General features: G+C 55.1%; 1 long non-coding RNA gene across 1 annotated transcript; it reads right to left on the minus strand.

The window, feature by feature from the left end:
• Positions 1-43,963: 43,963 nt before the first annotated feature.
• Positions 43,964-51,560, minus strand: LOC148217794 (uncharacterized). The gene is made up of 2 exons (XR_015800744.1): positions 51,290-51,560; positions 43,964-46,327 (listed from the first exon to the last, which is right to left on the minus strand). It is a non-coding gene; the product is annotated as an uncharacterized LOC148217794 (long non-coding RNA).
• Between the last annotated feature and the right edge of the window lie 18,204 nt (positions 51,561-69,764).

Raw genomic sequence — 69,764 nt, forward strand, 5'->3', positions numbered from 1 at the left:
CCAGCGGTCAGTTGCAGCTCTGCCCAACAGCGTGTTCTCAGTTCTGCGGGCAAGCACGCCCTCTTGCCTTGGCCCCGAGAGCAAAGTCCCGAGCGAGCACTCGACTCAGTGCAATGCACCCAGAAGGACGCTCTCGCTCGTCTTTCAAGGAGCGATTCCTAACAGCAGAAGCAGCAGAGGCACAAACTGCATGACGAGAAGGGACAACGTAGAACACGTCTCTGTCCTGGCACATTTTCGTGTGCGATACTTCCCTCCGGGTCTTCGGGCCTTGCGAAGCTCTGTGTACTGCGAGCGCTGCTACTCGCAGCTGAGGAGGACCGTGGAGCTAGCGGCGAATTCGGAGAGCTCTTCGCTGCACTGCGCCGCTCGCAAGCGGCTTCGTTCTTCGCCTTCTGCCGTCCGGCGAGAGCTGAACTCCAGCGGTCAGTTGCAGCTCTGCCCAACAGCGTGTTCTCAGTTCTGCGGGCAAGCACGCCCTCTTGCCTTGGCCCCGAGAGCAAAGTCCCGAGCGAGCACTCGACTCAGTGCAATGCACCCAGAAGGACGCTCTCGCTCGTCTTTCAAGGAGCGATTCCTAACAGCAGAAGCAGCAGAGGCACAAACTGCATGACGAGAAGGGACAACGTAGAACACGTCTCTGTCCTGGCACATTTTCGTGTGCGAAACTTCCCTCCGGGTCTTCGGGCCTTGCGAAGCTCTGTGTACTGCGAGCGCTGCTACTCGCAGCTGAGAAGGACCGTGGAGCTGGCGGCGAATTCGGAGAGCTCTTCGCTGCACTGCGCCGCTCGCAAGCGGCTTCGTTCTTCGCCTTCTGCCGTCCGGCGAGAGCTGAACTCCAGCGGTCAGTTGCAGCTCTGCCCAACAGCGTGTTCTCAGTTCTGCGGGCAAGCACGCCCTCTTGCCTTGGCCCCGAGAGCAAAGTCCCGAGCGAGCACTCGACTCAGTGCAATGCACCCAGGAGGACGCTCTCGCTCGTCTTTCAAGGAGCGATTCCTAACAGCAGAAGCAGCAGAGGCACAAACTGCATGACGAGAAGGGACAACGTAGAACACGTCTCTGTCCTGGCACATTTTCGTGTGCCATACTTCCCTCCGGGTCTTCGGGCCTTGCGAAGCTCTGTGTACTGCGAGCGCTGCTACTCGCAGCTGAGGAGGACCGTGGAGCTGGCGGCGAATTCGGAGAGCTCTTCGCTGCACTGCGCCGCTCGCAAGCGGCTTCGTTCTTCGCCTTCTGCCGTCCGGCGAGAGCTGAACTCCAGCGGTCAGTTGCAGCTCTGCCCAACAGCGCGTTCTCAGTTCTGCGGGCAAGCACGCCCTCTTGCCTTGGCCCCGAGTGCAAAGTCCCGAGCGAGCACTCGACTCAGTGCAATGCACCCAGGAGGACGCTCTCGCTCGTCTTTCAAGGAGCGATTCCTAACAGCAGAAGCAGCAGAGGCACAAACTGCATGACGAGAAGGGACAACGTAGAACACGTCTCTGTCCTGGCACATTTTCGTGTGCCATACTTCCCTCCGGGTCTTCGGGCCTTGCGAAGCTCTGTGTACTGCGAGCGCTGCTACTCGCAGCTGAGGAGGACCGTGGAGCTGGCGGCGAATTCGGAGAGCTCTTCGCTGCACTGCGCCGCTCGCAAGCGGCTTCGTTCTTCGCCTTCTGCCGTCCGGCGAGAGCTGAACTCCAGCGGTCAGTTGCAGCTCTGCCCAACAGCGCGTTCTCAGTTCTGCGGGCAAGCACGCCCTCTTGCCTTGGCCCCGAGTGCAAAGTCCCGAGCGAGCACTCGACTCAGTGCAATGCACCCAGAAGGACGCTCTCGCTCGTCTTTCAAGGAGCGATTCCTAACAGCAGAAGCAGCAGAGGCACAAACTGCATGACGAGAAGGGACAACGTAGAACACGTCTCTGTCCTGGCACATTTTCGTGTGCGAAACTTCCCTCCGGGTCTTCGGGCCTTGCGAAGCTCTGTGTACTGCGAGCGCTGCTACTCGCAGCTGAGAAGGACCGTGGAGCTGGCGGCGAATTCGGAGAGCTCTTCGCTGCACTGCGCCGCTCGCAAGCGGCTTCGTTCTTCGCCTTCTGCCGTCCGGCGAGAGCTGAACTCCAGCGGTCAGTTGCAGCTCTGCCCAACAGCGCGTTCTCAGTTCTGCGGGCAAGCACGCCCTCTTGCCTTGGCCCCGAGAGCAAAGTCCCGAGCGAGCACTCGACTCAGTGCAATGCACCCAGAAGGACGCTCTCGCTCGTCTTTCAAGGAGCGATTCCTAACAGCAGAAGCAGCAGAGGCACAAACTGCATGACGAGAAGGGACAACGTAGAACACGTCTCTGTCCTGGCACATTTTCGTGTGCGAAACTTCCCTCCGGGTCTTCGGGCCTTGCGAAGCTCTGTGTACTGCGAGCGCTGCTACTCGCAGCTGAGGAGGACCGTGGAGCTGGCGGCGAATTCGGAGAGCTCTTCGCTGCACTGCGCCGCTCGCAAGCGGCTTCGTTCTTCGCCTTCTGCCGTCCGGCGAGAGCTGAACTCCAGCGGTCAGTTGCAGCTCTGCCCAACAGCGCGTTCTCAGTTCTGCGGGCAAGCACGCCCTCTTGCCTTGGCCCCGAGAGCAAAGTCCCGAGCGAGCACTCGACTCAGTGCAATGCACCCAGAAGGACGCTCTCGCTCGTCTTTCAAGGAGCGATTCCTAACAGCAGAAGCAGCAGAGGCACAAACTGCATGACGAGAAGGGACAACGTAGAACACGTCTCTGTCCTGGCACATTTTCGTGTGCGATACTTCCCTCCGGGTCTTCGGGCCTTGCGAAGCTCTGTGTACTGCGAGCGCTGCTACTCGCAGCTGAGGAGGACCGTGGAGCTGGCGGCGAATTCGGAGAGCTCTTCGCTGCACTGCGCCGCTCGCAAGCGGCTTCGTTCTTCGCCTTCTGCCGTCCGGCGAGAGCTGAACTCCAGCGGTCAGTTGCAGCTCTGCCCAACAGCGCGTTCTCAGTTCTGCGGGCAAGCACGCCCTCTTGCCTTGGCCCCGAGAGCAAAGTCCCGAGCGAGCACTCGACTCAGTGCAATGCACCCAGAAGGACGCTCTCGCTCGTCTTTCAAGGAGCGATTCCTAACAGCAGAAGCAGCAGAGGCACAAACTGCATGACGAGAAGGGACAACGTAGAACACGTCTCTGTCCTGGCACATTTTCGTGTGCGATACTTCCCTCCGGGTCTTCGGGCCTTGCGAAGCTCTGTGTACTGCGAGCGCTGCTACTCGCAGCTGAGGAGGACCGTGGAGCTAGGGGCGAATTCGGAGAGCTCTTCGCTGCACTGCGCCGCTCGCAAGCGGCTTCGTTCTTCGCCTTCTGCCGTCCGGCGAGAGCTGAACTCCAGCGGTCAGTTGCAGCTCTGCCCAACAGCGCGTTCTCAGTTCTGCGGGCAAGCACGCCCTCTTGCCTTGGCCCCGAGAGCAAAGTCCCGAGCGAGCACTCGACTCAGTGCAATGCACCCAGAAGGACGCTCTCGCTCGTCTTTCAAGGAGCGATTCCTAACAGCAGAAGCAGCAGAGGCACAAACTGCATGACGAGAAGGGACAACGTAGAACACGTCTCTGTCCTGGCACATTTTCGTGTGCGATACTTCCCTCCGGGTCTTCGGGCCTTGCGAAGCTCTGTGTACTGCGAGCGCTGCTACTCGCAGCTGAGGAGGACCGTGGAGCTAGCGGCGAATTCGGAGAGCTCTTCGCTGCACTGCGCCGCTCGCAAGCGGCTTCGTTCTTCGCCTTCTGCCGTCCGGCGAGAGCTGAACTCCAGCGGTCAGTTGCAGCTCTGCCCAACAGCGCGTTCTCAGTACTGCGGGCAAGCACGCCCTCTTGCCTTGGCCCCGAGAGCAAAGTCCCGAGCGAGCACTCGACTCAGTGCAATGCACCCAGAAGGACGCTCTCGCTCGTCTTTCAAGGAGCCATTCCTAACAGCAGAAGCAGCAGAGGCACAAACTGCATGACGAGAAGGGACAACGTAGAACACGTCTCTGTCCTGGCACATTTTCGTGTGCGAAACTTCCCTCCGGGTCTTCGGGCCTTGCGAAGCTCTGTGTACTGCGAGCGCTGCTACTCGCAGCTGAGGAGGACCGTGGAGCTAGCGGCGAATTCGGAGAGCTCTTCGCTGCACTGCGCCGCTCGCAAGCGGCTTCGTTCTTCGCCTTCTGCCGTCCGGCGAGAGCTGAACTCCAGCGGTCAGTTGCAGCTCTGCCCAACAGCGCGTTCTCAGTTCTGCGGGCAAGCACGCCCTCTTGCCTTGGCCCCGAGAGCAAAGTCCCGAGCGAGCACTCGACTCAGTGCAATGCACCCAGAAGGACGCTCTCGCTCGTCTTTCAAGGAGCGATTCCTAACAGCAGAAGCAGCAGAGGCACAAACTGCATGACGAGAAGGGACAACGTAGAACACGTCTCTGTCCTGGCACATTTTCGTGTGCGATACTTCCCTCCGGGTCTTCGGGCCTTGCGAAGCTCTGTGTACTGCGAGCGCTGCTACTCGCAGCTGAGGAGGACCGTGGAGCTAGCGGCGAATTCGGAGAGCTCTTCGCTGCACTGCGCCGCTCGCAAGCGGCTTCGTTCTTCGCCTTCTGCCGTCCGGCGAGAGCTGAACTCCAGCGGTCAGTTGCAGCTCTGCCCAACAGCGTGTTCTCAGTTCTGCGGGCAAGCACGCCCTCTTGCCTTGGCCCCGAGAGCAAAGTCCCGAGCGAGCACTCGACTCAGTGCAATGCACCCAGAAGGACGCTCTCGCTCGTCTTTCAAGGAGCGATTCCTAACAGCAGAAGCAGCAGAGGCACAAACTGCATGACGAGAAGGGACAACGTAGAACACGTCTCTGTCCTGGCACATTTTCGTGTGCGAAACTTCCCTCCGGGTCTTCGGGCCTTGCGAAGCTCTGTGTACTGCGAGCGCTGCTACTCGCAGCTGAGGAGGACCGTGGAGCTGGCGGCGAATTCGGAGAGCTCTTCGCTGCACTGCGCCGCTCGCAAGCGGCTTCGTTCTTCGCCTTCTGCCGTCCGGCGAGAGCTGAACTCCAGCGGTCAGTTGCAGCTCTGCCCAACAGCGTGTTCTCAGTTCTGCGGGCAAGCACGCCCTCTTGCCTTGGCCCCGAGAGCAAAGTCCCGAGCGAGCACTCGACTCAGTGCAATGCACCCAGGAGGACGCTCTCGCTCGTCTTTCAAGGAGCGATTCCTAACAGCAGAAGCAGCAGAGGCACAAACTGCATGACGAGAAGGGACAACGTAGAACACGTCTCTGTCCTGGCACATTTTCGTGTGCGATACTTCCCTCCGGGTCTTCGGGCCTTGCGAAGCTCTGTGTACTGCGAGCGCTGCTACTCGCAGCTGAGGAGGACCGTGGAGCTGGCGGCGAATTCGGAGAGCTCTTCGCTGCACTGCGCCGCTCGCAAGCGGCTTCGTTCTTCGCCTTCTGCCGTCCGGCGAGAGCTGAACTCCAGCGGTCAGTTGCAGCTCTGCCCAACAGCGTGTTCTCAGTTCTGCGGGCAAGCACGCCCTCTTGCCTTGGCCCCGAGAGCAAAGTCCCGAGCGAGCACTCGACTCAGTGCAATGCACCCAGGAGGACGCTCTCGCTCGTCTTTCAAGGAGCGATTCCTAACAGCAGAAGCAGCAGAGGCACAAACTGCATGACGAGAAGGGACAACGTAGAACACGTCTCTGTCCTGGCACATTTTCGTGTGCGAAACTTCCCTCCGGGTCTTCGGGCCTTGCGAAGCTCTGTGTACTGCGAGCGCTGCTACTCGCAGCTGAGGAGGACCGTGGAGCTGGCGGCGAATTCGGAGAGCTCTTCGCTGCACTGCGCCGCTCGCAAGCGGCTTCGTTCTTCGCCTTCTGCCGTCCGGCGAGAGCTGAACTCCAGCGGTCAGTTGCAGCTCTGCCCAACAGCGTGTTCTCAGTTCTGCGGGCAAGCACGCCCTCTTGCCTTGGCCCCGAGAGCAAAGTCCCGAGCGAGCACTCGACTCAGTGCAATGCACCCAGGAGGACGCTCTCGCTCGTCTTTCAAGGAGCGATTCCTAACAGCAGAAGCAGCAGAGGCACAAACTGCATGACGAGAAGGGACAACGTAGAACACGTCTCTGTCCTGGCACATTTTCGTGTGCGATACTTCCCTCCGGGTCTTCGGGCCTTGCGAAGCTCTGTGTACTGCGAGCGCTGCTACTCGCAGCTGAGGAGGACCGTGGAGCTGGCGGCGAATTCGGAGAGCTCTTCGCTGCACTGCGCCGCTCGCAAGCGGCTTCGTTCTTCGCCTTCTGCCGTCCGGCGAGAGCTGAACTCCAGCGGTCAGTTGCAGCTCTGCCCAACAGCGTGTTCTCAGTTCTGCGGGCAAGCACGCCCTCTTGCCTTGGCCCCGAGAGCAAAGTCCCGAGCGAGCACTCGACTCAGTGCAATGCACCCAGAAGGACGCTCTCGCTCGTCTTTCAAGGAGCCATTCCTAACAGCAGAAGCAGCAGAGGCACAAACTGCATGACGAGAAGGGACAACGTAGAACACGTCTCTGTCCTGGCACATTTTCGTGTGCGAAACTTCCCTCCGGGTCTTCGAGCCTTGCGAAGCTCTGTGTACTGCGAGCGCTGCTACTCGCAGCTGAGGAGGACCGTGGAGCTAGCGGCGAATTCGGAGAGCTCTTCGCTGCACTGCGCCGCTCGCAAGCGGCTTCGTTCTTCGCCTTCTGCCGTCCGGCGAGAGCTGAACTCCAGCGGTCAGTTGCAGCTCTGCCCAACAGCGTGTTCTCAGTTCTGCGGGCAAGCACGCCCTCTTGCCTTGGCCCCGAGAGCAAAGTCCCGAGCGAGCACTCGACTCAGTGCAATGCACCCAGAAGGACGCTCTCGCTCGTCTTTCAAGGAGCGATTCCTAACAGCAGAAGCAGCAGAGGCACAAACTGCATGACGAGAAGGGACAACGTAGAACACGTCTCTGTCCTGGCACATTTTCGTGTGCGATACTTCCCTCCGGGTCTTCGGGCCTTGCGAAGCTCTGTGTACTGCGAGCGCTGCTACTCGCAGCTGAGGAGGACCGTGGAGCTAGCGGCGAATTCGGAGAGCTCTTCGCTGCACTGCGCCGCTCGCAAGCGGCTTCGTTCTTCGCCTTCTGCCGTCCGGCGAGAGCTGAACTCCAGCGGTCAGTTGCAGCTCTGCCCAACAGCGTGTTCTCAGTACTGCGGGCAAGCACGCCCTCTTGCCTTGGCCCCGAGAGCAAAGTCCCGAGCGAGCACTCGACTCAGTGCAATGCACCCAGAAGGACGCTCTCGCTCGTCTTTCAAGGAGCGATTCCTAACAGCAGAAGCAGCAGAGGCACAAACTGCATGACGAGAAGGGACAACGTAGAACACGTCTCTGTCCTGGCACATTTTCGTGTGCGAAACTTCCCTCCGGGTCTTCGGGCCTTGCGAAGCTCTGTGTACTGCGAGCGCTGCTACTCGCAGCTGAGGAGGACCGTGGAGCTGGCGGCGAATTCGGAGAGCTCTTCGCTGCACTGCGCCGCTCGCAAGCGGCTTCGTTCTTCGCCTTCTGCCGTCCGGCGAGAGCTGAACTCCAGCGGTCAGTTGCAGCTCTGCCCAACAGCGTGTTCTCAGTTCTGCGGGCAAGCACGCCCTCTTGCCTTGGCCCCGAGTGCAAAGTCCCGAGCGAGCACTCGACTCAGTGCAATGCACCCAGGAGGACGCTCTCGCTCGTCTTTCAAGGAGCGATTCCTAACAGCAGAAGCAGCAGAGGCACAAACTGCATGACGAGAAGGGACAACGTAGAACACGTCTCTGTCCTGGCACATTTTCGTGTGCGATACTTCCCTCCGGGTCTTCGGGCCTTGCGAAGCTCTGTGTACTGCGAGCGCTGCTACTCGCAGCTGAGGAGGACCGTGGAGCTGGCGGCGAATTCGGAGAGCTCTTCGCTGCACTGCGCCGCTCGCAAGCGGCTTCGTTCTTCGCCTTCTGCCGTCCGGCGAGAGCTGAACTCCAGCGGTCAGTTGCAGCTCTGCCCAACAGCGTGTTCTCAGTTCTGCGGGCAAGCACGCCCTCTTGCCTTGGCCCCGAGAGCAAAGTCCCGAGCGAGCACTCGACTCAGTGCAATGCACCCAGAAGGACGCTCTCGCTCGTCTTTCAAGGAGCCATTCCTAACAGCAGAAGCAGCAGAGGCACAAACTGCATGACGAGAAGGGACAACGTAGAACACGTCTCTGTCCTGGCACATTTTCGTGTGCGATACTTCCCTCCGGGTCTTCGGGCCTTGCGAAGCTCTGTGTACTGCGAGCGCTGCTACTCGCAGCTGAGGAGGACCGTGGAGCTAGCGGCGAATTCGGAGAGCTCTTCGCTGCACTGCGCCGCTCGCAAGCGGCTTCGTTCTTCGCCTTCTGCCGTCCGGCGAGAGCTGAACTCCAGCGGTCAGTTGCAGCTCTGCCCAACAGCGTGTTCTCAGTACTGCGGGCAAGCACGCCCTCTTGCCTTGGCCCCGAGAGCAAAGTCCCGAGCGAGCACTCGACTCAGTGCAATGCACCCAGAAGGACGCTCTCGCTCGTCTTTCAAGGAGCGATTCCTAACAGCAGAAGCAGCAGAGGCACAAACTGCATGACGAGAAGGGACAACGTAGAACACGTCTCTGTCCTGGCACATTTTCGTGTGCGAAACTTCCCTCCGGGTCTTCGGGCCTTGCGAAGCTCTGTGTACTGCGAGCGCTGCTACTCGCAGCTGAGGAGGACCGTGGAGCTAGCGGCGAATTCGGAGAGCTCTTCGCTGCACTGCGCCGCTCGCAAGCGGCTTCGTTCTTCGCCTTCTGCCGTCCGGCGAGAGCTGAACTCCAGCGGTCAGTTGCAGCTCTGCCCAACAGCGCGTTCTCAGTTCTGCGGGCAAGCACGCCCTCTTGCCTTGGCCCCGAGAGCAAAGTCCCGAGCGAGCACTCGACTCAGTGCAATGCACCCAGAAGGACGCTCTCGCTCGTCTTTCAAGGAGCGATTCCTAACAGCAGAAGCAGCAGAGGCACAAACTGCATGACGAGAAGGGACAACGTAGAACACGTCTCTGTCCTGGCACATTTTCGTGTGCGATACTTCCCTCCGGGTCTTCGGGCCTTGCGAAGCTCTGTGTACTGCGAGCGCTGCTACTCGCAGCTGAGGAGGACCGTGGAGCTAGCGGCGAATTCGGAGAGCTCTTCGCTGCACTGCGCCGCTCGCAAGCGGCTTCGTTCTTCGCCTTCTGCCGTCCGGCGAGAGCTGAACTCCAGCGGTCAGTTGCAGCTCTGCCCAACAGCGCGTTCTCAGTTCTGCGGGCAAGCACGCCCTCTTGCCTTGGCCCCGAGAGCAAAGTCCCGAGCGAGCACTCGACTCAGTGCAATGCACCCAGAAGGACGCTCTCGCTCGTCTTTCAAGGAGCGATTCCTAACAGCAGAAGCAGCAGAGGCACAAACTGCATGACGAGAAGGGACAACGTAGAACACGTCTCTGTCCTGGCACATTTTCGTGTGCGAAACTTCCCTCCGGGTCTTCGGGCCTTGCGAAGCTCTGTGTACTGCGAGCGCTGCTACTCGCAGCTGAGGAGGACCGTGGAGCTGGCGGCGAATTCGGAGAGCTCTTCGCTGCACTGCGCCGCTCGCAAGCGGCTTCGTTCTTCGCCTTCTGCCGTCCGGCGAGAGCTGAACTCCAGCGGTCAGTTGCAGCTCTGCCCAACAGCGCGTTCTCAGTTCTGCGGGCAAGCACGCCCTCTTGCCTTGGCCCCGAGAGCAAAGTCCCGAGCGAGCACTCGACTCAGTGCAATGCACCCAGGAGGACGCTCTCGCTCGTCTTTCAAGGAGCCATTCCTAACAGCAGAAGCAGCAGAGGCACAAACTGCATGACGAGAAGGGACAACGTAGAACACGTCTCTGTCCTGGCACATTTTCGTGTGCCATACTTCCCTCCGGGTCTTCGGGCCTTGCGAAGCTCTGTGTACTGCGAGCGCTGCTACTCGCAGCTGAGGAGGACCGTGGAGCTGGCGGCGAATTCGGAGAGCTCTTCGCTGCACTGCGCCGCTCGCAAGCGGCTTCGTTCTTCGCCTTCTGCCGTCCGGCGAGAGCTGAACTCCAGCGGTCAGTTGCAGCTCTGCCCAACAGCGCGTTCTCAGTTCTGCGGGCAAGCACGCCCTCTTGCCTTGGCCCCGAGAGCAAAGTCCCGAGCGAGCACTCGACTCAGTGCAATGCACCCAGGAGGACGCTCTCGCTCGTCTTTCAAGGAGCGATTCCTAACAGCAGAAGCAGCAGAGGCACAAACTGCATGACGAGAAGGGACAACGTAGTACACGTCTCTGTCCTGGCACATTTTCGTGTGCGAAACTTCCCTCCGGGTCTTCGGGCCTTGCGAAGCTCTGTGTACTGCGAGCGCTGCTACTCGCAGCTGAGGAGGACCGTGGAGCTGGCGGCGAATTCGGAGAGCTCTTCGCTGCACTGCGCCGCTCGCAAGCGGCTTCGTTCTTCGCCTTCTGCCGTCCGGCGAGAGCTGAACTCCAGCGGTCAGTTGCAGCTCTGCCCAACAGCGCGTTCTCAGTTCTGCGGGCAAGCACGCCCTCTTGCCTTGGCCCCGAGAGCAAAGTCCCGAGCGAGCACTCGACTCAGTGCAATGCACCCAGAAGGACGCTCTCGCTCGTCTTTCAAGGAGCGATTCCTAACAGCAGAAGCAGCAGAGGCACAAACTGCATGACGAGAAGGGACAACGTAGAACACGTCTCTGTCCTGGCACATTTTCGTGTGCGAAACTTCCCTCCGGGTCTTCGGGCCTTGCGAAGCTCTGTGTACTGCGAGCGCTGCTACTCGCAGCTGAGGAGGACCGTGGAGCTGGCGGCGAATTCGGAGAGCTCTTCGCTGCACTGCGCCGCTCGCAAGCGGCTTCGTTCTTCGCCTTCTGCCGTCCGGCGAGAGCTGAACTCCAGCGGTCAGTTGCAGCTCTGCCCAACAGCGCGTTCTCAGTTCTGCGGGCAAGCACGCCCTCTTGCCTTGGCCCCGAGTGCAAAGTCCCGAGCGAGCACTCGACTCAGTGCAATGCACCCAGAAGGACGCTCTCGCTCGTCTTTCAAGGAGCGATTCCTAACAGCAGAAGCAGCAGAGGCACAAACTGCATGACGAGAAGGGACAACGTAGAACACGTCTCTGTCCTGGCACATTTTCGTGTGCGAAACTTCCCTCCGGGTCTTCGGGCCTTGCGAAGCTCTGTGTACTGCGAGCGCTGCTACTCGCAGCTGAGGAGGACCGTGGAGCTGGCGGCGAATTCGGAGAGCTCTTCGCTGCACTGCGCCGCTCGCAAGCGGCTTCGTTCTTCGCCTTCTGCCGTCCGGCGAGAGCTGAACTCCAGCGGTCAGTTGCAGCTCTGCCCAACAGCGCGTTCTCAGTTCTGCGGGCAAGCACGCCCTCTTGCCTTGGCCCCGAGTGCAAAGTCCCGAGCGAGCACTCGACTCAGTGCAATGCACCCAGAAGGACGCTCTCGCTCGTCTTTCAAGGAGCGATTCCTAACAGCAGAAGCAGCAGAGGCACAAACTGCATGACGAGAAGGGACAACGTAGAACACGTCTCTGTCCTGGCACATTTTCGTGTGCGATACTTCCCTCCGGGTCTTCGGGCCTTGCGAAGCTCTGTGTACTGCGAGCGCTGCTACTCGCGGCTGAGGAGGACCGTGGAGCTGGCGGCGAATTCGGAGAGCTCTTCGCTGCACTGCGCCGCTCGCAAGCGGCTTCGTTCTTCGCCTTCTGCCGTCCGGCGAGAGCTGAACTCCAGCGGTCAGTTGCAGCTCTGCCCAACAGCGCGTTCTCAGTTCTGCGGGCAAGCACGCCCTCTTGCCTTGGCCCCGAGAGCAAAGTCCCGAGCGAGCACTCGACTCAGTGCAATGCACCCAGAAGGACGCTCTCGCTCGTCTTTCAAGGAGCCATTCCTAACAGCAGAAGCAGCAGAGGCACAAACTGCATGACGAGAAGGGACAACGTAGAACACGTCTCTGTCCTGGCACATTTTCGTGTGCGAAACTTCCCTCCGGGTCTTCGGGCCTTGCGAAGCTCTGTGTACTGCGAGCGCTGCTACTCGCAGCTGAGAAGGACCGTGGAGCTGGCGGCGAATTCGGAGAGCTCTTCGCTGCACTGCGCCGCTCGCAAGCGGCTTCGTTCTTCGCCTTCTGCCGTCCGGCGAGAGCTGAACTCCAGCGGTCAGTTGCAGCTCTGCCCAACAGCGCGTTCTCAGTTCTGCGGGCAAGCACGCCCTCTTGCCTTGGCCCCGAGTGCAAAGTCCCGAGCGAGCACTCGACTCAGTGCAATGCACCCAGAAGGACGCTCTCGCTCGTCTTTCAAGGAGCGATTCCTAACAGCAGAAGCAGCAGAGGCACAAACTGCATGACGAGAAGGGACAACGTAGAACACGTCTCTGTCCTGGCACATTTTCGTGTGCGAAACTTCCCTCCGGGTCTTCGGGCCTTGCGAAGCTCTGTGTACTGCGAGCGCTGCTACTCGCAGCTGAGGAGGACCGTGGAGCTAGCGGCGAATTCGGAGAGCTCTTCGCTGCACTGCGCCGCTCGCAAGCGGCTTCGTTCTTCGCCTTCTGCCGTCCGGCGAGAGCTGAACTCCAGCGGTCAGTTGCAGCTCTGCCCAACAGCGCGTTCTCAGTTCTGCGGGCAAGCACGCCCTCTTGCCTTGGCCCCGAGAGCAAAGTCCCGAGCGAGCACTCGACTCAGTGCAATGCACCCAGAAGGACGCTCTCGCTCGTCTTTCAAGGAGCCATTCCTAACAGCAGAAGCAGCAGAGGCACAAACTGCATGACGAGAAGGGACAACGTAGAACACGTCTCTGTCCTGGCACATTTTCGTGTGCGATACTTCCCTCCGGGTCTTCGGGCCTTGCGAAGCTCTGTGTACTGCGAGCGCTGCTACTCGCAGCTGAGGAGGACCGTGGAGCTAGCGGCGAATTCGGAGAGCTCTTCGCTGCACTGCGCCGCTCGCAAGCGGCTTCGTTCTTCGCCTTCTGCCGTCCGGCGAGAGCTGAACTCCAGCGGTCAGTTGCAGCTCTGCCCAACAGCGCGTTCTCAGTTCTGCGGGCAAGCACGCCCTCTTGCCTTGGCCCCGAGAGCAAAGTCCCGAGCGAGCACTCGACTCAGTGCAATGCACCCAGAAGGACGCTCTCGCTCGTCTTTCAAGGAGCCATTCCTAACAGCAGAAGCAGCAGAGGCACAAACTGCATGACGAGAAGGGACAACGTAGAACACGTCTCTGTCCTGGCACATTTTCGTGTGCGATACTTCCCTCCGGGTCTTCGGGCCTTGCGAAGCTCTGTGTACTGCGAGCGCTGCTACTCGCAGCTGAGGAGGACCGTGGAGCTAGCGGCGAATTCGGAGAGCTCTTCGCTGCACTGCGCCGCTCGCAAGCGGCTTCGTTCTTCGCCTTCTGCCGTCCGGCGAGAGCTGAACTCCAGCGGTCAGTTGCAGCTCTGCCCAACAGCGTGTTCTCAGTTCTGCGGGCAAGCACGCCCTCTTGCCTTGGCCCCGAGAGCAAAGTCCCGAGCGAGCACTCGACTCAGTGCAATGCACCCAGAAGGACGCTCTCGCTCGTCTTTCAAGGAGCCATTCCTAACAGCAGAAGCAGCAGAGGCACAAACTGCATGACGAGAAGGGACAACGTAGAACACGTCTCTGTCCTGGCACATTTTCGTGTGCGATACTTCCCTCCGGGTCTTCGGGCCTTGCGAAGCTCTGTGTACTGCGAGCGCTGCTACTCGCAGCTGAGGAGGACCGTGGAGCTAGCGGCGAATTCGGAGAGCTCTTCGCTGCACTGCGCCGCTCGCAAGCGGCTTCGTTCTTCGCCTTCTGCCGTCCGGCGAGAGCTGAACTCCAGCGGTCAGTTGCAGCTCTGCCCAACAGCGTGTTCTCAGTTCTGCGGGCAAGCACGCCCTCTTGCCTTGGCCCCGAGAGCAAAGTCCCGAGCGAGCACTCGACTCAGTGCAATGCACCCAGAAGGACGCTCTCGCTCGTCTTTCAAGGAGCGATTCCTAACAGCAGAAGCAGCAGAGGCACAAACTGCATGACGAGAAGGGACAACGTAGAACACGTCTCTGTCCTGGCACATTTTCGTGTGCGAAACTTCCCTCCGGGTCTTCGGGCCTTGCGAAGCTCTGTGTACTGCGAGCGCTGCTACTCGCAGCTGAGGAGGACCGTGGAGCTGGCGGCGAATTCGGAGAGCTCTTCGCTGCACTGCGCCGCTCGCAAGCGGCTTCGTTCTTCGCCTTCTGCCGTCCGGCGAGAGCTGAACTCCAGCGGTCAGTTGCAGCTCTGCCCAACAGCGCGTTCTCAGTTCTGCGGGCAAGCACGCCCTCTTGCCTTGGCCCCGAGAGCAAAGTCCCGAGCGAGCACTCGACTCAGTGCAATGCACCCAGGAGGACGCTCTCGCTCGTCTTTCAAGGAGCGATTCCTAACAGCAGAAGCAGCAGAGGCACAAACTGCATGACGAGAAGGGACAACGTAGAACACGTCTCTGTCCTGGCACATTTTCGTGTGCGATACTTCCCTCCGGGTCTTCGGGCCTTGCGAAGCTCTGTGTACTGCGAGCGCTGCTACTCGCAGCTGAGGAGGACCGTGGAGCTGGCGGCGAATTCGGAGAGCTCTTCGCTGCACTGCGCCGCTCGCAAGCGGCTTCGTTCTTCGCCTTCTGCCGTCCGGCGAGAGCTGAACTCCAGCGGTCAGTTGCAGCTCTTCCCAACAGCGCGTTCTCAGTTCTGCGGGCAAGCACGCCCTCTTGCCTTGGCCCCGAGTGCAAAGTCCCGAGCGAGCACTCGACTCAGTGCAATGCACCCAGAAGGACGCTCTCGCTCGTCTTTCAAGGAGCGATTCCTAACAGCAGAAGCAGCAGAGGCACAAACTGCATGACGAGAAGGGACAACGTAGAACACGTCTCTGTCCTGGCACATTTTCGTGTGCCATACTTCCCTCCGGGTCTTCGGGCCTTGCGAAGCTCTGTGTACTGCGAGCGCTGCTACTCGCAGCTGAGGAGGACCGTGGAGCTGGCGGCGAATTCGGAGAGCTCTTCGCTGCACTGCGCCGCTCGCAAGCGGCTTCGTTCTTCGCCTTCTGCCGTCCGGCGAGAGCTGAACTCCAGCGGTCAGTTGCAGCTCTGCCCAACAGCGCGTTCTCAGTTCTGCGGGCAAGCACGCCCTCTTGCCTTGGCCCCGAGAGCAAAGTCCCGAGCGAGCACTCGACTCAGTGCAATGCACCCAGAAGGACGCTCTCGCTCGTCTTTCAAGGAGCCATTCCTAACAGCAGAAGCAGCAGAGGCACAAACTGCATGACGAGAAGGGACAACGTAGAACACGTCTCTGTCCTGGCACATTTTCGTGTGCGAAACTTCCCTCCGGGTCTTCGGGCCTTGCGAAGCTCTGTGTACTGCGAGCGCTGCTACTCGCAGCTGAGGAGGACCGTGGAGCTGGCGGCGAATTCGGAGAGCTCTTCGCTGCACTGCGCCGCTCGCAAGCGGCTTCGTTCTTCGCCTTCTGCCGTCCGGCGAGAGCTGAACTCCAGCGGTCAGTTGCAGCTCTGCCCAACAGCGTGTTCTCAGTTCTGCGGGCAAGCACGCCCTCTTGCCTTGGCCCCGAGAGCAAAGTCCCGAGCGAGCACTCGACTCAGTGCAATGCACCCAGAAGGACGCTCTCGCTCGTCTTTCAAGGAGCCATTCCTAACAGCAGAAGCAGCAGAGGCACAAACTGCATGACGAGAAGGGACAACGTAGAACACGTCTCTGTCCTGGCACATTTTCGTGTGCGAAACTTCCCTCCGGGTCTTCGGGCCTTGCGAAGCTCTGTGTACTGCGAGCGCTGCTACTCGCAGCTGAGAAGGACCGTGGAGCTGGCGGCGAATTCGGAGAGCTCTTCGCTGCACTGCGCCGCTCGCAAGCGGCTTCGTTCTTCGCCTTCTGCCGTCCGGCGAGAGCTGAACTCCAGCGGTCAGTTGCAGCTCTGCCCAACAGCGTGTTCTCAGTTCTGCGGGCAAGCACGCCCTCTTGCCTTGGCCCCGAGAGCAAAGTCCCGAGCGAGCACTCGACTCAGTGCAATGCACCCAGAAGGACGCTCTCGCTCGTCTTTCAAGGAGCCATTCCTAACAGCAGAAGCAGCAGAGGCACAAACTGCATGACGAGAAGGGACAACGTAGAACACGTCTCTGTCCTGGCACATTTTCGTGTGCGAAACTTCCCTCCGGGTCTTCGGGCCTTGCGAAGCTCTGTGTACTGCGAGCGCTGCTACTCGCAGCTGAGAAGGACCGTGGAGCTGGCGGCGAATTCGGAGAGCTCTTCGCTGCACTGCGCCGCTCGCAAGCGGCTTCGTTCTTCGCCTTCTGCCGTCCGGCGAGAGCTGAACTCCAGCGGTCAGTTGCAGCTCTGCCCAACAGCGTGTTCTCAGTTCTGCGGGCAAGCACGCCCTCTTGCCTTGGCCCCGAGTGCAAAGTCCCGAGCGAGCACTCGACTCAGTGCAATGCACCCAGAAGGACGCTCTCGCTCGTCTTTCAAGGAGCGATTCCTAACAGCAGAAGCAGCAGAGGCACAAACTGCATGACGAGAAGGGACAACGTAGAACACGTCTCTGTCCTGGCACATTTTCGTGTGCGAAACTTCCCTCCGGGTCTTCGGGCCTTGCGAAGCTCTGTGTACTGCGAGCGCTGCTACTCGCAGCTGAGGAGGACCGTGGAGCTAGCGGCGAATTCGGAGAGCTCTTCGCTGCACTGCGCCGCTCGCAAGCGGCTTCGTTCTTCGCCTTCTGCCGTCCGGCGAGAGCTGAACTCCAGCGGTCAGTTGCAGCTCTGCCCAACAGCGCGTTCTCAGTTCTGCGGGCAAGCACGCCCTCTTGCCTTGGCCCCGAGAGCAAAGTCCCGAGCGAGCACTCGACTCAGTGCAATGCACCCAGAAGGACGCTCTCGCTCGTCTTTCAAGGAGCGATTCCTAACAGCAGAAGCAGCAGAGGCACAAACTGCATGACGAGAAGGGACAACGTAGAACACGTCTCTGTCCTGGCACATTTTCGTGTGCGATACTTCCCTCCGGGTCTTCGGGCCTTGCGAAGCTCTGTGTACTGCGAGCGCTGCTACTCGCAGCTGAGGAGGACCGTGGAGCTAGGGGCGAATTCGGAGAGCTCTTCGCTGCACTGCGCCGCTCGCAAGCGGCTTCGTTCTTCGCCTTCTGCCGTCCGGCGAGAGCTGAACTCCAGCGGTCAGTTGCAGCTCTGCCCAACAGCGCGTTCTCAGTTCTGCGGGCAAGCACGCCCTCTTGCCTTGGCCCGAGAGCAAAGTCCCGAGCGAGCACTCGACTCAGTGCAATGCACCCAGAAGGACGCTCTCGCTCGTCTTTCAAGGAGCGATTCCTAACAGCAGAAGCAGCAGAGGCACAAACTGCATGACGAGAAGGGACAACGTAGAACACGTCTCTGTCCTGGCACATTTTCGTGTGCGATACTTCCCTCCGGGTCTTCGGGCCTTGCGAAGCTCTGTGTACTGCGAGCGCTGCTACTCGCAGCTGAGGAGGACCGTGGAGCTAGGGGCGAATTCGGAGAGCTCTTCGCTGCACTGCGCCGCTCGCAAGCGGCTTCGTTCTTCGCCTTCTGCCGTCCGGCGAGAGCTGAACTCCAGCGGTCAGTTGCAGCTCTGCCCAACAGCGCGTTCTCAGTTCTGCGGGCAAGCACGCCCTCTTGCCTTGGCCCCGAGAGCAAAGTCCCGAGCGAGCACTCGACTCAGTGCAATGCACCCAGAAGGACGCTCTCGCTCGTCTTTCAAGGAGCGATTCCTAACAGCAGAAGCAGCAGAGGCACAAACTGCATGACGAGAAGGGACAACGTAGAACACGTCTCTGTCCTGGCACATTTTCGTGTGCGATACTTCCCTCCGGGTCTTCGGGCCTTGCGAAGCTCTGTGTACTGCGAGCGCTGCTACTCGCAGCTGAGGAGGACCGTGGAGCTAGCGGCGAATTCGGAGAGCTCTTCGCTGCACTGCGCCGCTCGCAAGCGGCTTCGTTCTTCGCCTTCTGCCGTCCGGCGAGAGCTGAACTCCAGCGGTCAGTTGCAGCTCTGCCCAACAGCGCGTTCTCAGTACTGCGGGCAAGCACGCCCTCTTGCCTTGGCCCCGAGAGCAAAGTCCCGAGCGAGCACTCGACTCAGTGCAATGCACCCAGAAGGACGCTCTCGCTCGTCTTTCAAGGAGCCATTCCTAACAGCAGAAGCAGCAGAGGCACAAACTGCATGACGAGAAGGGACAACGTAGAACACGTCTCTGTCCTGGCACATTTTCGTGTGCGAAACTTCCCTCCGGGTCTTCGGGCCTTGCGAAGCTCTGTGTACTGCGAGCGCTGCTACTCGCAGCTGAGGAGGACCGTGGAGCTAGCGGCGAATTCGGAGAGCTCTTCGCTGCACTGCGCCGCTCGCAAGCGGCTTCGTTCTTCGCCTTCTGCCGTCCGGCGAGAGCTGAACTCCAGCGGTCAGTTGCAGCTCTGCCCAACAGCGCGTTCTCAGTTCTGCGGGCAAGCACGCCCTCTTGCCTTGGCCCCGAGAGCAAAGTCCCGAGCGAGCACTCGACTCAGTGCAATGCACCCAGAAGGACGCTCTCGCTCGTCTTTCAAGGAGCCATTCCTAACAGCAGAAGCAGCAGAGGCACAAACTGCATGACGAGAAGGGACAACGTAGAACACGTCTCTGTCCTGGCACATTTTCGTGTGCGATACTTCCCTCCGGGTCTTCGGGCCTTGCGAAGCTCTGTGTACTGCGAGCGCTGCTACTCGCAGCTGAGGAGGACCGTGGAGCTAGCGGCGAATTCGGAGAGCTCTTCGCTGCACTGCGCCGCTCGCAAGCGGCTTCGTTCTTCGCCTTCTGCCGTCCGGCGAGAGCTGAACTCCAGCGGTCAGTTGCAGCTCTGCCCAACAGCGCGTTCTCAGTACTGCGGGCAAGCACGCCCTCTTGCCTTGGCCCCGAGAGCAAAGTCCCGAGCGAGCACTCGACTCAGTGCAATGCACCCAGAAGGACGCTCTCGCTCGTCTTTCAAGGAGCGATTCCTAACAGCAGAAGCAGCAGAGGCACAAACTGCATGACGAGAAGGGACAACGTAGAACACGTCTCTGTCCTGGCACATTTTCGTGTGCGAAACTTCCCTCCGGGTCTTCGGGCCTTGCGAAGCTCTGTGTACTGCGAGCGCTGCTACTCGCAGCTGAGGAGGACCGTGGAGCTGGCGGCGAATTCGGAGAGCTCTTCGCTGCACTGCGCCGCTCGCAAGCGGCTTCGTTCTTCGCCTTCTGCCGTCCGGCGAGAGCTGAACTCCAGCGGTCAGTTGCAGCTCTGCCCAACAGCGCGTTCTCAGTTCTGCGGGCAAGCACGCCCTCTTGCCTTGGCCCCGAGTGCAAAGTCCCGAGCGAGCACTCGACTCAGTGCAATGCACCCAGGAGGACGCTCTCGCTCGTCTTTCAAGGAGCGATTCCTAACAGCAGAAGCAGCAGAGGCACAAACTGCATGACGAGAAGGGACAACGTAGAACACGTCTCTGTCCTGGCACATTTTCGTGTGCCATACTTCCCTCCGGGTCTTCGGGCCTTGCGAAGCTCTGTGTACTGCGAGCGCTGCTACTCGCAGCTGAGGAGGACCGTGGAGCTGGCGGCGAATTCGGAGAGCTCTTCGCTGCACTGCGCCGCTCGCAAGCGGCTTCGTTCTTCGCCTTCTGCCGTCCGGCGAGAGCTGAACTCCAGCGGTCAGTTGCAGCTCTTCCCAACAGCGCGTTCTCAGTTCTGCGGGCAAGCACGCCCTCTTGCCTTGGCCCCGAGTGCAAAGTCCCGAGCGAGCACTCGACTCAGTGCAATGCACCCAGAAGGACGCTCTCGCTCGTCTTTCAAGGAGCGATTCCTAACAGCAGAAGCAGCAGAGGCACAAACTGCATGACGAGAAGGGACAACGTAGAACACGTCTCTGTCCTGGCACATTTTCGTGTGCGAAACTTCCCTCCGGGTCTTCGGGCCTTGCGAAGCTCTGTGTACTGCGAGCGCTGCTACTCGCAGCTGAGGAGGACCGTGGAGCTGGCGGCGAATTCGGAGAGCTCTTCGCTGCACTGCGCCGCTCGCAAGCGGCTTCGTTCTTCGCCTTCTGCCGTCCGGCGAGAGCTGAACTCCAGCGGTCAGTTGCAGCTCTGCCCAACAGCGCGTTCTCAGTTCTGCGGGCAAGCACGCCCTCTTTCCTTGGCCCCGAGAGCAAAGTCCCGAGCGAGCACTCGACTCAGTGCAATGCACCCAGAAGGACGCTCTCGCTCGTCTTTCAAGGAGCCATTCCTAACAGCAGAAGCAGCAGAGGCACAAACTGCATGACGAGAAGGGACAACGTAGAACACGTCTCTGTCCTGGCACATTTTCGTGTGCGAAACTTCCCTCCGGGTCTTCGGGCCTTGCGAAGCTCTGTGTACTGCGAGCGCTGCTACTCGCAGCTGAGGAGGACCGTGGAGCTGGCGGCGAATTCGGAGAGCTCTTCGCTGCACTGCGCCGCTCGCAAGCGGCTTCGTTCTTCGCCTTCTGCCGTCCGGCGAGAGCTGAACTCCAGCGGTCAGTTGCAGCTCTGCCCAACAGCGTGTTCTCAGTTCTGCGGGCAAGCACGCCCTCTTGCCTTGGCCCCGAGAGCAAAGTCCCGAGCGAGCACTCGACTCAGTGCAATGCACCCAGAAGGACGCTCTCGCTCGTCTTTCAAGGAGCCATTCCTAACAGCAGAAGCAGCAGAGGCACAAACTGCATGACGAGAAGGGACAACGTAGAACACGTCTCTGTCCTGGCACATTTTCGTGTGCGAAACTTCCCTCCGGGTCTTCGGGCCTTGCGAAGCTCTGTGTACTGCGAGCGCTGCTACTCGCAGCTGAGAAGGACCGTGGAGCTAGCGGCGAATTCGGAGAGCTCTTCGCTGCACTGCGCCGCTCGCAAGCGGCTTCGTTCTTCGCCTTCTGCCGTCCGGCGAGAGCTGAACTCCAGCGGTCAGTTGCAGCTCTGCCCAACAGCGTGTTCTCAGTTCTGCGGGCAAGCACGCCCTCTTGCCTTGGCCCCGAGTGCAAAGTCCCGAGCGAGCACTCGACTCAGTGCAATGCACCCAGAAGGACGCTCTCGCTCGTCTTTCAAGGAGCCATTCCTAACAGCAGAAGCAGCAGAGGCACAAACTGCATGACGAGAAGGGACAACGTAGAACACGTCTCTGTCCTGGCACATTTTCGTGTGCGATACTTCCCTCCGGGTCTTCGGGCCTTGCGAAGCTCTGTGTACTGCGAGCGCTGCTACTCGCAGCTGAGGAGGACCGTGGAGCTAGGGGCGAATTCGGAGAGCTCTTCGCTGCACTGCGCCGCTCGCAAGCGGCTTCGTTCTTCGCCTTCTGCCGTCCGGCGAGAGCTGAACTCCAGCGGTCAGTTGCAGCTCTGCCCAACAGCGCGTTCTCAGTTCTGCGGGCAAGCACGCCCTCTTGCCTTGGCCCCGAGAGCAAAGTCCCGAGCGAGCACTCGACTCAGTGCAATGCACCCAGAAGGACGCTCTCGCTCGTCTTTCAAGGAGCGATTCCTAACAGCAGAAGCAGCAGAGGCACAAACTGCATGACGAGAAGGGACAACGTAGAACACGTCTCTGTCCTGGCACATTTTCGTGTGCGATACTTCCCTCCGGGTCTTCGGGCCTTGCGAAGCTCTGTGTACTGCGAGCGCTGCTACTCGCAGCTGAGGAGGACCGTGGAGCTAGCGGCGAATTCGGAGAGCTCTTCGCTGCACTGCGCCGCTCGCAAGCGGCTTCGTTCTTCGCCTTCTGCCGTCCGGCGAGAGCTGAACTCCAGCGGTCAGTTGCAGCTCTGCCCAACAGCGCGTTCTCAGTACTGCGGGCAAGCACGCCCTCTTGCCTTGGCCCCGAGAGCAAAGTCCCGAGCGAGCACTCGACTCAGTGCAATGCACCCAGAAGGACGCTCTCGCTCGTCTTTCAAGGAGCCATTCCTAACAGCAGAAGCAGCAGAGGCACAAACTGCATGACGAGAAGGGACAACGTAGAACACGTCTCTGTCCTGGCACATTTTCGTGTGCGAAACTTCCCTCCGGGTCTTCGGGCCTTGCGAAGCTCTGTGTACTGCGAGCGCTGCTACTCGCAGCTGAGGAGGACCGTGGAGCTAGCGGCGAATTCGGAGAGCTCTTCGCTGCACTGCGCCGCTCGCAAGCGGCTTCGTTCTTCGCCTTCTGCCGTCCGGCGAGAGCTGAACTCCAGCGGTCAGTTGCAGCTCTGCCCAACAGCGCGTTCTCAGTTCTGCGGGCAAGCACGCCCTCTTGCCTTGGCCCCGAGAGCAAAGTCCCGAGCGAGCACTCGACTCAGTGCAATGCACCCAGAAGGACGCTCTCGCTCGTCTTTCAAGGAGCCATTCCTAACAGCAGAAGCAGCAGAGGCACAAACTGCATGACGAGAAGGGACAACGTAGAACACGTCTCTGTCCTGGCACATTTTCGTGTGCGAAACTTCCCTCCGGGTCTTCGGGCCTTGCGAAGCTCTGTGTACTGCGAGCGCTGCTACTCGCAGCTGAGGAGGACCGTGGAGCTAGCGGCGAATTCGGAGAGCTCTTCGCTGCACTGCGCCGCTCGCAAGCGGCTTCGTTCTTCGCCTTCTGCCGTCCGGCGAGAGCTGAACTCCAGCGGTCAGTTGCAGCTCTGCCCAACAGCGCGTTCTCAGTTCTGCGGGCAAGCACGCCCTCTTGCCTTGGCCCCGAGAGCAAAGTCCCGAGCGAGCACTCGACTCAGTGCAATGCACCCAGAAGGACGCTCTCGCTCGTCTTTCAAGGAGCCATTCCTAACAGCAGAAGCAGCAGAGGCACAAACTGCATGACGAGAAGGGACAACGTAGAACACGTCTCTGTCCTGGCACATTTTCGTGTGCGATACTTCCCTCCGGGTCTTCGGGCCTTGCGAAGCTCTGTGTACTGCGAGCGCTGCTACTCGCAGCTGAGGAGGACCGTGGAGCTAGCGGCGAATTCGGAGAGCTCTTCGCTGCACTGCGCCGCTCGCAAGCGGCTTCGTTCTTCGCCTTCTGCCGTCCGGCGAGAGCTGAACTCCAGCGGTCAGTTGCAGCTCTGCCCAACAGCGTGTTCTCAGTTCTGCGGGCAAGCACGCCCTCTTGCCTTGGCCCCGAGAGCAAAGTCCCGAGCGAGCACTCGACTCAGTGCAATGCACCCAGAAGGACGCTCTCGCTCGTCTTTCAAGGAGCGATTCCTAACAGCAGAAGCAGCAGAGGCACAAACTGCATGACGAGAAGGGACAACGTAGAACACGTCTCTGTCCTGGCACATTTTCGTGTGCGAAACTTCCCTCCGGGTCTTCGGGCCTTGCGAAGCTCTGTGTACTGCGAGCGCTGCTACTCGCAGCTGAGGAGGACCGTGGAGCTGGCGGCGAATTCGGAGAGCTCTTCGCTGCACTGCGCCGCTCGCAAGCGGCTTCGTTCTTCGCCTTCTGCCGTCCGGCGAGAGCTGAACTCCAGCGGTCAGTTGCAGCTCTGCCCAACAGCGTGTTCTCAGTTCTGCGGGCAAGCACGCCCTCTTGCCTTGGCCCCGAGTGCAAAGTCCCGAGCGAGCACTCGACTCAGTGCAATGCACCCAGGAGGACGCTCTCGCTCGTCTTTCAAGGAGCCATTCCTAACAGCAGAAGCAGCAGAGGCACAAACTGCATGACGAGAAGGGACAACGTAGAACACGTCTCTGTCCTGGCACATTTTCGTGTGCGATACTTCCCTCCGGGTCTTCGGGCCTTGCGAAGCTCTGTGTACTGCGAGCGCTGCTACTCGCAGCTGAGGAGGACCGTGGAGCTGGCGGCGAATTCGGAGAGCTCTTCGCTGCACTGCGCCGCTCGCAAGCGGCTTCGTTCTTCGCCTTCTGCCGTCCGGCGAGAGCTGAACTCCAGCGGTCAGTTGCAGCTCTGCCCAACAGCGCGTTCTCAGTTCTGCGGGCAAGCACGCCCTCTTGCCTTGGCCCCGAGAGCAAAGTCCCGAGCGAGCACTCGACTCAGTGCAATGCACCCAGAAGGACGCTCTCGCTCGTCTTTCAAGGAGCGATTCCTAACAGCAGAAGCAGCAGAGGCACAAACTGCATGACGAGAAGGGACAACGTAGAACACGTCTCTGTCCTGGCACATTTTCGTGTGCCATACTTCCCTCCGGGTCTTCGGGCCTTGCGAAGCTCTGTGTACTGCGAGCGCTGCTACTCGCAGCTGAGGAGGACCGTGGAGCTGGCGGCGAATTCGGAGAGCTCTTCGCTGCACTGCGCCGCTCGCAAGCGGCTTCGTTCTTCGCCTTCTGCCGTCCGGCGAGAGCTGAACTCCAGCGGTCAGTTGCAGCTCTTCCCAACAGCGCGTTCTCAGTTCTGCGGGCAAGCACGCCCTCTTGCCTTGGCCCCGAGAGCAAAGTCCCGAGCGAGCACTCGACTCAGTGCAATGCACCCAGAAGGACGCTCTCGCTCGTCTTTCAAGGAGCCATTCCTAACAGCAGAAGCAGCAGAGGCACAAACTGCATGACGAGAAGGGACAACGTAGAACACGTCTCTGTCCTGGCACATTTTCGTGTGCCATACTTCCCTCCGGGTCTTCGGGCCTTGCGAAGCTCTGTGTACTGCGAGCGCTGCTACTCGCAGCTGAGGAGGACCGTGGAGCTGGCGGCGAATTCGGAGAGCTCTTCGCTGCACTGCGCCGCTCGCAAGCGGCTTCGTTCTTCGCCTTCTGCCGTCCGGCGAGAGCTGAACTCCAGCGGTCAGTTGCAGCTCTGCCCAACAGCGCGTTCTCAGTTCTGCGGGCAAGCACGCCCTCTTGCCTTGGCCCCGAGAGCAAAGTCCCGAGCGAGCACTCGACTCAGTGCAATGCACCCAGAAGGACGCTCTCGCTCGTCTTTCAAGGAGCCATTCCTAACAGCAGAAGCAGCAGAGGCACAAACTGCATGACGAGAAGGGACAACGTAGAACACGTCTCTGTCCTGGCACATTTTCGTGTGCGAAACTTCCCTCCGGGTCTTCGGGCCTTGCGAAGCTCTGTGTACTGCGAGCGCTGCTACTCGCAGCTGAGGAGGACCGTGGAGCTGGCGGCGAATTCGGAGAGCTCTTCGCTGCACTGCGCCGCTCGCAAGCGGCTTCGTTCTTCGCCTTCTGCCGTCCGGCGAGAGCTGAACTCCAGCGGTCAGTTGCAGCTCTGCCCAACAGCGTGTTCTCAGTTCTGCGGGCAAGCACGCCCTCTTGCCTTGGCCCCGAGAGCAAAGTCCCGAGCGAGCACTCGACTCAGTGCAATGCACCCAGAAGGACGCTCTCGCTCGTCTTTCAAGGAGCGATTCCTAACAGCAGAAGCAGCAGAGGCACAAACTGCATGACGAGAAGGGACAACGTAGAACACGTCTCTGTCCTGGCACATTTTCGTGTGCGAAACTTCCCTCCGGGTCTTCGGGCCTTGCGAAGCTCTGTGTACTGCGAGCGCTGCTACTCGCAGCTGAGAAGGACCGTGGAGCTGGCGGCGAATTCGGAGAGCTCTTCGCTGCACTGCGCCGCTCGCAAGCGGCTTCGTTCTTCGCCTTCTACCGTCCGGCGAGAGCTGAACTCCAGCGGTCAGTTGCAGCTCTGCCCAACAGCGTGTTCTCAGTTCTGCGGGCAAGCACGCCCTCTTGCCTTGGCCCCGAGTGCAAAGTCCCGAGCGAGCACTCGACTCAGTGCAATGCACCCAGAAGGACGCTCTCGCTCGTCTTTCAAGGAGCGATTCCTAACAGCAGAAGCAGCAGAGGCACAAACTGCATGACGAGAAGGGACAACGTAGAACACGTCTCTGTCCTGGCACATTTTCGTGTGCGAAACTTCCCTCCGGGTCTTCGGGCCTTGCGAAGCTCTGTGTACTGCGAGCGCTGCTACTCGCAGCTGAGGAGGACCGTGGAGCTAGCGGCGAATTCGGAGAGCTCTTCGCTGCACTGCGCCGCTCGCAAGCGGCTTCGTTCTTCGCCTTCTGCCGTCCGGCGAGAGCTGAACTCCAGCGGTCAGTTGCAGCTCTGCCCAACAGCGCGTTCTCAGTTCTGCGGGCAAGCACGCCCTCTTGCCTTGGCCCCGAGAGCAAAGTCCCGAGCGAGCACTCGACTCAGTGCAATGCACCCAGAAGGACGCTCTCGCTCGTCTTTCAAGGAGCGATTCCTAACAGCAGAAGCAGCAGAGGCACAAACTGCATGACGAGAAGGGACAACGTAGAACACGTCTCTGTCCTGGCACATTTTCGTGTGCGATACTTCCCTCCGGGTCTTCGGGCCTTGCGAAGCTCTGTGTACTGCGAGCGCTGCTACTCGCAGCTGAGGAGGACCGTGGAGCTAGGGGCGAATTCGGAGAGCTCTTCGCTGCACTGCGCCGCTCGCAAGCGGCTTCGTTCTTCGCCTTCTGCCGTCCGGCGAGAGCTGAACTCCAGCGGTCAGTTGCAGCTCTGCCCAACAGCGCGTTCTCAGTTCTGCGGGCAAGCACGCCCTCTTGCCTTGGCCCCGAGAGCAAAGTCCCGAGCGAGCACTCGACTCAGTGCAATGCACCCAGAAGGACGCTCTCGCTCGTCTTTCAAGGAGCGATTCCTAACAGCAGAAGCAGCAGAGGCACAAACTGCATGACGAGAAGGGACAACGTAGAACACGTCTCTGTCCTGGCACATTTTCGTGTGCGATACTTCCCTCCGGGTCTTCGGGCCTTGCGAAGCTCTGTGTACTGCGAGCGCTGCTACTCGCAGCTGAGGAGGACCGTGGAGCTAGCGGCGAATTCGGAGAGCTCTTCGCTGCACTGCGCCGCTCGCAAGCGGCTTCGTTCTTCGCCTTCTGCCGTCCGGCGAGAGCTGAACTCCAGCGGTCAGTTGCAGCTCTGCCCAACAGCGTGTTCTCAGTACTGCGGGCAAGCACGCCCTCTTGCCTTGGCCCCGAGAGCAAAGTCCCGAGCGAGCACTCGACTCAGTGCAATGCACCCAGAAGGACGCTCTCGCTCGTCTTTCAAGGAGCCATTCCTAACAGCAGAAGCAGCAGAGGCACAAACTGCATGACGAGAAGGGACAACGTAGAACACGTCTCTGTCCTGGCACATTTTCGTGTGCGAAACTTCCCTCCGGGTCTTCGGGCCTTGCGAAGCTCTGTGTACTGCGAGCGCTGCTACTCGCAGCTGAGGAGGACCGTGGAGCTAGCGGCGAATTCGGAGAGCTCTTCGCTGCACTGCGCCGCTCGCAAGCGGCTTCGTTCTTCGCCTTCTGCCGTCCGGCGAGAGCTGAACTCCAGCGGTCAGTTGCAGCTCTGCCCAACAGCGCGTTCTCAGTTCTGCGGGCAAGCACGCCCTCTTGCCTTGGCCCCGAGAGCAAAGTCCCGAGCGAGCACTCGACTCAGTGCAATGCACCCAGAAGGACGCTCTCGCTCGTCTTTCAAGGAGCGATTCCTAACAGCAGAAGCAGCAGAGGCACAAACTGCATGACGAGAAGGGACAACGTAGAACACGTCTCTGTCCTGGCACATTTTCGTGTGCGATACTTCCCTCCGGGTCTTCGGGCCTTGCGAAGCTCTGTGTACTGCGAGCGCTGCTACTCGCAGCTGAGGAGGACCGTGGAGCTAGCGGCGAATTCGGAGAGCTCTTCGCTGCACTGCGCCGCTCGCAAGCGGCTTCGTTCTTCGCCTTCTGCCGTCCGGCGAGAGCTGAACTCCAGCGGTCAGTTGCAGCTCTGCCCAACAGCGTGTTCTCAGTACTGCGGGCAAGCACGCCCTCTTGCCTTGGCCCCGAGAGCAAAGTCCCGAGCGAGCACTCGACTCAGTGCAATGCACCCAGAAGGACGCTCTCGCTCGTCTTTCAAGGAGCGATTCCTAACAGCAGAAGCAGCAGAGGCACAAACTGCATGACGAGAAGGGACAACGTAGAACACGTCTCTGTCCTGGCACATTTTCGTGTGCGAAACTTCCCTCCGGGTCTTCGGGCCTTGCGAAGCTCTGTGTACTGCGAGCGCTGCTACTCGCAGCTGAGGAGGACCGTGGAGCTAGCGGCGAATTCGGAGAGCTCTTCGCTGCACTGCGCCGCTCGCAAGCGGCTTCGTTCTTCGCCTTCTGCCGTCCGGCGAGAGCTGAACTCCAGCGGTCAGTTGCAGCTCTGCCCAACAGCGCGTTCTCAGTTCTGCGGGCAAGCACGCCCTCTTGCCTTGGCCCCGAGAGCAAAGTCCCGAGCGAGCACTCGACTCAGTGCAATGCACCCAGAAGGACGCTCTCGCTCGTCTTTCAAGGAGCGATTCCTAACAGCAGAAGCAGCAGAGGCACAAACTGCATGACGAGAAGGGACAACGTAGAACACGTCTCTGTCCTGGCACATTTTCGTGTGCGATACTTCCCTCCGGGTCTTCGGGCCTTGCGAAGCTCTGTGTACTGCGAGCGCTGCTACTCGCAGCTGAGGAGGACCGTGGAGCTAGCGGCGAATTCGGAGAGCTCTTCGCTGCACTGCGCCGCTCGCAAGCGGCTTCGTTCTTCGCCTTCTGCCGTCCGGCGAGAGCTGAACTCCAGCGGTCAGTTGCAGCTCTGCCCAACAGCGCGTTCTCAGTTCTGCGGGCAAGCACGCCCTCTTGCCTTGGCCCCGAGAGCAAAGTCCCGAGCGAGCACTCGACTCAGTGCAATGCACCCAGAAGGACGCTCTCGCTCGTCTTTCAAGGAGCGATTCCTAACAGCAGAAGCAGCAGAGGCACAAACTGCATGACGAGAAGGGACAACGTAGAACACGTCTCTGTCCTGGCACATTTTCGTGTGCGATACTTCCCTCCGGGTCTTCGGGCCTTGCGAAGCTCTGTGTACTGCGAGCGCTGCTACTCGCAGCTGAGGAGGACCGTGGAGCTAGCGGCGAATTCGGAGAGCTCTTCGCTGCACTGCGCCGCTCGCAAGCGGCTTCGTTCTTCGCCTTCTGCCGTCCGGCGAGAGCTGAACTCCAGCGGTCAGTTGCAGCTCTGCCCAACAGCGTGTTCTCAGTACTGCGGGCAAGCACGCCCTCTTGCCTTGGCCCCGAGAGCAAAGTCCCGAGCGAGCACTCGACTCAGTGCAATGCACCCAGAAGGACGCTCTCGCTCGTCTTTCAAGGAGCCATTCCTAACAGCAGAAGCAGCAGAGGCACAAACTGCATGACGAGAAGGGACAACGTAGAACACGTCTCTGTCCTGGCACATTTTCGTGTGCGAAACTTCCCTCCGGGTCTTCGGGCCTTGCGAAGCTCTGTGTACTGCGAGCGCTGCTACTCGCAGCTGAGGAGGACCGTGGAGCTAGCGGCGAATTCGGAGAGCTCTTCGCTGCACTGCGCCGCTCGCAAGCGGCTTCGTTCTTCGCCTTCTGCCGTCCGGCGAGAGCTGAACTCCAGCGGTCAGTTGCAGCTCTGCCCAACAGCGCGTTCTCAGTTCTGCGGGCAAGCACGCCCTCTTGCCTTGGCCCCGAGAGCAAAGTCCCGAGCGAGCACTCGACTCAGTGCAATGCACCCAGAAGGACGCTCTCGCTCGTCTTTCAAGGAGCCATTCCTAACAGCAGAAGCAGCAGAGGCACAAACTGCATGACGAGAAGGGACAACGTAGAACACGTCTCTGTCCTGGCACATTTTCGTGTGCGATACTTCCCTCCGGGTCTTCGGGCCTTGCGAAGCTCTGTGTACTGCGAGCGCTGCTACTCGCAGCTGAGGAGGACCGTGGAGCTAGCGGCGAATTCGGAGAGCTCTTCGCTGCACTGCGCCGCTCGCAAGCGGCTTCGTTCTTCGCCTTCTGCCGTCCGGCGAGAGCTGAACTCCAGCGGTCAGTTGCAGCTCTGCCCAACAGCGTGTTCTCAGTACTGCGGGCAAGCACGCCCTCTTGCCTTGGCCCCGAGAGCAAAGTCCCGAGCGAGCACTCGACTCAGTGCAATGCACCCAGAAGGACGCTCTCGCTCGTCTTTCAAGGAGCGATTCCTAACAGCAGAAGCAGCAGAGGCACAAACTGCATGACGAGAAGGGACAACGTAGAACACGTCTCTGTCCTGGCACATTTTCGTGTGCGAAACTTCCCTCCGGGTCTTCGGGCCTTGCGAAGCTCTGTGTACTGCGAGCGCTGCTACTCGCAGCTGAGGAGGACCGTGGAGCTAGCGGCGAATTCGGAGAGCTCTTCGCTGCACTGCGCCGCTCGCAAGCGGCTTCGTTCTTCGCCTTCTGCCGTCCGGCGAGAGCTGAACTCCAGCGGTCAGTTGCAGCTCTGCCCAACAGCGTGTTCTCAGTTCTGCGGGCAAGCACGCCCTCTTGCCTTGGCCCCGAGAGCAAAGTCCCGAGCGAGCACTCGACTCAGTGCAATGCACCCAGAAGGACGCTCTCGCTCGTCTTTCAAGGAGCGATTCCTAACAGCAGAAGCAGCAGAGGCACAAACTGCATGACGAGAAGGGACAACGTAGAACACGTCTCTGTCCTGGCACATTTTCGTGTGCGATACTTCCCTCCGGGTCTTCGGGCCTTGCGAAGCTCTGTGTACTGCGAGCGCTGCTACTCGCAGCTGAGGAGGACCGTGGAGCTGGCGGCGAATTCGGAGAGCTCTTCGCTGCACTGCGCCGCTCGCAAGCGGCTTCGTTCTTCGCCTTCTGCCGTCCGGCGAGAGCTGAACTCCAGCGGTCAGTTGCAGCTCTGCCCAACAGCGTGTTCTCAGTTCTGCGGGCAAGCACGCCCTCTTGCCTTGGCCCCGAGAGCAAAGTCCCGAGCGAGCACTCGACTCAGTGCAATGCACCCAGAAGGACGCTCTCGCTCGTCTTTCAAGGAGCGATTCCTAACAGCAGAAGCAGCAGAGGCACAAACTGCATGACGAGAAGGGACAACGTAGAACACGTCTCTGTCCTGGCACATTTTCGTGTGCGATACTTCCCTCCGGGTCTTCGGGCCTTGCGAAGCTCTGTGTACTGCGAGCGCTGCTACTCGCAGCTGAGGAGGACCGTGGAGCTGGCGGCGAATTCGGAGAGCTCTTCGCTGCACTGCGCCGCTCGCAAGCGGCTTCGTTCTTCGCCTTCTGCCGTCCGGCGAGAGCTGAACTCCAGCGGTCAGTTGCAGCTCTGCCCAACAGCGTGTTCTCAGTTCTGCGGGCAAGCACGCCCTCTTGCCTTGGCCCCGAGAGCAAAGTCCCGAGCGAGCACTCGACTCAGTGCAATGCACCCAGAAGGACGCTCTCGCTCGTCTTTCAAGGAGCGATTCCTAACAGCAGAAGCAGCAGAGGCACAAACTGCATGACGAGAAGGGACAACGTAGAACACGTCTCTGTCCTGGCACATTTTCGTGTGCGAAACTTCCCTCCGGGTCTTCGGGCCTTGCGAAGCTCTGTGTACTGCGAGCGCTGCTACTCGCAGCTGAGAAGGACCGTGGAGCTGGCGGCGAATTCGGAGAGCTCTTCGCTGCACTGCGCCGCTCGCAAGCGGCTTCGTTCTTCGCCTTCTGCCGTCCGGCGAGAGCTGAACTCCAGCGGTCAGCTGCAGCTCTGCCCAACAGCGTGTTCTCAGTTCTGCGGGCAAGCACGCCCTCTTGCCTTGACCCCGAGAGCAAAGTCCCGAGCGAGCACTCGACTCAGTGCAATGCACCCAGAAGGACGCTCTCGCTCGTCTTTCAAGGAGCGATTCCTAACAGCAGAAGCAGCAGAGGCACAAACTGCATGACGAGAAGGGACAACGTAGAACACGTCTCTGTCCTGGCACATTTTCGTGTGCGATACTTCCCTCCGGGTCTTCGGGCCTTGCGAAGCTCTGTGTACTGCGAGCGCTGCTACTCGCAGCTGAGGAGGACCGTGGAGCTAGCGGCGAATTCGGAGAGCTCTTCGCTGCACTGCGCCGCTCGCAAGCGGCTTCGTTCTTCGCCTTCTGCCGTCCGGCGAGAGCTGAACTCCAGCGGTCAGTTGCAGCTCTGCCCAACAGCGCGTTCTCAGTTCTGCGGGCAAGCACGCCCTCTTGCCTTGGCCCCGAGAGCAAAGTCCCGAGCGAGCACTCGACTCAGTGCAATGCACCCAGAAGGACGCTCTCGCTCGTCTTTCAAGGAGCGATTACTAACAGCAGAAGCAGCAGAGGCACAAACTGCATGACGAGAAGGGACAACGTAGAACACGTCTCTGTCCTGGCACATTTTCGTGTGCGATACTTCCCTCCGGGTCTTCGGGCCTTGCGAAGCTCTGTGTACTGCGAGCGCTGCTACTCGCAGCTGAGGAGGACCGTGGAGCTAGCGGCGAATTCGGAGAGCTCTTCGCTGCACTGCGCCGCTCGCAAGCGGCTTCGTTCTTCGCCTTCTGCCGTCCGGCGAGAGCTGAACTCCAGCGGTCAGTTGCAGCTCTGCCCAACAGCGTGTTCTCAGTTCTGCGGGCAAGCACGCCCTCTTGCCTTGGCCCCGAGAGCAAAGTCCCGAGCGAGCACTCGACTCAGTGCAATGCACCCAGAAGGACGCTCTCGCTCGTCTTTCAAGGAGCCATTCCTAACAGCAGAAGCAGCAGAGGCACAAACTGCATGACGAGAAGGGACAACGTAGAACACGTCTCTGTCCTGGCACATTTTCGTGTGCGATACTTCCCTCCGGGTCTTCGGGCCTTGCGAAGCTCTGTGTACTGCGAGCGCTGCTACTCGCAGCTGAGGAGGACCGTGGAGCTAGCGGCGAATTCGGAGAGCTCTTCGCTGCACTGCGCCGCTCGCAAGCGGCTTCGTTCTTCGCCTTCTGCCGTCCGGCGAGAGCTGAACTCCAGCGGTCAGTTGCAGCTCTGCCCAACAGCGCGTTCTCAGTTCTGCGGGCAAGCACGCCCTCTTGCCTTGGCCCCGAGAGCAAAGTCCCGAGCGAGCACTCGACTCAGTGCAATGCACCCAGAAGGACGCTCTCGCTCGTCTTTCAAGGAGCGATTCCTAACAGCAGAAGCAGCAGAGGCACAAACTGCATGACGAGAAGGGACAACGTAGAACACGTCTCTGTCCTGGCACATTTTCGTGTGCGATACTTCCCTCCGGGTCTTCGGGCCTTGCGAAGCTCTGTGTACTGCGAGCGCTGCTACTCGCAGCTGAGGAGGACCGTGGAGCTAGCGGCGAATTCGGAGAGCTCTTCGCTGCACTGCGCCGCTCGCAAGCGGCTTCGTTCTTCGCCTTCTGCCGTCCGGCGAGAGCTGAACTCCAGCGGTCAGTTGCAGCTCTGCCCAACAGCGCGTTCTCAGTTCTGCGGGCAAGCACGCCCTCTTGCCTTGGCCCCGAGAGCAAAGTCCCGAGCGAGCACTCGACTCAGTGCAATGCACCCAGAAGGACGCTCTCGCTCGTCTTTCAAGGAGCGATTCCTAACAGCAGAAGCAGCAGAGGCACAAACTGCATGACGAGAAGGGACAACGTAGAACACGTCTCTGTCCTGGCACATTTTCGTGTGCGATACTTCCCTCCGGGTCTTCGGGCCTTGCGAAGCTCTGTGTACTGCGAGCGCTGCTACTCGCAGCTGAGGAGGACCGTGGAGCTAGCGGCGAATTCGGAGAGCTCTTCGCTGCACTGCGCCGCTCGCAAGCGGCTTCGTTCTTCGCCTTCTGCCGTCCGGCGAGAGCTGAACTCCAGCGGTCAGTTGCAGCTCTGCCCAACAGCGTGTTCTCAGTTCTGCGGGCAAGCACGCCCTCTTGCCTTGGCCCCGAGAGCAAAGTCCCGAGCGAGCACTCGACTCAGTGCAATGCACCCAGAAGGACGCTCTCGCTCGTCTTTCAAGGAGCGATTCCTAACAGCAGAAGCAGCAGAGGCACAAACTGCATGACGAGAAGGGACAACGTAGAACACGTCTCTGTCCTGGCACATTTTCGTGTGCGATACTTCCCTCCGGGTCTTCGGGCCTTGCGAAGCTCTGTGTACTGCGAGCGCTGCTACTCGCAGCTGAGGAGGACCGTGGAGCTAGCGGCGAATTCGGAGAGCTCTTCGCTGCACTGCGCCGCTCGCAAGCGGCTTCGTTCTTCGCCTTCTGCCGTCCGGCGAGAGCTGAACTCCAGCGGTCAGTTGCAGCTCTGCCCAACAGCGTGTTCTCAGTACTGCGGGCAAGCACGCCCTCTTGCCTTGGCCCCGAGAGCAAAGTCCCGAGCGAGCACTCGACTCAGTGCAATGCACCCAGAAGGACGCTCTCGCTCGTCTTTCAAGGAGCGATTCCTAACAGCAGAAGCAGCAGAGGCACAAACTGCATGACGAGAAGGGACAACGTAGAACACGTCTCTGTCCTGGCACATTTTCGTGTGCGAAACTTCCCTCCGGGTCTTCGGGCCTTGCGAAGCTCTGTGTACTGCGAGCGCTGCTACTCGCAGCTGAGGAGGACCGTGGAGCTAGCGGCGAATTCGGAGAGCTCTTCGCTGCACTGCGCCGCTCGCAAGCGGCTTCGTTCTTCGCCTTCTGCCGTCCGGCGAGAGCTGAACTCCAGCGGTCAGTTGCAGCTCTGCCCAACAGCGTGTTCTCAGTTCTGCGGGCAAGCACGCCCTCTTGCCTTGGCCCCGAGAGCAAAGTCCCGAGCGAGCACTCGACTCAGTGCAATGCACCCAGAAGGACGCTCTCGCTCGTCTTTCAAGGAGCGATTCCTAACAGCAGAAGCAGCAGAGGCACAAACTGCATGACGAGAAGGGACAACGTAGAACACGTCTCTGTCCTGGCACATTTTCGTGTGCGATACTTCCCTCCGGGTCTTCGGGCCTTGCGAAGCTCTGTGTACTGCGAGCGCTGCTACTCGCAGCTGAGGAGGACCGTGGAGCTAGCGGCGAATTCGGAGAGCTCTTCGCTGCACTGCGCCGCTCGCAAGCGGCTTCGTTCTTCGCCTTCTGCCGTCCGGCGAGAGCTGAACTCCAGCGGTCAGTTGCAGCTCTGCCCAACAGCGCGTTCTCAGTTCTGCGGGCAAGCACGCCCTCTTGCCTTGGCCCCGAGAGCAAAGTCCCGAGCGAGCACTCGACTCAGTGCAATGCACCCAGAAGGACGCTCTCGCTCGTCTTTCAAGGAGCCATTCCTAACAGCAGAAGCAGCAGAGGCACAAACTGCATGACGAGAAGGGACAACGTAGAACACGTCTCTGTCCTGGCACATTTTCGTGTGCGATACTTCCCTCCGGGTCTTCGGGCCTTGCGAAGCTCTGTGTACTGCGAGCGCTGCTACTCGCAGCTGAGGAGGACCGTGGAGCTGGCGGCGAATTCGGAGAGCTCTTCGCTGCACTGCGCCGCTCGCAAGCGGCTTCGTTCTTCGCCTTCTGCCGTCCGGCGAGAGCTGAACTCCAGCGGTCAGTTGCAGCTCTGCCCAACAGCGTGTTCTCAGTACTGCGGGCAAGCACGCCCTCTTGCCTTGGCCCCGAGAGCAAAGTCCCGAGCGAGCACTCGACTCAGTGCAATGCACCCAGAAGGACGCTCTCGCTCGTCTTTCAAGGAGCCATTCCTAACAGCAGAAGCAGCAGAGGCACAAACTGCATGACGAGAAGGGACAACGTAGAACACGTCTCTGTCCTGGCACATTTTCGTGTGCGAAACTTCCCTCCGGGTCTTCGGGCCTTGCGAAGCTCTGTGTACTGCGAGCGCTGCTACTCGCAGCTGAGGAGGACCGTGGAGCTAGCGGCGAATTCGGAGAGCTCTTCGCTGCACTGCGCCGCTCGCAAGCGGCTTCGTTCTTCGCCTTCTGCCGTCCGGCGAGAGCTGAACTCCAGCGGTCAGTTGCAGCTCTGCCCAACAGCGTGTTCTCAGTTCTGCGGGCAAGCACGCCCTCTTGCCTTGGCCCCGAGAGCAAAGTCCCGAGCGAGCACTCGACTCAGTGCAATGCACCCAGAAGGACGCTCTCGCTCGTCTTTCAAGGAGCCATTCCTAACAGCAGAAGCAGCAGAGGCACAAACTGCATGACGAGAAGGGACAACGTAGAACACGTCTCTGTCCTGGCACATTTTCGTGTGCGAAACTTCCCTCCGGGTCTTCGGTCCTTGCGAAGCTCTGTGTACTGCGAGTGCTGCTACTCGCAGCTGAGAAGGACCGTGGAGCTGGCGGCGAATTCGGAGAGCTCTTCGCTGCACTGCGCCGCTCGCAAGCGGCTTCGTTCTTCGCCTTCTGCCGTCCGGCGAGAGCTGAACTCCAGCGGTCAGTTGCAGCTCTGCCCAACAGCGTGTTCTCAGTTCTGCGGGCAAGCACGCCCTCTTGCCTTGGCCCCGAGAGCAAAGTCCCGAGCGAGCACTCGACTCAGTGCAATGCACCCAGAAGGACGCTCTCGCTCGTCTTTCAAGGAGCGATTCCTAACAGCAGAAGCAGCAGAGGCACAAACTGCATGACGAGAAGGGACAACGTAGAACACGTCTCTGTCCTGGCACATTTTCGTGTGCGAAACTTCCCTCCGGGTCTTCGGGCCTTGCGAAGCTCTGTGTACTGCGAGCGCTGCTACTCGCAGCTGAGAAGGACCGTGGAGCTGGCGGCGAATTCGGAGAGCTCTTCGCTGCACTGCGCCGCTCGCAAGCGGCTTCGTTCTTCGCCTTCTGCCGTCCGGCGAGAGCTGAACTCCAGCGGTCAGTTGCAGCTCTGCCCAACAGCGTGTTCTCAGTTCTGCGGGCAAGCACGCCCTCTTGCCTTGACCCCGAGAGCAAAGTCCCGAGCGAGCACTCGACTCAGTGCAATGCACCCAAAAGGACGCTCTCGCTCGTCTTTCAAGGAGCGATTCCTAACAGCAGAAGCAGCAGAGGCACAAACTGCATGACGAGAAGGGACAACGTAGAACACGTCTCTGTCCTGGCACATTTTCGTGTGCGATACTTCCCTCCGGGTCTTCGGGCCTTGCGAAGCTCTGTGTACTGCGAGCGCTGCTACTCGCAGCTGAGGAGGACCGTGGAGCTAGCGGCGAATTCGGAGAGCTCTTCGCTGCACTGCGCCGCTCTCAAGCGGCTTCGTTCTTCGCCTTCTGCCGTCCGGCGAGAGCTGAACTCCAGCGGTCAGTTGCAGCTCTGCCCAACAGCGCGTTCTCAGTTCTGCGGGCAAGCACGCCCTCTTGCCTTGGCCCCGAGAGCAAAGTCCCGAGCGAGCACTCGACTCAGTGCAATGCACCCAGAAGGACGCTCTCGCTCGTCTTTCAAGGAGCGATTCCTAACAGCAGAAGCAGCAGAGGCACAAACTGCATGACGAGAAGGGACAACGTAGAACACGTCTCTGTCCTGGCACATTTTCGTGTGCGATACTTCCCTCCGGGTCTTCGGGCCTTGCGAAGCTCTGTGTACTGCGAGCGCTGCTACTCGCAGCTGAGGAGGACCGTGGAGCTAGCGGCGAATTCGGAGAGCTCTTCGCTGCACTGCGCCGCTCGCAAGCGGCTTCGTTCTTCGCCTTCTGCCGTCCGGCGAGAGCTGAACTCCAGCGGTCAGTTGCAGCTCTGCCCAACAGCGCGTTCTCAGTTCTGCGGGCAAGCACGCCCTCTTGCCTTGGCCCCGAGAGCAAAGTCCCGAGCGAGCACTCGACTCAGTGCAATGCACCCAGAAGGACGCTCTCGCTCGTCTTTCAAGGAGCGATTCCTAACAGCAGAAGCAGCAGAGGCACAAACTGCATGACGAGAAGGGACAACGTAGAACACGTCTCTGTCCTGGCACATTTTCGTGTGCGATACTTCCCTCCGGGTCTTCGGGCCTTGCGAAGCTCTGTGTACTGCGAGCGCTGCTACTCGCAGCTGAGGAGGACCGTGGAGCTAGCGGCGAATTCGGAGAGCTCTTCGCTGCACTGCGCCGCTCTCAAGCGGCTTCGTTCTTCGCCTTCTGCCGTCCGGCGAGAGCTGAACTCCAGCGGTCAGTTGCAGCTCTGCCCAACAGCGCGTTCTCAGTTCTGCGGGCAAGCACGCCCTCTTGCCTTGGCCCCGAGAGCAAAGTCCCGAGCGAGCACTCGACTCAGTGCAATGCACCCAGAAGGACGCTCTCGCTCGTCTTTCAAGGAGCGATTCCTAACAGCAGAAGCAGCAGAGGCACAAACTGCATGACGAGAAGGGACAACGTAGAACACGTCTCTGTCCTGGCACATTTTCGTGTGCGATACTTCCCTCCGGGTCTTCGGGCCTTGCGAAGCTCTGTGTACTGCGAGCGCTGCTACTCGCAGCTGAGGAGGACCGTGGAGCTAGCGGCGAATTCGGAGAGCTCTTCGCTGCACTGCGCCGCTCGCAAGCGGCTTCGTTCTTCGCCTTCTGCCGTCCGGCGAGAGCTGAACTCCAGCGGTCAGTTGCAGCTCTGCCCAACAGCGTGTTCTCAGTACTGCGGGCAAGCACGCCCTCTTGCCTTGGCCCCGAGAGCAAAGTCCCGAGCGAGCACTCGACTCAGTGCAATGCACCCAGAAGGACGCTCTCGCTCGTCTTTCAAGGAGCCATTCCTAACAGCAGAAGCAGCAGAGGCACAAACTGCATGACGAGAAGGGACAACGTAGAACACGTCTCTGTCCTGGCACATTTTCGTGTGCGAAACTTCCCTCCGGGTCTTCGGGCCTTGCGAAGCTCTGTGTACTGCGAGCGCTGCTACTCGCAGCTGAGGAGGACCGTGGAGCTAGCGGCGAATTCGGAGAGCTCTTCGCTGCACTGCGCCGCTCGCAAGCGGCTTCGTTCTTCGCCTTCTGCCGTCCGGCGAGAGCTGAACTCCAGCGGTCAGTTGCAGCTCTGCCCAACAGCGTGTTCTCAGTTCTGCGGGCAAGCACGCCCTCTTGCCTTGGCCCCGAGAGCAAAGTCCCGAGCGAGCACTCGACTCAGTGCAATGCACCCAGAAGGACGCTCTCGCTCGTCTTTCAAGGAGCGATTCCTAACAGCAGAAGCAGCAGAGGCACAAACTGCATGACGAGAAGGGACAACGTAGAACACGTCTCTGTCCTGGCACATTTTCGTGTGCGATACTTCCCTCCGGGTCTTCGGGCCTTGCGAAGCTCTGTGTACTGCGAGCGCTGCTACTCGCAGCTGAGGAGGACCGTGGAGCTAGCGGCGAATTCGGAGAGCTCTTCGCTGCACTGCGCCGCTCGCAAGCGGCTTCGTTCTTCGCCTTCTGCCGTCCGGCGAGAGCTGAACTCCAGCGGTCAGTTGCAGCTCTGCCCAACAGCGTGTTCTCAGTTCTGCGGGCAAGCACGCCCTCTTGCCTTGGCCCCGAGAGCAAAGTCCCGAGCGAGCACTCGACTCAGTGCAATGCACCCAGAAGGACGCTCTCGCTCGTCTTTCAAGGAGCGATTCCTAACAGCAGAAGCAGCAGAGGCACAAACTGCATGACGAGAAGGGACAACGTAGAACACGTCTCTGTCCTGGCACATTTTCGTGTGCGATACTTCCCTCCGGGTCTTCGGGCCTTGCGAAGCTCTGTGTACTGCGAGCGCTGCTACTCGCAGCTGAGGAGGACCGTGGAGCTAGCGGCGAATTCGGAGAGCTCTTCGCTGCACTGCGCCGCTCGCAAGCGGCTTCGTTCTTTGCCTTCTGCCGTCCGGCGAGAGCTGAACTCCAGCGGTCAGTTGCAGCTCTGCCCAACAGCGTGTTCTCAGTTCTGCGGGCAAGCACGCCCTCTTGCCTTGGCCCCGAGAGCAAAGTCCCGAGCGAGCACTCGACTCAGTGCAATGCACCCAGAAGGACGCTCTCGCTCGTCTTTCAAGGAGCGATTCCTAACAGCAGAAGCAGCAGAGGCACAAACTGCATGACGAGAAGGGACAACGTAGAACACGTCTCTGTCCTGGCACATTTTCGTGTGCGATACTTCCCTCCGGGTCTTCGGGCCTTGCGAAGCTCTGTGTACTGCGAGCGCTGCTACTCGCAGCTGAGGAGGACCGTGGAGCTAGCGGCGAATTCGGAGAGCTCTTCGCTGCACTGCGCCGCTCGCAAGCGGCTTCGTTCTTCGCCTTCTGCCGTCCGGCGAGAGCTGAACTCCAGCGGTCAGTTGCAGCTCTGCCCAACAGCGTGTTCTCAGTTCTGCGGGCAAGCACGCCCTCTTGCCTTGGCCCCGAGAGCAAAGTCCCGAGCGAGCACTCGACTCAGTGCAATGCACCCAGAAGGACGCTCTCGCTCGTCTTTCAAGGAGCGATTCCTAACAGCAGAAGCAGCAGAGGCACAAACTGCATGACGAGAAGGGACAACGTAGAACACGTCTCTGTCCTGGCACATTTTCGTGTGCGATACTTCCCTCCGGGTCTTCGGGCCTTGCGAAGCTCTATGTACTGTGAGCGCTGCTACTTGCAGCTGAGAAAGACCGTGGAGCTAGCGGCGAATTCGGAGAGCGCTGAGCACGTAGTCAAGAAGCGAGACGTGGCCCTGCAACGCGGTGCTAATAGCAGCTTCCTCGCGGCGGGGGCGAGCTCCGGCCACAAGACATTCTCGTCCTGGCAACGGATCTCTGTGAAGGGCGTAGGCGAAAAGCTTTCGTTTTCCATTCGAACTGCGATAGAGGCAGACTGTTGCACGGAGCTCTGAGAACAAAGGTGCACGCCCTAGGCGGGCTTGGGCAGAAGCAGCGTTCTCTAGCTCTTGGCTGCCGGCGCACTTGTGGTTGTGTGGCGCCCTTGCAGCGGCTTCTGGCCGCCGGCAAGTGAAAGCGGCTCCACGCTTGGGCGAGGGCGGTGAACGAAGCGGCACTAGTCCCGTGCTTGTGTGCACCACGTTACAGGCTACTAGGAGAGGAAGGTGGTTGACTCTCGCTTGCCTTCCCAAGTGCCCTTAGCAGTCGGAAGGAGCAAGCTGAAGCACTGCTGCTTGTGCTGCTCCTTGGTTCCCTTGCAGCCCGCTCTGAAAGCATTGGCGGTCGCTTCTAGGCGCCGAGTTGCACACAGCACCACTGTAAGTGCCGCGGAGAAGGGAAATCCAGAGTGCAGCGAGGAGCTGGACGTGGCTTACGTGCAGTAAGGAGAAGGTGAACCTAGGCACTGCCTCTTCAATCTGGCCGCCTCTGCTCTGGTAGCAACTTTTGCAAGTCGGCAGAGGGAGCTGCGAGTATGTAGAACGGAGGGCAGCGAGACGCCGTGTGTTATGCGCCCTTTCAGGGCTGCTGCCAGGGTGCTACTTTAAGAACGCCTTCTTCTTCCTCGCGTCCTTCCTCCACTATAGTCTCCTGGATTCACCTGAGACTCTTCCTAGGCATCTCCCTGATCCTTTTTGCAATGAGTCTCACATCATTCTCCTGAAGAAACTGTCTGCTTATGGTTTGCATGGGTGGGCTGTTTGCTGGGTGACAAACTGGGTGATGGCCAGGCCCACAGAGTGGTGGGAAATAGAGTTCATCCAGCTGGTCCCCAAGGCTCAGTCTTGGGCCCAGTCCTGTTTAATATCTTGCTCAGTGTTCTGGACAAGGGCATAGAGTACACGCCCAGGAAGTTCACAGATGATGCAAAATTGGCTGGTAGTGTTTTTTTCTTCTGGAGGACAGCAGGCTCTGCTTCTTCTTCCTCCTGTTCTGAGGTCGCTGCTCCCTCTTCATCCCTCATTAAGTGTGCTGATTTTGTCACTTGGATGAGAAAACAAACAATTTTAGCAACAATACTAGTGGCAGGGTACAAGAAAGGAAGAGTTCACACGAATCCCCCCCCCCCCCCCCGCCCAACAACAGAAAATACCTGATGGCTCCTCTGCCCAGCTTACTGACTACACCGGAACCCATTGTCCCCCAAAGATACTCCCTTCTCCCTGCCCCCAGCCATGATGTGAGATGGAATAGAATAACTAAGATTAAGATTCTCCCTATATAACTCCATCATACTTCGATTCTGGGAAAAAAAATTTCTTGAAGTTCTATCATTTCAGATCATTTGAATTTGAATTTGCATACTAAAAAGTCTAGCCAGAAACTCATGACAATATTAATAGCCCATTCTAGAATGTCCGAGATGATAGACACTTCTTTCAAGAGAATGTGATACCTCACGTGACTTCTCCAGAATTTAAATGAACAGCGGGAGTAGTCTACAAGATTCTTGCTGCCATCTGGATTTCCTGGTATTTGGCTGGTCTATGTAAACCAACCAGCTATTCAGCAGAGGGAATATTAGTGTGATACTTGATGGTATGTGAGATGGAACACAGTAATTTATGGCTTTTTGCATAGTGATGAAGCTGTAAAGAAAGCTCCGTAATGCTCAGACAAGAAGGCTGCTGGACTTCAAGCAGCAAAGGCCCAAAACGAACCAGTGAAAAGGTGTCATTGAAAAAAAAAAAAAAAGCCAGGTGGGGAGCAAAGTGATACTTAAGGGCAGTTTACTGAAAGAGGGAATCTAGTGAAAAAAAAAGTCCAAGAGTGAAGGAATAACAGAGAAAATGAAACTAAGGAAGGAAATCAATCTCAGCTAATCATTTCAGAAGCTAACAAGTTGTCATTGCAATGACGCATAAAGTGAGAAAAAATAAATATGTCTGCGCCAAAATCTGAAATATGAACTTTATTGCATTCTGTCTTCCACGGAATCATACAACAGTCTGTGATTAAAGATCATGTAGTCCAACTTCCTTGCCAGGTAGATCTTACAGTAGATGAAATTGCTCAAGACTAGCCAAACTGATAAGGAGCACTCTCAATGATGGGGCATCCACAACTTCTCTGGAACACCCGTTTGAGTGTCTCACCAGCTTCATTGTAGAAAAGTTTTTCCTTTTAGCCAATCTAAACCTAGTCTCAGTTTGAAAGCATGGCCCCTTATCCTGTCTCTGCAAACTTTCCTAAAAAGTCTTTCTCCATTTGTCTTATACCCTCTTTACATATTCAAAGGCCACAATACTGTCTCTCCAGAAACCTCTCTTCTCCAGGCTAAAAGATCCTACTTTTCACAAGAACCAGGTCATAAACTGAGATGGAAGACATCTCAGGAGATCAGATCATCCAACAGCTCAGCGTAAGAATAGCTCTGAAGTCAGATCAACTAGCTTAGGGCTGTGTCTGTTTGAATTTTGAAAATTAGCAGGACTTGAAATGCTTCAAGGAAGAGAACTCTGGGTGGCTCCAGAAACAGCCTGAGAAACTCGAGCAAACTCGAAACCTCAGAAACTACCACTGCTTTCTCTCCCTCAGCCCAAGCAGTCCCAAAGAAGAAGTGTTCCCAGCAGGCTGGGATAGCACACATATACACTACATATACGTGACAGGCATCGCCAGCAGCCACATCCTGCTCCTTTCTGTGGCTGGCAAGAGTGAGACTGGATGTTTACATGTGGGCAACCTGGGTCCCTCCAGCAGCTCACACACTCAGCCTGCCCAGTGACCCCACTGAATTCCAGTATTAGCAGTGTGCCAAGGCCACAGCACTATTCTGCTTGCTGGCACAGACCATCACACGCCTCCTAAATCAGTCAGGACTCCCCTGGTCCCACAGCCAGCACCCCACTTGCCCTCCGCCAGGCCACTGCCATTGTTCACCAACTTCTCCACTTTGATCTTTGCTGGTGCTCTCAACACTGGCACACCCAGATGTTCTGCAGCTGTTGTCTCCTGGTGGAAAGGACTTGTAAAGCCATGTTTCCTAACAGGACTTCCACAACCTTTCAAAGCAACCTTTACTGGGGTATGAACAATCTCATTCAAATGTCAACATTTCTTTTCCCGTATGTGAAATCAGAATTTCCTTCTTCCGGGCATGCCCAAAACAAGGCACAAACTACATTGTGCCTTCTGTTTCACATGCTGACTCGTTTGTAAACAATGCTAGGAGAATACCTGTTTTGATCCAAGCTAATCTCTGGCCCTTATAGTGCTTTCGGTAGTTAGTTTTGCTTTGTTATTTACTTGATGTCCCATTGAATTGTTGAATCATAAACAGACTACCTGTCTGTATAGCAGCATAGCAGTGATGAATAAATGCAAGAGAAGGAGCAAGGTGATTGTTTGCTAGACTCTTCCTAGAAACTGAGAAATCTGTTACTTAATGCTGACCACAGCAGATGGAGGAAGCATCCTACATGATGTCAAAGCAATGAAGCTGTAATCACTTTTATGATTACAGTCAAGGCACTGCTTTTGCCACCATAAGTGGAGTGCAGGGAATCTTAAAAGACGACACTCTAACTGTTGTCCATGCTTGTCGGAGAAGGGAGACACGGACACCAATTCGGTCATCTGCGAAGTCTCGTTTATTGATAATTAGAGTGGCGATTAAATACAGTGCTTAATTAACTCATGCATATTGCAAAAGCTAAGCTCATCATTGGTTGCCTTGCCATATGCGTCACTATGCTGATTGGCTAAGTTTATAGCTACACTTTTGCAATTTCATGGCTAACAGAGTCCTTCTAGTTCTTCTTTTACAGTCTGTCTTTGTTCATCTTATCACAAGTCTACGTGCTTTCCCTCTTGCTATGCCCTTGAGGCTGAGGCCTGCTTTGTCAGCCTGACTAAATTGATCTGACTATGGCCTCTCTCTTCTAGCCATTCCTGCACCAGGCTCTCTACACTTCCCCCGTTTTCTTTTTGAGCGAGAAGATTAGTATGCCAAGCCTTGCTAATAGTTTTTTGGATGAAATTTTGTAAGCAAGTTATCAAGCAAGGAAGCAACAAAGCTAAGCATAAGAATACGCCTAAGATCATGATAGCATACTTAATGATGGTTTGAATCCATCCTCCAAAGCCTAGGCTTTTTAGCCATTCATCAATGTCCCAACCATTTTGCTCCTTTAGGTCATGTAGTCTGTTTTGTATGTCTCGTATCTTTTTGTGAATGGATACAGAGTGGTCAGACAAATTCATGCAGCACATTCCCTCAAATTCCTTACAACCGTGTCCTTGCGCTAGTAGTAGAAAATTAATGGCTGCTCTGTTTTGCAGTACTGCATGGTTAACACTTGAGACATCCCTGGCCATCATGTCTAACACCTGAGAGGTGGTGTTAAATTCATCTTTTGCCCAGCACCCTAACTGTTCGGCTAGGGCCATAGCTTTTCTGGCTGCTGCGTGAGGGAGGAGTACAGCAGTTGCTACCTGTCTAAAGTCACTCCAAAAATGTGGTTGCCCTATGCCGGTGCAGTCAAGATCATGTAAACTGCGTTTTGTTCGATTGGCATTGCTTGCAAGTTGCATGAGAGTAGTTACATTGGGATGAAACATGGCTAGTTTCCCTAGATAGCAGGGTCCCCCTTGTGGCCTCACTGGAATACCATTCCAGGCACGATCCCCACAAATTAAAAATATTCCTGGGGGTAGTGCTCTTGCCTTTGTGATGTACCTACCGTTACATTTGGGGTAGAGTTGAGTATGAATTGTTGGTAGATTACTAAGAGCTGAATTAAGGGTTGCAAAGTTTTTGTCTTTTAAGGGCATAAAACTAAACCATCCTCCTGCATTTCTTCCCATTGATGCGTTAATGCTTCCGAAGAGGTCAATCTCTTCCGGAGGGGAGGCTAAGGTTTTGCCTAAAGCTAGAACAAATTCACATTGCCAGCATCCATCATGTTGTGAGGGATTACTACTAGGGAAAGTACAACCCTGCAACAAATCATCATCCCTTTTTGTAGGTAGGTTGCTATTATTAAGATACCCTGCAAACTCTTTTGGTTTCCAAACTGGCAATCCTACAAGACAAGTTTTGAAAGGATTTTGCGCTCCCCCCAAGCTCAAGCAGATTGATTCTTGCTTTGTTATGTTAGCAAATGTTACCCATACATTTTCTCTAGGTGTGTACTCCATTGGAAAAGCATTTGTGTAAGCAAAGTTAGTAAGCGTAAGCAGTGTGATGAGTATCATTTTCGTTGCTTACGTGGCTTCTCCCTCCTGTATTTTGGATTGTCTGCTGCTATGTGCCACTGCTTTACCTTTTCTATGCACTGGTCTAATACTTCTTCAGGGTCGGTACCTGGCTTAACTGGTCCTACCCGAGGGAAAGGTAGATATGGCACTTTAGTCATGCACCTGGCAGCAACAATGCAAGATTTTGCAGTGATTTTCTGCCTCCAGAGCCAATTAGTTACTTCCCACCGGGCCCAAGCTAACATAAGCTGTTCTGGTGCTTCATACACACTCCGGACTTGTACAAACGGTACTCCTGCTTCCCCTTCTAATGCTGCACCCCAGCTTGAGCGTCTTTGGTCTTTCCTTTGACACTCTTGGCACCACAATTTATATACTGCTCTTTGTCTTACCCATGAGCAGTCCCCACAGCCCCCACACTTTAAAGCCACCCAAGCTTCACACCACGCCTTCCCACACGCGCAACAAGGGCGACCGTTAAGGCGTTGTTCCTCCCGGTAGGCGTGGTAGGCGTGATACTCGATCCACTCCACCCAGTTCGGTGGCGGCCGTTGTAGTGCCTTGCGGACAGCGCGTTTATATGGTGCTAGTTTCTGTAAATAGGGCCGTAAGGTCACCGTCAACTTCTGTTGTATCCGCTCTCGGTCGTCTGGAGCTAATGGTGTCCTCAGGAATCTTTCCACCAACTCGCTCATTTAGGATAGGTTTCACCCACCTAGCAGGGACCCAAACTGTTCCTGTGGGAGTAGAAACACAAACATAACCTCTGCCCCAGTATATTACTTTAGCAGGGCCATTCCATATCCCTGTTTTTGGATCCCGGTACTTTACCCACGCTTTTTCGCTTTCTGCCTTGTTACCTTCCCTTTTTCCTCTATGCCTAATTGCAGGCGGCTCCACCTCTTCCCCAAACACACACAAAAAATTCATGACATAAAGAACCTTAGCTAACCTTTCTTGTGGATCTTCTATGGATTTGTGTTTGAGTAGGTACTGTTTAAGTGTCCCATTGGCTCTTTCTACTATGGCTTGTCCTGTGGGTGAGTGTGGTACTCCTGTGATGTGTTTAATTCCCCAGAGTCTCATGAACTGGCTTACTCTCTTGCCGACATAGGCTGGTCCATTGTCGGTCTTTATTTCCCTAGGCATTCCCATGACTGCAAAGCAACTTGTTAGGTGCCTTATTACATGGATTGCCTTTTCTCCTGTTTGTGCGGTAGCCCAAATGTACTTGCTGTAGGTGTCTATTGTGACGTGTACATATTTGAGCCTACCAAATTCTGTTACGTGTGTAACGTCCATTTGCCAAATTTCATTACTTTCTAGACCCCGAGGATTTACCCCACACCCAAGACCCACCCCACTGTTGTGATGACTGCAGGTGGGACAAGCTCTCACTATTGCCTTGGCTTCTTGTATGCCTATTTTGAACTCGCGCACCAATCCCTTAGCATTCTGGTGAAATCGTGTGTGTGACTCTCTTGCCTCAATTCCCCTATCATCTGCTACATTCATGACCAGTCTATCTGCCCTGGCATTGCCTTCACCCAAGCCTACATCCCACTTGTGGCTTCTGATGTGTATGATACAATAAGGCTTAAACCTTGCTCCTACTGCTCGCTTTAGCTGCAGCAAGAGTTCATAGAGTCTTTTGTTTTGCACCTCTTTCACAGAGGCATCCTCAATTCTCTGTGCTACTCCTGCAACATAAAACGAGTCAGTGACCACATTCAAAGGCCCTTGCAGTTCACTTAATGCCCACACAACAGCAAGCAATTCCAATGTTTGTAAACTGTCCTCTGGAGCAGCGTCTATTATCTGCTTTTTCCATCGAGGGCCTTCTTTCCAGGTGATGGCTGCCCTCCTCGATTTCTTTCCGGCATCCGTGAATGCTGTGATGGCACCCGCTATTGGCTGTTCCGATCGTGTTGGCTTTAATACCCAGTCCCAATTTCCTAACCACTGAAGATGACGTGGTGTCAGCGGTCCTGTGTTGACTGCTGCTCCAGCTTCCAGCAAAGCCGTTTGTAAGTCCTCAGAGTTGAGGAGGTACCAATCTAAGTCCTCCTTTTTCATGGGTAGGTGGATTGCGGTTGGACCTGTTCCGGTGATTTCCAGAATCCTTACCCGACCCTTACGAATCAAGGTAGCTACTTGTTCGATTTTTGTACTGATTGTCCTTTTTGCTTGTAAAGGTGGAGTTATCCATTCTAGTACCTGTATCTCCCCCGTTTTCTTTTGTGTTTGTGTAAGTGCTCCAAGTAGATGATCAGGAGTATTCCAAATGGTAAGGTCTATAGGTAATGATACATTCCGGCGGGAGACAAATCCTTCATTGACGCAGCGAATAATGCCATTGAGAGCGTCTTTTTGTTGTGGTGTCATGGTTACAGGTGTGGTTGGATCAGTCCCCTTGAGCAGTGGTCTGAGGGATTCTAGCAGAGAGTTGGGTATCCCAACAATTGGTTTGAGCCACTGTAGATCTCCTAGTAAGTGTTGTGCTTCGTTTAGATTGGTGATCTTTGTAGCAATTTGAAGTTTTTGCGGCCGTACGATTTGATTTGTAATAGTCCATCTCAGATACTTCCATGGTGTAGATTGCTGTATCTTTTCTGGAGCTATCATGAGAGATGCTTTTGCTAAGGTGTTTCGAATTTCTTGCATTTGAATATTTGTAAATACTGTTTTCTGGGCGAATAGGATGTCGTCCATGTAATGGTAAATAATTGTGTCAGGCCATTTTAGTCTTAGGGGTTGCAAGGCTGCATCAACATATAATTGGCATAAAGTAGGTGAGTTTTTCATGCCTTGTGGAAGAACAGTCCATTCATATCTTTTGTCAGGTTCCCCCCTGTTAATTGCCGGTAGGGTAAATGCAAATCTTTTTGTATCTTGGGGGTGTAAGGCTATAGTAAAAAAGCAGTCCTTTAAATCAATAATTAAAAGAGGCCAATGTTGTGGGAGCATGGCTGGATTGGGAAGTCCTGGTTGTAATGCTCCCATTGCTTCCATTTGATCATTTACTGCTCTTAAATCATGCAAAAGACGATATTTCCCTGATTTCTTTTTAATCACAAAAATTGGCGTGTTCCATGGGCTTGTGGAAAGTTTTAAATGTCCTTGTTGAAATTGTTCTTTCACGAGTTGATGTGCTTGTATTAGACTTTCCCTTTTTAGAGGCCATTGCTTAACCATTACCGGTTCATTGGTAGTCCAGGTGATTGGAATTGGGAAAGTCCAAGCAATGGCAATTACCCCAAAGGGTGCTCGTTGGATAGAACGACCCCAAGCTGAGCTAAAATGTCCCTTCCAATTAGACAATGTACCATGGGCGGTAACGCAACTACTGATAACACAGTTACCAAGTCCTGCCCATCTATAGTAACCCTTATTGGGGGCGTTTTCTTTGCGAGGGTAAACCCTCCGACGCCCGTCACGGTATTTGTGGTTTGTAATGATGGCCAATCACAGGGCCACTTTTCTGGAGAAACAATGCTGGTATCTGCTCCAGTGTCTAAAAGTCCCATCATTTTTATTGTACGTCCTGCATAGGTGAACTTTACCTCCTTTTTGGGTCTAGTATTGAGATCCATTGTGAGCAGAGCAACACCAGAGGACCCAAAACCTTGGTCCTTGCGCGGGGTTTGTGTTTGTGGTTGAACACCCCGGCTTAACTGTGGAAGTGGAATAAATTGAGCAATACGTTGATTTGCCTCAATCGTTAGAGGAGGAAAAGGAGTATAAACTATTATTTGTATTTCCCCAGTGTAGTCTGCATCAATGACACCTGGTAGTACAAACAATCCTAAAATGGAGCTCGATGAGCGTCCCACTATTAGTCCTCCAAAAGCTTGTCCTTTAATAGTTACCGGGCTTTGTACTCCAGTTGGGACTTTAGCGGGGCGTGTTGTTAATAATGATGTTTTTATTGCGGCTGCCAAGTCGAGTCCCAGGCTCCCTGTTGTGGCTGGTTGCAGACAGGAGATGGCGCTGATGCTACGGCGGCTACTTGTGTCTGGGCGCGGCTGCCGGGCGCGCTCCGCCTGGAGTTTCCCGATTGGCGGCGACAAGCTGACGTGTTGTGGGTGTTGTTTTGGCAGTTCTGGCACCACACTTCTGAGGCTCGGCAGTCTCGTCGAAAATGGCCTCCGTTTCCGCATCTAAAGCATCGCGTTGAAGGAGGTCGGCGGTTGTTCGCTGTGGCCGGTGCTGCTGTGGAAGCACGGAGCGGGGCAAGAGCAGCTAGTACCTGTGACTGTGTGGATTCAGCTTGTTTCTGCAGCCCTAAGCCTATTTCTTTTAGTGCATTGATTAAGAAAACCTGTGACCCTGATGGCTGCAGCGCCATTCTTTTTAATGCCTCTTCTATCGTCCAATTAGCTCCTAGAGTTGACAATACCCTCTTTGTTGCCTCATTGCTATTTTGTAACGCACATTGCTTTAACATCGCCCCTCTCATATACTCTGGAACTCCTGCCCTGTCGATAGCAGCGGTAGCCTTATCTACAAAATCCCCAAAGGATTTTTCCCTTCCTTGTTTTATTCCCATATACATGGGTATACCTGAGCTATCTTTCACCTGATCAATAGCAGTTCTTACGATACGCATGGCTTCTCTAACCCTGTCGGCCCCCGGGAGTAACTGAGTTTCTGACCTGCGGAATGCACCCACTCCCATTAACTCATCTGCTGTAATTCCGGCTAAGGGATCACCCTGACCTCTTTGTACTGCAACTGCCTCGGCAACAAGAGCTTGCCAGTGAGCATTAAATAGCATTTGCTGATGTGGTGTGAAAATTAATTTTGCTATGCTTTTTAAATCATTTGGCAGTAATAAATATGTGTCAAATAGATAGTCTAGCATTTGCTTGGCTGGCTCGCTGCGAAACCCGAACTGACTCACTGTCTGCCGTAACTGTGCTAGCAACTTCCAATCAAGTGGTTCATACTCTCCCACTTGTACAGCTTGTCCTTGTTGGTTTACTCCCTGTGTGTATGTTACAGGAAAGGTCCAGACTTTGGCTGCGCTCACAGCGGCGTCATCCCCAGTCTTCAGGCCGTGTCTAGCTAGCATATTCCATGCCTCCCTCCTCTGCCTTGCCACTTCCCCCCGTAGGTCGCTTTCCGCCCTAGGGACAGGATTTGGCTCACTGGCAGGTTTAGGGGTGCTAGATTCAGGCCGACAAGGGGATTCTACGCCGCAAGGTTGGGATATTCCGCTCTCTGCAATTACCTCCTCTGCTTTGTCAGCGTTATTTCCCAGTTCTTCTGAGGGGGGTGCAGAGGGCCAAGTGCAACTAGCCCCATCGGCCATTCCTGCCGTGTCTCTAAGAATAGGTATTTCAACCCTTCTTGTGCTTGGTGCAAGGGGCTCATTATCACCATACTGAGCATTTCTTTTATATGCCTCTACTGCCTGCTGTGCCGCCCTTTTCTCTGCCTGTTGCTTTAAGAGCGCGTTATGAACTACTTGCCAAATTTTTCCTAACTTTTTTGCTGTCTTATCATCTCCTAATACTGCCTCCCACAGTACATCTCCTAACTTACGCCACTCATTTAACTCATGCACACTATGAGGGTTAGTGAATAAGCCTTTAGCAGAACCCCAGGCTAACAACCCCGGTATGTCCTTCCTGGGATTAAGCTCTTTTAGCCCTAACTTATCTATATGTGCTATAAATAAATCATATGCTGCTTGCCTGTCCATTTTTTACCGTCGGCGCCGTTGCAACTCTCCGGCTTCGGCAGCACGTATGGCCCAGGACCACCTCTGTAGCTCCTGAGGGTGTCTTTCCTACGTCGTTTGACACCGACCCGGTTGCAGCAGGCCCCAAACTCAACTTAACCGACCGTGGCGCGTTCTCCCCCGTTTTCTTTTTCAGCGACGGAGGCACGCGTCGGGGTCACCATTTGTCGGAGAAGGGAGACACGGACACCAATTCGGTCATCTGCAAAGTCTCGTTTATTGATAATTAGAGTGGCGATTAAATACAGTGCTTAATTAACTCATGCATATTGCAAAAGCTAAGCTCATCATTGGTTGCCTTGCCATATGCGTCACTATGCTGATTGGCTAAGTTTATAGCTACACTTTTGCAATTTCATGGCTAACAGAGTCCTTCTAGTTCTTCTTTTACAGTCTGTCTTTGTTCATCTTATCACAAGTCTACGTGCTTTCCCTCTTGCTATGCCCTTGAGGCTGAGGCCTGCTTTGTCAGCCTGACTAAATTGATCTGACTATGGCCTCTCTCTTCTAGCCATTCCTGCACCAGGCTCTCTACACATGCTCACTGAGAAAATAATGCTTTTACAGCAGAGCAGGTCTCACCGCAGCTAAATCATGGCTTCAACTGTACACCGCCTTCAAAAAAGCCCACAAAAACACAAATGAAAGGATTTGGAACCCAAGGGAATCTCGGATTGTGACATCAGCTCACTCTGGATTCTTTCCAAATTCTCAATTCCATTTTCTTCCGAGCCAATTATCCCACCTAACTTGAGATGTAATTTATGGATTTCCAACACATCTAGTTACCTTAGAATTAGATTGCCACTAGCCAAAAAGACAGAAACAAGCAGTTAAGTGAAGACTGAAACCATGGGTGTTTAGAACAGCAAAACTTGGGCGAAACTATTCTTAAGAAAACCAAAACTTTTAGGACTTACCCATGTATTTTTGGAGGTGGAAAAAGTTTTACATCGAAAAGTCCCTAGGGAACTCTCTTCAGTGCCTGGAGAGCCGCTGTCGCTCGCCTTTCAAGGACCTATTCGTCACAGCAGAGGCAGCAGAGCACAAGATGGCCGACGAGAAGGGGCAGTGTAGAACTCTCTGTCTGTCTGTGTCTCTACTCAGTGTAGAACGTCTCTATCCTGGCACATTTTCGAGTACGATACTTCCCTCCGGGTCTTCGGTCCTTGCGAAGCTCTATGTACTGTGAGCGCTGCTACTTGCAGCTGAGAAAGACCGTGGAGCTAGCGGCGAATTCGGAGAGCGCTGAGCACGTAGTCAAGAAGCGAGACGTGACCCTGCAACGCGGTGCTAAGAGCAGCTTCGGCCACAAGGCATTCTCGTCCTAGCAACGGATCTCTGTGACGGGTGTAGGCGAAAAGCTTTCGTTTTCCATTCGAACTGCGAGAGAGGCAGACTGTTGCACGGAGCTCTGAGAACAAAGGTGCACGCCCTAGGCGGGCTTGGGCAGAAGCAGCGTTCTCTAGCTCTTGGCTGCCGGCGCACTTGTGGTTGTGTGGCGCCCTTGCAGCGGCTTCTGGCCGCCGGCAAGTGAAAGCGGCTCCACGCTTGGGCGAGGGCGGTGAACGAAGCGGCACTAGTCCCGTGCTTGTGTGCACCACGTTACAGGCTACTAGGAGAGGAAGGTGGTTGACTCTCGCTTGCCCTCCCAAGTGCCCTTAGCAGTCGGAAGGAGCAAGCTGAAGCACTGCTGCTTGTGCTGCTCCGTGGTTCCCTTGCAGCCCGCTGTGAAAGCATTGGCGGTCGCTTCTAGGCGCCGAGTTGAACACAACACCACGGTAAGTGCCGCGGAGAAAGGAAATCCAGAGTGCAGCGAGGAGCTGGCCGTGGCTTACGCGCAGTAAGGAGAAGGTGAACCTAGGCACTGCCTCTTCAATCTGGCCGCCTCTGCTCTGGTAACAACTTTCGCAAGTCGGCAGAGGGAGCTGCGAGTATGTAGAACGGAGGGCAGCGAGACGCCGTGTGTTATGCGCCCTTTCAGGGCTGCTGCCAGGGGGCTAGTTTAAGTACGCTTTTTTCTTCCTCGCGTCCTTCTCGCTTCGCTCTAGCTGCATGGAGTACAGTACAGCGAAGGAGTGAGGACGGGCACTGCCGCAGCTTTTGCCCTGGCGTGCAACGGCTGTGTGCTACTTTTCCAAGCAGAAAGACCACTGAGAAGTGAAAGCGATAGTGAAGGAGCTCTTTGACTGCTCGTGTGCTCTTCGATGCACTGCGCCGCTCGCAAGCGGCTTCGTTCTTCGCCTTCTGCCGTCCGGCGAGAGCTGAACTCCAGCGGTCAGTTGCAGCTCTGCCCAACAGCGTGTTCTCAGTTCTGCGGGCAAGCACGCCCTCTTGCCTTGGCCCCGAGTGCAAAGTCCCGAGCGAGCACTCGACTCAGTGCAATGCACCCAGAAGGACGCTCTCGCTCGTCTTTCAAGGAGCGATTCCTAACAGCAGAAGCAGCAGAGGCACAAACTGCATGACGAGAAGGGACAACGTAGAACACGTCTCTGTCCTGGCACATTTTCGTGTGCGAAACTTCCCTCCGGGTCTTCGGGCCTTGCGAAGCTCTGTGTACTGCGAGCGCTGCTACTCGCAGCTGAGAAGGACCGTGGAGCAGGCGGCGAATTCGGAGAGCTCTTCGCTGCACTGCGCCGCTCGCAAGCGGCTTCGTTCTTCGCCTTCTGCCGTCCGGCGAGAGCTGAACTCCAGCGGTCAGTTGCAGCTCTGCCCAACAGCGTGTTCTCAGTTCTGCGGGCAAACACGCCCTCTTGCCTTGACCCCGAGAGCAAAGTCCTGAGCGAGCACTCGACTCAGTGCAATGCACCCAGAAGGACGCTCTCGCTCGTCTTTCAAGGAGCGATTCCTAACAGCAGAAGCAGCAGAGGCACAAACTGCATGACGAGAAGGGACAACGTAGAACACGTCTCTGTCCTGGCACATTTTCGTGTGCGATACTTCCCTCCGGGTCTTCGGGCCTTGCGAAGCTCTGTGTACTGCGAGCGCTGCTACTCGCAGCTGAGAAGGACCGTGGAGCTAGCGGCGAATTCGGAGAGCTCTTCGCTGCACTGCGCCGCTCGCAAGCGGCTTCGTTCTTCGCCTTCTGCCGTCCGGCGAGAGCTGAACTCCAGCGGTCAGTTGCAGCTCTGCCCAACAGCGTGTTCTCAGTTCTGCGGGCAAGCACGCCCTCTTGCCTTGGCCCCGAGTGCAAAGTCCCGAGCGAGCACTCGACTCAGTGCAATGCACCCAGAAGGACGCTCTCGCTCGTCTTTCAAGGAGCGATTCCTAACAGCAGAAGCAGCAGAGGCACAAACTGCATGACGAGAAGGGACAACGTAGAACACGTCTCTGTCCTGGCACATTTTCGTGTGCGAAACTTCCCTCCGGGTCTTCGGTCCTTGCGAAGCTCTGTGTACTGCGAGCGCTGCTACTCGCAGCTGAGGAGGACCGTGGAGCTAGCGGCGAATTCGGAGAGCTCTTCGCTGCACTGCGCCGCTCGCAAGCGGCTTCGTTCTTCGCCTTCTGCCGTCCGGCGAGAGCTGAACTCCAGCGGTCAGTTGCAGCTCTGCCCAACAGCGTGTTCTCAGTTCTGCGGGCAAGCACGCCCTCTTGCCTTGGCCCCGAGTGCAAAGTCCCGAGCGAGCACTCGACTCAGTGCAATGCACCCAGAAGGACGCTCTCGCTCGTCTTTCAAGGAGCGATTCCTAACAGCAGAAGCAGCAGAGGCACAAACTGCATGACGAGAAGGGACAACGTAGAACACGTCTCTGTCCTGGCACATTTTCGTGTGCGAAACTTCCCTCCGGGTCTTCGGGCCTTGCGAAGCTCTGTGTACTGCGAGCGCTGCTACTCGCAGCTGAGGAGGACCGTGGAGCTAGCGGCGAATTCGGAGAGCTCTTCGCTGCACTGCGCCGCTCGCAAGCGGCTTCGTTCTTCGCCTTCTGCCGTCCGGCGAGAGCTGAACTCCAGCGGTCAGTTGCAGCTCTGCCCAACAGCGTGTTCTCAGTTCTGCGGGCAAGAACGCCCTCTTGCCTTGGCCCCGAGTGCAAAGTCCCGAGCGAGCACTCGACTCAGTGCAATGCACCCAGAAGGACGCTCTCGCTCGTCTTTCAAGGAGCGATTCCTAACAGCAGAAGCAGCAGAGGCACAAACTGCATGACGAGAAGGGACAACGTAGAACACGTCTCTGTCCTGGCACATTTTCGTGTGCGAAACTTCCCTCCGGGTCTTCGGGCCTTGCGAAGCTCTGTGTACTGCGAGCGCTGCTACTCGCAGCTGAGAAGGACCGTGGAGCAGGCGGCGAATTCGGAGAGCTCTTCGCTGCACTGCGCCGCTCGCAAGCGGCTTCGTTCTTCGCCTTCTGCCGTCCGGCGAGAGCTGAACTCCAGCGGTCAGTTGCAGCTCTGCCCAACAGCGTGTTCTCAGTTCTGCGGGCAAGCACGCCCTCTTGCCTTGGCCCCGAGTGCAAAGTCCCGAGCGAGCACTCGACTCAGTGCAATGCACCCAGAAGGACGCTCTCGCTCGTCTTTCAAGGAGCGATTCCTAACAGCAGAAGCAGCAGAGGCACAAACTGCATGACGAGAAGGGACAACGTAGAACACGTCTCTGTCCTGGCACATTTTCGTGTGCGAAACTTCCCTCCGGGTCTTCGGGCCTTGCGAAGCTCTGTGTACTGCGAGCGCTGCTACTCGCAGCTGAGAAGGACCGTGGAGCAGGCGGCGAATTCGGAGAGCTCTTCGCTGCACTGCGCCGCTCTCAAGCGGCTTCGTTCTTCGCCTTCTGCCGTCCGGCGAGAGCTGAACTCCAGCGGTCAGTTGCAGCTCTGCCCAACAGCGTGTTCTCAGTTCTGCGGGCAAGCACGCCCTCTTGCCTTGACCCCGAGAGCAAAGTCCCGAGCGAGCACTCGACTCAGTGCAATGCACCCAGAAGGACGCTCTCGCTCGTCTTTCAAGGAGCGATTCCTAACAGCAGAAGCAGCAGAGGCACAAACTGCATGACGAGAAGGGACAACGTAGAACACGTCTCTGTCCTGGCATATTTTCGTGTGCGATACTTCCCTCCGGGTCTTCGGGCCTTGCGAAGCTCTGTGTACTGCGAGCGCTGCTACTCGCAGCTGAGAAGGACCGTGGAGCTAGCGGCGAATTCGGAGAGCTCTTCGCTGCACTGCGCCGCTCGCAAGCGGCTTCGTTCTTCGCCTTCTGCCGTCCGGCGAGAGCTGAACTCCAGCGGTCAGTTGCAGCTCTGCCCAACAGCGTGTTCTCAGTTCTGCGGGCAAGCACGCCCTCTTGCCTTGGCCCCGAGTGCAAAGTCCCGAGCGAGCACTCGACTCAGTGCAATGCACCCAGAAGGACGCTCTCGCTCGTCTTTCAAGGAGCGATTCCTAACAGCAGAAGCAGCAGAGGCACAAACTGCATGACGAGAAGGGACAACGTAGAACACGTCTCTGTCCTGGCACATTTTCGTGTGCGAAACTTCCCTCCGGGTCTTCGGGCCTTGCGAAGCTCTGTGTACTGCGAGCGCTGCTACTCGCAGCTGAGGAGGACCGTGGAGCTAGCGGCGAATTCGGAGAGCTCTTCGCTGCACTGCGCCGCTCTCAAGCGGCTTCGTTCTTCGCCTTCTGCCGTCCGGCGAGAGCTGAACTCCAGCGGTCAGTTGCAGCTCTGCCCAACAGCGTGTTCTCAGTTCTGCGGGCAAGCACGCCCTCTTGCCTTGACCCCGAGAGCAAAGTCCCGAGCGAGCACTCGACTCAGTGCAATGCACCCAGAAGGACGCTCTCGCTCGTCTTTCAAGGAGCGATTCCTAACAGCAGAAGCAGCAGAGGCACAAACTGCATGACGAGAAGGGACAACGTAGAACACGTCTCTGTCCTGGCACATTTTCGTGTGCGAAACTTCCCTCCGGGTCTTCGGGCCTTGCGAAGCTCTGTGTACTGCGAGCGCTGCTACTCGCAGCTGAGAAGGACCGTGGAGCTAGCGGCGAATTCGGAGAGCTCTTCGCTGCACTGCGCCGCTCGCAAGCGGCTTCGTTCTTCGCCTTCTGCCGTCCGGCGAGAGCTGAACTCCAGCGGTCAGTTGCAGCTCTGCCCAACAGCGTGTTCTCAGTTCTGCGGGCAAGCACGCCCTCTTGCCTTGGCCCCGAGAGCAAAGTCCCGAGCGAGCACTCGACTCAGTGCAATGCACCCAGAAGGACGCTCTCGCTCGTCTTTCAAGGAGCGATTCCTAACAGCAGAAGCAGCAGAGGCACAAACTGCATGACGAGAAGGGACAACGTAGAACACGTCTCTGTCCTGGCACATTTTCGTGTGCGATACTTCCCTCCGGGTCTTCGGTCCTTGCGAAGCTCTATGTACTGTGAGCGCTGCTACTTGCAGCTGAGAAAGACCGTGGAGCTAGCGGCGAATTCGGAGAGCGCTGAGCACGTAGTCAAGAAGCGAGACGTGGCCCTGCAACGCGGTGCTAATAGCAGCTTCCTCGCGGCGGGGGCGAGCTCCGGCCACAAGGCATTCTCGTCCTGGCAACGGATCTCTGTGACGGGCGTAGGCGAAAAGCTTTCGTTTTCCATTCGAACTGCGAGAGAGGCAGACTGTTGCACGGAGCTCTGAGAACAAAGGTGCACGCCCTAGGCGGGCTTGGGCAGAAGCAGCGTTCTCGAGCTCTTGGCTGCCGGCGCACTTGTGGTTGTGTGGCGCCCTTGCAGCGGCTTCTGGCCGCCGGCAAGTGAAAGCGGCTCCACGCTTGGGCGAGGGCGGTGAACGAAGCGGCACTAGTCCCGTGCTTGTGTGCACCACGTTACAGGCTACTAGGAGAGGAAGGTGGTTGACTCTCGCTTGCCTTCCCAAGTGCCCTTAGCAGTCGGAAGGAGCAAGCTGAAGCACTGCTGCTTGTGCTGCTCCTTGGTTCCCTTGCAGCCCGCTGTGAAAGCATTGGCGGTCGCTTCTAGGCGCCGAGTTGCACACAGCACCACTGTAAGTGCCGCGGAGAAGGGAAATCCAGAGTGCAGCGAGGAGCTGGACGTGGCTTACGTGCAGTAAGGAGAAGGTGAACCTAGGCACTGCCTCTTCAATCTGGCCGCCTCTGCTCTGGTAGCAACTTTTGCAAGTCGGCAGAGGGAGCTGCGAGTATGTAGAACGGAGGGCAGCGAGACGCCGTGTGTTATGCGCCCTTTCAAGGCTGCTGCCAGGGTGCTACTTTAAGAACGCCTTCTTCTTCCTCGCGTCCTTCCTCCACTATAGTCTCCTGGATTCACCTGAGACTCTTCCTAGGCATCTCCCTGATCCTTTTTGCAATGAGTCTCTCATCATTCTCCTGAAGAAACTGTCTGCTTATGGTTTGCATGGGTGGGCTGTTTGCTGGGTGACAAACTGGGTGATGGCCAGGCCCACAGAGTGGTGGGAAATAGAGTTCATCCAGCTGGTCCCCAAGGCTCAGTCTTGGGCCCAGTCCTGTTTAATATCTTGCTCAGTGTTCTGGACAAGGGCATAGAGTACACGTCCAGGAAGTTCACAGATGATGCAAAATTGGCTGGTAGTGTTTTTTTCTTCTGGAGGACAGCAGGCTCTGCTTCTTCTTCCTCCTGTTCTGAGGTCGCTGCTCCCTCTTCATCCCTCATTAAGTGTGCTGATTTTGTCACTTGGATGAGAAAACAAACAATTTTAGCAACAATACTAGTGGCAGGGTACAAGAAAGGAAGAGTTCACACGAATCCCCCCCCCCCCCCCCGCCCAACAACAGAAAATACCTGATGGCTCCTCTGCCCAGCTTACTGACTACACCGGAACCCATTGTCCCCCAAAGATACTCCCTTCTCCCTTCCCCCAGCCATGATGTGAGATGGAATAGAATAACTAAGATTAAGATTCTCCCTATGGAACTCCATCATACTTCGATTCTGGGAAAAAAAATTTCTTGAAGTTCTGTCATTTCAGATCATTTGAATTTGAATTTGCATACTAAAAAGTCTAGCCAGAAACTCATGACAATATTAATAGCCCATTCTAGAATGTCCGAGATGATAGACACTTCTTTCAAGAGAATGTGATACCTCACGTGACTTCTCCAGAATTTAAATGAACAGCGGGAGTAGTCTACAAGATTCTTGCTGCCATCTGGATTTCCTGGTATTTGGCTGGTCTATGTAAACCAACCAGCTATTCAGCAGAGGGAATATTAGTGTGATACTTGATGGTATGTGAGATGGAACACAGTAATTTATGGCTTTTTGCATAGTGATGAAGCTGTAAAGAAAGCTCCGTAATGCTCAGACAAGGAGGCTGCTGGACTTCAAGCAGCAAAGGCCCAAAACGAACCAGTGAAAAGGTGTCATTGAAAAAAAAAAAAAAAAGCCAGGTGGGGAGCAAAGTGATACTTAAGGGCAGTTTACTGAATGAGGGAATCTAGTGAAAAAAAAAGTCCAAGAGTGAAGGAATAACAGAGAAAATGAAACTAAGGAAGGAAATCAATCTCAGCTAATCATTTCAGAAGCTAACAAGTTGTCATTGCAATGATGCATAAAGTGAGAAAAAATAAATATGTCTGCGCCAAAATCTGAAATATGAACTTTATTGCATTCTGTCTTCCACGGAATCATACAACAGTCTGTGATTAAAGATCATGTAGTCCAACTTCCTTGCCAGGTAGATCTTACAGTAGATGAAATTGCTCAAGACTAGCCAAACTGATAAGGAGCACTCTCAATGATGGGGCATCCACAACTTCTCTGGAACACCCGTTTGAGTGTCTCACCAGCTTCATTGTAGAAAAGTTTTTCCTTTTAGCCAATCTAAACCTAGTCTCAGTTTGAAAGCATGGCCCCTTATCCTGTCTCTGCAAACTTTCCTAAAAAGTCTTTCTCCATTTGTCTTATACCCTCTTTACATATTCAAAGGCCACAATACTGTCTCTCCAGAAACCTCTCTTCTCCAGGCTAAAAGATCCTACTTTTCACAAGAACCAGGTCATAAACTGAGATGGAAGACATCTCAGGAGATCAGATCATCCAACAGCTCAGCGTAAGAATAGCTCTGAAGTCAGATCAACTAGCTTAGGGCTGTGTCTGTTTGAATTTTGAAAATTAGCAGGACTTGAAATGCTTCAAGGAAGAGAACTCTGGGTGGCTCCAGAAACAGCCTGAGAAACTCGAGCAAACTCGAAACCTCAGAAACTACCACTGCTTTCTCTCCCTCAGCCCAAGCAGTCCCAAAGAAGAAGTGTTCCCAGCAGGCTGGGATAGCACACATATACACTACATATACGTGACAGGCATCGCCAGCAGCCACATCCTGCTCCTTTCTGTGGCTGGCAAGAGTGAGACTGGATGTTTACATGTGGGCAACCTGGGTCCCTCCAGCAGCTCACACACTCAGCCTGCCCAGTGACCCCACTGAATTCCAGTATTAGCAGTGTGCCAAGGCCACAGCACTATTCTGCTTGCTGGCACAGACCATCACACGCCTCCTAAATCAGTCAGGACTCCCCTGGTCCCACAGCCAGCACCCCACTTGCCCTCCGCCAGGCCACTGCCATTGTTCACCAACTTCTCCACTTTGATCTTTGCTGGTGCTCTCAACACTGGCACACCCAGATGTTCTGCAGCTGTTGTCTCCTGGTGGAAAGGACTTGTAAAGCCATGTTTCCTAACAGGACTTCCACAACCTTTCAAAGCAACCTTTACTGGGGTATGAACAATCTCATTCAAATGTCAACATTTCTTTTCCCGTATGTGAAATCAGAATTTCCTTCTTCCGGGCATGCCCAAAACAAGGCACAAACTACATTGTGCCTTCTGTTTCACATGCTGACTCGTTTGTAAACAATGCTAGGAGAATACCTGTTTTGATCCAAGCTAATCTCTGGCCCTTATAGTGCTTTCGGTAGTTAGTTTTGCTTTGTTATTTACTTGATGTCCCATTGAATTGTTGAATCATAAACAGACTACCTGTCTGTATAGCAGCATAGCAGTGATGAATAAATGCAAGAGAAGGAGCAAGGTGATTGTTTGCTAGACTCTTCCTAGAAACTGAGAAATCTGTTACTTAATGCTGACCACAGCAGATGGAGGAAGCATCCTACATGATGTCAAAGCAATGAAGCTGTAATCACTTTTATGATTACAGTCAAGGCACTGCTTTTGCCACCATAAGTGGAGTGCAGGGAATCTTAAAAGACGACACTCTAACTGTTGTCCATGCTCACTGAGAAAATAATGCTTTTACAGCAGAGCAGGTCTCACCGCAGCTAAATCATGGCTTCAACTGTACACCGCCTTCAAAAAAGCCCACAAAAACACAAATGAAAGGATTTGGAACCCAAGGGAATCTCGGATTGTGACATCAGCTCACTCTGGATTCTTTCCAAATTCTCAATTCCATTTTCTTCCGAGCCAATTATCCCACCTAACTTGAGATGTAATTTATGGATTTCCAACACATCTAGTTACCTTAGAATTAGATTGCCACTAGCCAAAAAGACAGAAACAAGCAGTTAAGTGAAGACTGAAACCATGGGTGTTTAGAACAGCAAAACTTGGGCGAAACTATTCTTAAGAAAACCAAAACTTTTAGGACTTACCCATGTATTTTTGGAGGTGGAAAAAGTTTTACATCGAAAAGTCCCTAGGGAACTCTCTTCAGTGCCTGGAGAGACGCTCTCGCTGGTTTTTCAAGGACCGATTCGTCACAGCAGAGGCAGCAGAGCACAAGATGGCCGACGAGAAGGGGCAGTGTAGAACTCTCTGTCTGTCTGTGTCTCTACTCAGTGTAGAACGTCTCTATCCTGGCACATTTTCGAGTGCGATACTTCCCTCCGGGTCTTCGGTCCTTGCGAAGCTCTATGTACTGTGAGCGCTGCTACTTGCAGCTGAGAAAGACCGTGGAGCTAGCGGCGAATTCGGAGAGCGCTGAGCACGTAGTCAAGAAGCGAGACGTGGCCCTGCAACGCGGTGCTAATAGCAGCTTCCTCGCGGCGGGGGCGAGCTCCGGCCACAAGGCATTCTCGTCCTGGCAACGGATCTCTGTGACGGGCGTAGGCGAAAAGCTTTCGTTTTCCATTCGAACTGCGAGAGAGGCAGACTGTTGCACGGAGCTCTGAGAACAAAGGTGCACGCCCTAGGCGGGCTTGGGCAGAAGCAGCGTTCTCTAGCTCTTGGCTGCCGGCGCACTTGTGGTTGTGTGGCGCCCTTGCAGCGGCTTCTGGCCGCCGGCAAGTGAAAGCGGCTCCACGCTTGGGCGAGGGCGGTGAACGAAGCGGCACTAGTCCCGTGCTTGTGTGCACCACGTTACAGGCTACTAGGAGAGGAAGGTGGTTGACTCTCGCTTGCCTTCCCAAGTGCCCTTAGCAGTCGGAAGGAGCAAGCTGAAGCACTGCTGCTTGTGCTGCTCCTTGGTTCCCTTGCAGCCCGCTGTGAAAGCATTGGCGGTCGCTTCTAGGCGCCGAGTTGCACACAGCACCACTGTAAGTGCCGCGGAGAAGGGAAATCCAGAGTGCAGCGAGGAGCTGGACGTGGCTTACGTGCAGTAAGGAGAAGGTGAACCTAGGCACTGCCTCTTCAATCTGGCCGCCTCTGCTCTGGTAGCAACTTTTGCAAGTCGGCAGAGGGAGCCGCGAGTATGTAGAACGGAGGGCAGCGAGACGCCGTGTGTTATGCGCCTTTTCAGGGCTGCTGCCAGGGTGCTACTTTAAGAACGCCTTTTTCTTCCTCGCGTCCTTCTCGCTTCGCTCTAGCTGCATGGAGTACAGCACAGCGAAGGAGTGAGGAAGGGCTCTGCCCCAGCTTTTGCCCCGGCCTGCCTGTGCTGCGCCTTTAGCTGCACACGAGAACAACGGCATTTCTTACCCGCAAGGTAAAAAAGGCTTTAGTGTAGCCTTAGGAATGGCAAGTGCCTAGGCATTAAGTTGAGCGACCACGTATGAGGGAGTCTTTAGAGGTTTCCTCCCCCATGGCGCAGGTGTATTCTCATTCTCGTGCTGAACTGAAAAGTCCGGGCATGGCAAGACTGGCCTGCCTTGTGCAGAGACGAACACAAATGTGGGGCTATGATCCTCTGTGTTCGGAGCTCTGCTTCCGGGTGTGTGGGCCGCCATGAGCCCGCAGCAGCCGCCGAGGACAGTGTGGATTGTGGATGAGTCTGGGCTGGCCCCCCGCCCCCCCGTTGGTCTGACAGCGGCAGAAGTGGCGTAGGAGCGGCATCGCCTGAGGGCCCCATGGGGGGCGGGAAGAGAGCCGGGAGTGACTCCGAGCGACACCGGAAGCGATATCCGTAGGGCCCGGAAGGCCAGCGTTGCCATCGAGTTTGGCCGGTAGGAGGCGTCTAAGGTGCTTTGAAAGGTGGAGCTTCTTTGCTCTAGGACAGTCTGGGAGAGCTGAGGGTGTCCAATCTGGAGAACAGAAGGCTCCAGGGAGACCTTCGAGCCCCTTGCAGTGCCTGCTGGGGCTCCAAGATAGCTGGGGAGGGACTTTGGAAAAGGGTCTGGACTCGCAGGACAAGGGGGAATAGCTTCAAACTGCCAGAGGGCTGGGATAGATGGGATATTGGAAAGGAATTCTTCCTTGGGTGGGTGCTGAGGCACATGTTGCTCAAAGAGGCTGTGTAGGAGCCCCATGGCAGGAAGCGTCCAGGGCCAGGCTGGAGCGGACATGGAGCAACCTGGACTAGTGGAAAAGTGTCCCTGCCCGTGTCAGGATGTGGGAAGAAGATAATTTGTCTCTAAGGTCGCTTCCAGTCCAAACCATTCTGGGATTCTAGGATTCATGGAAGGCCCTTTTCCAAGTGAAGTGTTGTATCTCTTGGCTCCCAGCTTGTAGTTGCCAGTTCTTCTGGAAGCAGGCGTGGCGAAGCAGCTGTGATGAGCCATGGGTTCTCAATAGGACGAGTGTGATATATTTGCAGAGAGGAAGGCTGCAGACAGATCTTCAAGGTCCAGGTAAAACAAGCAAAGGATTGAATAGAAGCCAAAGATTGGTTGTGTTAGTCAGTTTGCTGGCTGTTGAAATGGCCCCAGGTAATTTTCAACATTTCTAATTTGGATTTGTTTGAGTAAAAAATGAATGTGTTACCTCCAGCGTAGGCTCTCCAATGCATCTCCATGTGCTCCCATCTCTTTGTTGTATATCGGGTTCTATTAACTGAAGACAGAATCATAACACAGTAGTAAAACATTTAGAGGTGTAGTTAGCCAGCTTCAGGAGTTTTCAACTCAGCTGTTGACTTTTCTGGTAACTGTAGGCAAGGCAACACAATCCAGTTACTCCACTTTTCCTCTCTGAGGAAAAGATGATCTTTTTTTTTTTTTTTTCTCATTTTGAAAATAGCCTTGAATGAAGAGAGTTATGCACGTGGCATGTAGGATTCATTATTTTACCTTTCTCTTCTGTTGTCTTTCGCGTACTAGTCTTTTTAAAATTTTTTTGTCTCTGTTCTCCATTCAGTAGGTTTGAAAGAATTCTAATTGTTGAGATGATGGTTCTTTGAAGGCTCACTTAGCCCACCTTTTGGGTGAAGGAAAGAAGAAGACAAGGTCCTCTAGGAAGAGTAAAAAGCATACTTTCAAGAGACATTCAGAGATGTCTGCTGATGCCACGCAATTACCGTGTAATCAGCAGAAATGTGTTGGAAAAACACCCATCAGTGACTTCACAAGAAAGCCACACTCAAGACAGGTAAAGAACAGAAGCATAAAACCCCAAAGGTATGAAATGGACAGATTTTCATTGGGAATGAGCAACTCCGGAATTCTTGGTTCTAGAACTAGGGGCTTGTAATAAATAGACTGTCTCCTTGCCAAACGTAAATTTGGTGTCATGAACTGCTCACTGCCCGTTGAAGTGCAGGGCTAGTAGACTAATATTTGCCATGGCAGGCATATTGTATGGCTTTCCTGTTAAAAAGAAATTGGTTTTGCTCATAGCAATCTAGATATGTACCCAGTCTGACACCTATTTTTTAGGCTATATTTCCAAGTAAATGGCTTCCATGATGATGCAGTAAGTTTATGTCATGAACAGGAATGAAGTGATTGCATGCATCCTTTTTTACCCTAAGCCAGCTGCTGAGTAATGAGACAGAGACTCTCACTGACGCCAAGGAGTGCCCGTGCTTTTGGGAAAAGCACTGGGCAGATAAAGCCTATTTCCACATTTCTTGCTAGCGTCTCCTTCAAAGTTCATGGGTTTGTGCATCTTTTAGAGCTGTTCTAGATGTTCTTTGTAGTTTACATGTACTAAATGTAGCAGGTATTGCTTTCATGCCGTCCTACTAGATTTGAAGTTGGGATCTACTCAGGCTTCAATGTCTCAGAAGAAGCAACGTCGATTCTTTGAATTCTACTCTTGAACGTGAGAATGCTACTTATGTAGTTAATGAATTAATTAAATCGAATTCACTTGAATGGAAAAATTGTCTTGTTCATGTAGATTTTAACTTGGGAAATTGATATTTGAGTTCTACTTTTCATTGTTGTTGCTTTTCTGTATTCTTTGATTGCACAGATAGCAGATGTACTGACCAAGTATTGTGTGAAACTGGAGGAAATGTCCTTCCTCTTGGCAGCTGATGTTCACAAGCTCATTAACGCTAAGGCCATGGTAAATGTTTTACCTGGGGCAAGATAGCAGTCTGAATATTCCTAGAATGTCTTTCTTTCCCCAGATGAAATTCATTTTTTCTGCCTATCAATCACTGAAATATAGAAGAAATTTCTACTTGTCAGGGTATTGGTTATCATTTGTGTTCTTTTCTCCCCTCATTTTCTGTAGAAGAGACAATTTTTGGTTTGTTTTTGCATGTTGTATGCTGCTTCTACTTCTGGTTTTGTTTTTTAATACACAGAATATAAACGGAGCACTGCTGGATAATGAGAGGGCAACTGCCAAGCTACTCTTGAATCGAATGAAATCAGAGCTTGAGAAAGAAAAATGGCATCAACTGAAATGGCAAGGGACTGGAAGCTCATGCAAAAGAAGTGTGGAGTTCAGAGTTTCAGGTCAGAAATTTGGCAGTCTTCTTTTGGACAATGAGCAACACCAAGAGGCTAGTGTTCACTTTTGGTTTCTGTTAAAGTAATACTTGATCATTTTTTCTTTCTACGTGATACCACGTATGATATCACATATATCATGTGATTCCATTCTACATATCTACTTTCCATCCTGCAGAGAATTTATGGCAAGTGAAGAAATACAGAATCCCCCAACTGTGAATATGGAAATGGAAAAGTTGATAAAGGAGCAGATGGTACTCAGTGAAGAGAGACTGAAGGTTTTGCAATATATCGGGTATGGCAAAAGAGGGTATAGCATAAAGGAAAACAATTGTTGCTGGAGTTAATGAAGGACTTGGCTACAAAATGCACTTTGCTTCCTGTCAATGTGTGATTGCTAAATGCAGCAGTAAGGCAGGGTCTACATCTATTTCTGTACAGCTCTTTTGAATGGAAAAAATGCATTCTTGATTTTCAGTGCCCCAGCTACACTTAATAGGTGGCGATCAGGCTCTAAAAATGGAGGAATGCAGAAGTAAATCTCGAAACATAGCAGAAATGGGCAAAGAGGGGTGGAGAGCTAGAACTTGGTGTTTTTGTCAAGGCATTTTTTTCTCCATGGCGTGGGACTTTATTTGCGGAATAAATGAAGAGAGGAGTCTGGATAGAAATCTAACGTTGCTACGTTTGAATATCCATCCTGAACACAAGACACATTGGTGTGGGTGCAATGCATTACGATCTTTACAGGGAGGTTTTTTACGGTGGATGTAGGAACCAGGTAGATGACAGTTAGTTCCTTATCGGGCAGTAAACAGTTGGCCTTGAACAACAACAATCTCAGGTTTATTTTCATTGCCAAGATGGCTGTAAATAAAAGAACGCCCAGTAGTATGGATATTCGGATTCATAATTTTATATTTGAAGTACTGACTGGTTTGTATTTTAGGATACCTGACTCTTGTTTCCTGCTTTGATAGCACCCTGTTGCCTCCAACACGTGCCAAATCTGATGGAAACGAATGGTGCAGAACTCTGGAGAATTGAAACAAAAGTCTAGGTAGGTCGGGAAATCCTAAGAACAGTCTGGAATTCAAGCAATATTTTCTTTTCTCCTGGGCAACGATGAGGCAGACGGTTGCTTTGAGAGTGCATGTTTGCTCTATTCTTTGTTCCGTGTGTTGCCACATACCTTCTCAGTTGCTTGGAGGTGGCAGTAAGAGCCAAAGAAGCTGCCTGTGGCATGGCTTTCCTTTGGCCAGTACAAACACCTGTGCATGGGGAGATCTAGCAGGAACTGGCTCGGTTAGAATGAATCTGGGGGAAATCAAATGTTAATTTTGACGTGGATCCCTTCTCAGTCATACAAAAATACTCCTTTTTAACTCCTGGAGAAGAAGAGGGGAAGTATGAGAAGAAGAGGGGAAGTATTGGAGATACTTCCTTTCTCTGTGTCCTTGCAGCATGCCTTCCCGCTCTGTGTCTGCCTTCTCTTGCTCCAGAGCACATCCAGTTGGGATGTTTGTAGCCTGTATGGTAGCAAAGAAGTTGGTAGCGATTGTTAAGTACCTTGCTACTTTGAAGCATAATGAGAAACAGCTGTGTATGAAAATGTCTTGATTTCTTTGGCTGGTAATGTCTGGTGTCTGTAGGCACTGCTGGCATCTGTTCCGTGTGCTGAGATTCAGCACATGGCCTCTGTCATGTTTCCATGTCACACTGCACTGTGAAAGATGGGAATTTTGACTGTGGTCTGTTCCGTATCATTCAGACAGCCCTAATGTGGAGTGCGTGGAGAAAATGAGCATCCAGTATGAGCTGGTCGAGGGCAAATGTCAGGAGAAAGGGCAGATGTGCAAGTTGAGTGCCACAGCTTTTGGCTGTGATAGCCGTGGTCCAATGTGTCATTAGAGAGAGTAAAGATGCACCAGACAGTGAGATAACAAGTGGAATTCCTTTTTAACCTCCGCCTTACTCTGTTCAAAAAGTAAGCCATCCGTTTGGTTTCACAGTAGTAGTTGGTATTTGTGCTTGAAATGTGGAAAAGCCGTAACAAATGCCAGTAATGAAGGGAGTGCTGTCCTACATGAATGTGGAAGATGCAAGGAGCCTCAGCCCTTGTGCTAAATCTGTCTTATCTTGGGAAAGAAATTCCACCTCTGCCTCAATTTCTCCCTTTGTGTCCAACCAGATGGTATTGTTTAGTAATCTAATATGGCATGTGGGAGGCTGAATCTATCTCTGTCCATCACAAGAAAAGAAACACTACGTTTAGCCAGGCTCTCTGAAAGCCACACAGTATTTCTTCTGTGCATGTCAATAATTTGTTCTTCTTTTCCTTCAGATGACCCTGTTGGATGTGAACATTTGCACAGCAGAAGATGCTGAAGTTGTGCACTCCAACATGCTTCAGATGACTGAGAAACGAAAATGTAGGTTTGAAGAAGAAGTGGAGCACGTGGATGTACGTTTCTTTTATTTGATGACATATATCTTCATCACTCCTTGGGATTAGTCTGTTCTTCCTGTGCTCCCACCTGCAATGCCTTCTGCGTGGTAGGCTGTTGATGTCACCTTAGAAAGAGGTCCATAGTGTGACAAAACACTCCAGAGAAACAGTTTGGTGTGGAAGAGTTTCATGTGGAAGTGTTCATAATTCTTGTGTTTATTATTTGTAATAGAAATAGATTGTATTTTTATGATCATTTCTATCTGAAATACATAGGATAGCGATGAATGACGTATGGCCCAGTCTGCTTAAGATCAGACTTCAGGAAGAGCTGGAAATGATCTCCCAAATGTCTTCCAATCTTTTCTATACATAAAAAAAGTCGGGCAGTTGTTTCTAAAGGGATAAATTATAGAATGTGATTTGGTGCTTTATGGTGCCAGAATAAACAGAAGTTTTGAGAATCCACATTCTTACCAGTTTACTTGGAGACTGATTTTTTTTTACTCTCCAGATAGAAGACGCCATGTTGGATACCAGTCGTAAAATTCCAGGCAGCCTTTTATCATGTTACATATCCTCTTACTCATTCATTTCACCTTCCAGCAGTTTAGAAAGAACTTGTTCACTTGAATGTTTTTCTTTGGAGTGATTTGAAGGAGACGGCTAAATGGCCATAATCCAGGTAGAAACATAAAAACAAGGGTGTGCTATAAAGACAGGACTTCTTAATGCAAAGAGCCCTCTGAAATTCAAAATACCTGCTATAAAATTAAAAATGTAATCTTTGACTTTTAGATGGGAATTTCTCCTCTTCAGTTTCATTCTGTCAGGTGCATTTTTGCTAACTGCTTGATTCACGCTGAATGGACAGTCCTGTCTTATTGTTGGTATGGCAACAGCGATAGAGATCACTGCTGCTTTCTGTAGAAAGTGGCTGCAAGTTGCTATGACGAGATCTTGTGCAGGTCTAGAGTCTGACTGGATGTGAGGTTCTCATTGTTTCAGAACACCAACTTGGGGTG

This window comes from Sturnus vulgaris, unplaced genomic scaffold, assembly GCF_052056855.1.
Source record: "Sturnus vulgaris isolate bStuVul1 unplaced genomic scaffold, bStuVul1.hap1 Scaffold_282, whole genome shotgun sequence".
Lineage (NCBI taxonomy): Eukaryota > Metazoa > Chordata > Aves > Passeriformes > Sturnidae > Sturnus > Sturnus vulgaris.